The sequence below is a fragment of the Gymnodraco acuticeps genome, unplaced genomic scaffold, assembly GCF_902827175.1.
Source record: "Gymnodraco acuticeps unplaced genomic scaffold, fGymAcu1.1, whole genome shotgun sequence".
NCBI classification, from domain to species: domain Eukaryota; kingdom Metazoa; phylum Chordata; class Actinopteri; order Perciformes; family Bathydraconidae; genus Gymnodraco; species Gymnodraco acuticeps.
Genome location: NW_022992130.1, coordinates 1647951 through 1720039, shown reverse-complemented (window position 1 = coordinate 1720039; position 72089 = coordinate 1647951). Strand labels below are relative to the sequence as shown.

The 72089-nt window shown below is 40.1% G+C and overlaps 1 protein-coding gene across 1 annotated transcript; it reads right to left on the bottom strand.

Annotated features, from left to right (window-relative positions):
• Positions 1 to 55994: 55994 nt before the first annotated feature.
• On the bottom strand, positions 55995 to 66217 carry chst3a (carbohydrate (chondroitin 6) sulfotransferase 3a). Its single transcript, XM_034203714.1, has 4 exons — positions 65765 to 66217; positions 62665 to 62824; positions 61616 to 62167; positions 55995 to 57709 (listed from the first exon to the last, which is right to left on the bottom strand). Exons 2-4 carry the CDS (start codon positions 62742 to 62744, stop codon positions 57013 to 57015), a joined length of 1329 nt encoding a protein of 442 aa, XP_034059605.1. The 5' UTR covers positions 62745 to 62824; positions 65765 to 66217; the 3' UTR covers positions 55995 to 57012.
• Positions 66218 to 72089: the final 5872 nt, after the last annotated feature.

Genomic DNA, 72089 nt, shown 5'->3' with positions numbered 1-72089 from the left:
GATTCTCTCCCCCAGCCCAACTTTAATGCCATCCACTAAGCAACATTTCTAACCAATTAAGGTTGGACTTGGTAATTTAAATTTGGAAAACAGGACATCTTCTGCTTGTTTTCTAATAATAGATATACATATGGTGATGGTTTGCAGTGTGATAATGAGAGAGATAGCCCCCTTAATTTGTCTCGTAAATATTAGGGAGACAGACAGATTGAAGCCTCAGGACTTAACATATGTCTGCTTTCAACCTCCATACTATGTTTCATGACAGAAAAGGAGGATAGGATTTACAGTAATAGGAGCAAAGCCTGCGAGTATCCGTAGCTTAATATTATGTTAAAAAGCCAGACACTGTTTGAACAATGATGGACCCACCCACTCATTTGCTTTTTGTTGACTAGATAAATATTGCGTTTTGTCTCATCTGTGAACACGACAAATGAACAGGGTGAACATGATTCAATTCATCATGTTTCTTGAGGATTTAGTGAGATTTGCTATCATTAGTGGCTCATCTGTCAGGGAGACACTCTGATCCTGGAAAAAAAAAATGCCTCTCCTCATTTAATTGGGAGCCACACACGCAGTGAAAGAGACACAGCAGCTATGTCAACCTTTTACATCCCAAATTTATCTTCCAAAATCAATCCGTCAACATCCTAATTGGTGCTCACTTTATGATTGCTGTGCTGGCTCACTCTCGCAGGATCTAAAGCTAAATGGAGTCATGAGCTGAACAGATAAAATGTTGAAATATGTGATGCTTAGAAATCATCCGTTTGTATAAATCTTAAACTGAAAGATAGAGATCAGATTAATGTGTCTGGAGACGTTTAAGGAGGAGACAGTTTTAAAACCTTTCTCAATATCAAAGTTCGGCATTCAGGGAATCTAAATTATTATTACATTATTAGTTCCCTGGACAGTTTCCCAACTCAATATTCTCAAGAAATAAGGGAGGATCTTTTATCACATCAAGTAAAAGTAAAACAGGTAACGTTCCACATAGCCTGAATGAGTATTGACGTATTATTCAAGGTGCTGGCAACAGAATGGTTCTCATTAGTCGTCTCTGAGTCGGTAATGGCAGATCACCTCTTAGGGCCACAGAATTGACAGGCTGTGCTCCCCCTCAGCAGTATTCTGAGAGCTTTTTATTGGCTTCCCCTCCAAACACCCTCCTACTAATGCTGCCCGATTGCCTGGTTAACCTTGGTGATGCCTTCTGACGCTGGAAAGGTATCACACAAAGTTCACTTAATCATTAGCAGTGCAGAGGAGTTCAATTCTGCATGCTTAGACGTTTTATTGATATTTGGATGTGGGTTAATGTGAAGATTGGATTTACTCAGTTTATAAAAGACTCAAAATGCTTAACTTTTGTATCATGGAGACAGAAAAGCTATTGAATCTACTGTTTTGTGTTGAATGTGCCGCTGTGAGAAAAGTTTCTTTCTCCTACTTAATGAACAGGTGTCTACATAACACAGCCCACCCTACAGATGGCAGCGTAATTAGCAGTCATTATGGTGGTCTTCAAGAAGGCCGGGATGTGAGCGGCCGCACAGAGCGCCTAACCTCTTCACCCCCTGACAGGGCCCACGGGGGGCCGCTGACACGTGTTGTTCTCCTGGAGAAGCCAAAGGTGGGGTTCCCCTTTCACTAGGTGTCATCCTGATGTGCTGGAAACCCCAAGACATGTGTTAAAGGATCAGGATGTCAAGGGCCTCTCTCTGGTCACAGCACCATAGGAACAAAAGCAGAAAAGTCTTGAACAGAAGGCATTTCTGTTGTATGGAAGGCTTATGTGTAAGGAAGTTTTATAAAGAAAAGACTACTTTACTCATAATGGTTTATCGTTTACTCGTTTATTGTCCTCACATTCTTATATTTAAACATGTTTTTACAGTCCAGTACATTTTTATGCTGAAACAAATATTCCAATTTGCCAACAGTGTTGCGGTGAGCAGCAGACATATGCTTGTGTGACCTCAGACTGATCTGACCTTTAGAACAACACAGCTTCCTCCTGCCGTACTCAAGGTGGCTACGGATGTGGTTTGTGGGGTCATTCCCTGTTCATGTCACTGTTCATGCCCGACTACCCCTCCGTTGTTGGGCCACTGGTGGGGGCAGCCGTCGTGTGGGGGGGTTGCCAATAGGCTTGTAATTTCCCCTCACTTAGAAATGAATTCCATCTAATCTCATTCCACCATGTCAAATAGCGGCGCGACACGCTGTTTTATACTGTAACATTTGGTTATACTGAAGCAGATGACTGCCTCTCGCTCCAGCCCGACACCCTCTGGATATTAAAACTCTGTATAATATTTCACTGAGATTGGTTGTGGCTTAAACACACTGCATTAGCGAGCTACTGACAAACACTTCCACCAACTTGGCAGTCTTACATTTCGTATCCAATAAACTTGGCTGGTGGACGCCTTAGCCATGATTTACTATGATCTCCTCACGTTAAGAATCAAGGTTGAACCTACAGAAGGAGAAAATGACCCCTGGCGGTTTTGACCATAACACTCCTTTTCTATTACCAAGGTCGGCATATCAATCCGTTCAACTGAATATATGAATATAAAGCACATCGAAAATAAGCTTAATAGGGGTTTGATCACATGGGGAGGATGCACCATTGTCTTCAGAAGATGAGGTCCAATTTTGTTATGGTATAAATATTTTATAATTGGTTAAAGCAAAAACACAAGGACGGCTTCTTCATTGTAAATTGTACTTTATTGACCTCTGCAAAATAATTGGTTCAGAAGAAAATAATACTTCACTTTAACCATCTTACTTACGGTGCCCATACTAACACTACAGGCAATGTGCGTGCCATCGATATTGTGTTATGTTAAAAAACGCAAAAGCTTAAGGGAAACCTACAAAACAAATCTCCACAACACAGAATGCTGTCACTACCTGAAGGAGTTAAAATGATGAGGTTGTTTGAAGTTACAATGTATTCCTCTAAAGTCATAATCATGCAGAGATGTGAGAAGTTCAGCTCCATTGCTACCTTCCCATCAGTGACTCATTATTACAATATTGCTGCTCTTAAGTAGCTCACTGACTGGCTGACCAGCTTTGAAATACACACTAAACCACTTGCAAACCTGCAGAAAATGGCCTTTTGGCTCATTGCTTCTAGTGATAAAATGAAGAAACTCACAACAAGGAGAACACTGACACATACTTAGACAAAGTTGTTTGTCAACGCAAACCTGAGACATCTTTGAAGGAAAACTCATTTATATTTTATATTTAATCATTTGTATTTCAGTACAGCCTTAGAAACCTGCATTTATTTATAAAAGAACTGCATATTATTTTTGACCTTAAAATGGCAAGGGGGCAGCTCAGTAGAAATGCTTACATTAAAATAAACATATTTGAATTTAAAAAGTCTAAAAAATAAGGTTAGTCATTATGATTTTTTTAAAGATTACATTTGAAGCCGGCCTCCCTGTGTACAAAGATGAAATGCTGTCTTCTCAGTTCATATCATGTGTGGAAGCAAAACTCTTTTGTGGAGACAAAGCCATTAGGACAATGTTGTTCAATTAAAATTAATCTGTAAACAATTCTTAAATGCAACAGTTAATCATATTTGACAACTGCTCCTTTAGGACAACATTCATTTAGTCTGTGGCCATTCATGACAGTTGCGAGCATAATTGCTGCTAAACTCACTTATATGATTATATGCTGTTGATTATTGCGGCCTAATATCAAAAATGGTAAAACAACTGAAGCATTTCGTACTATTAGTTACGTATTAGTTTTTGGGTTTTTTATTTACATCAGTTTTCCGAATGATAAAGCATAGAGCCCCAACACACACACACACGTGCACACACACACACACACACACACACACACACACACACACACACACACACACACACACACACACACACACACACACACACACACACACACACACACACACACACACTATGGACAGCCACTTAAATAAATTCATTTGTCTCGTGTTAATCTTATTTCCAGGAGATGAGGAAATGGAGTGGGTTTTTTTTCCCTTTCTTTTCATCTTTCGATAGGATTTAGGAGGCATGTAAGTGAGGTTTTCTTTGTTATTTACACCGAGGCCTGGGCCCCTAAGTTTATCCTGCCTCATATGGAGCCAGCTTAAGAGGCGGTGAGCCCCGGGAACAATGCCTCTTAGAGGAAACAAAATGACTCCTGTGTTTCATCTGTTGTTATGGTAAAACGTGGTGGCTCTAAATGACCACTTCTATGCATATGTGGATTGGTGTTTGCCTTTGCTCTGGCAGGGTGCCAGTGGCTGATCCTTCTGTTCCCCATATGGCAGCATTGTGGTGAAAATGCTGGACAATCGTCCCCTCCCTGGGAGAAGCCCCCGGGTCTTGCTGCTGGAAGAGAAACTGTTGGTTTCACTTTTTATCAAAACCCCCGTAGGCGACCAGACAGCCTGCAGGCACACACAGAGGCAGCCTCTCACTTACACACATTCATTGATAAACACACAGGTTATTTAACAAGCTGTGTGATAGCCATACATGACATGCATCTAAAGATGGCAGCCAAAAAAGGATTTGAAAGATGCAAAGCAATATTGCAGTCCACACAAAAAAGGATTAAAACTGGTCCAGTATACTCCAGGGGGAAAAACATGTTTTTGTTCTATAGTATCTGATTCTATCACGGTGTATGAATCCAGTGAAGATTTGTGTTGAATCCAATCAGTTCATATGCCTACTGATCTGATCTAAGGCTGATGCACATCTTAATAACCACCTCATCATTACTGCACCTTTGTCTTCATGTAATACATCTCTTTGTTTCATTTGCTCAGTAGTTGAAGAAAAAAAAGAAGAAACTGTCTAACTACAAGTGAATGAGGCCCCTGGCGGAAACACCCACGGGCTCTAATAGCTCACTTGACTAATTTGGAATGAATTTAAAAAAGTTCATTACTATATGTAAATGCATGGCCACAATGAAATCTGCCGCATCTGCAAATATGCTGATGATGCAGCGACAGACAATATAGCCTGTGTTGTTTTATTTTAATGAACATTGCTTTCCCCGCAGACGGATAATGTGATTACCCGGCGCTCCTCCTCTGCAGTTGGGCTTGCCGAAGTTATCGTGTCCTCCCTGTCACTCCGCTCTGTTTGCATGGCTGTCACATCGGCCACCCTTAATGGAGAAATTAATTACTACTGGTGTCATCTCTCATGACACAGGAGTCAATTTGATCATGTTAACCAAATGAAAGGACCACTTGATATACCCGTCCTTTGTAATCATGCTTTGATGGAGAGGATTAAAATGCATTTAGGCTATTTAACAGTATTCATTACACACAACTGCCATTATGTGATGTGAACTATTAATTGATTAAGGAGGTCACATTCTCACTCTTTAACCTTGATAAAAGTACTGGAATTGAGATGTCACACATCAAATATAATTTAAAGATATGAGGGAATGCATCAAATTAGATTTTCTAGCATTATAGCGATCATGTAATGTCACAAATGGGGGGGGGGGGGGAGTCTTCAGATGAATAAAGATGTAATGCTTTGTTTTGACCAAGGAGAAGCATCTAGGCTTCTAAGTTTCGAGATATACAGTCAGTGCCAGTTCACTCAAAGATTGTACATAAGTCACATTTTGAGGTTCTTAAGTATTTCTAACGTATTACATTATTTACCATTACACCATTACTTTTAAGACGGCAATATTATACCGATAAAATGACTCCTTACAAAAAGGTTGCCGGGTTGAAGCCCTTGTTTCAGATGTCTTTGAGTCCTCCCAAATAGAAATTCTCCATAAAACATGATGCTCGGAAGACCCCTATTTTGGAAACCAATGGACAATACTTAAAGTACTAGGCTAGCTCTACCTTTACCAGCTAGTACAGTACAATGTTCCTCTCAAATTAAAGCATCAGTATTAATAATTAAAAAATTACTTATTTTGTTACTTATATGCTTCTGATATGATTGTACTTTCCCTAAATGGGATTTTGAGAGCTTTTACTGGTGATCTGAGTACTTCTTCCACAACTGTTTGCAGTCACAATGTATCTTGTTAACCTACCGCTGACTGGCTTAAATGGGAATCCCCTGTGTGCCTCTTGAAAACACACACACACACACACACACACACACACACACACACACACACACACACACACACACACACACACACACACACACACACACACACACACACACACACACACACACACACACACACACACACACACACACACACACAGGATGTGTCAAAGGACTCCTTTGTTCGTTTCATCATTCATTTATTTTTCTACCAAAGTTCACTCCTAAGCCTACCCTGGACTCCCCTTACTAGAGCCATCTGAATGTTGCTTTGTCACTCCTCGCAGGTTCTTCATAGAGCTCAGGCGAAGCTTAACTAATCACTCATAAATGTTGCTGAGTGGACGGCCACCGCACACACCAAAACAAATCACTCGCCATGAACTGCCTAATTGGCCCCAAGGTCAGAGGCGAGTCGGAGTTTAAAGTGAAAAATACAACACACAAAAATGTATCTTTCTCTTCTTGCTGCCAAACAAACGCATAACATAAACCAGCCTGCAGTACGTGCACGCTCCTAAACACGCTTCAAACACGACCCTCTCCACCACTGTGTGGGGTTTGTGAATTGTTAAAGAGTAACAAAGCTGTTTTGTGCCCGGCAGATAAAAGACCTGTGTACCAGCGAGGTCGGCCACTCCATAAATATGTTGGCTCTTCTTATTACAAGCTGTGTCCACGACAAAGGACAAACAGCTGGGGAAATAAATGCTACATGGCAGGAATGGACAAGGGCCATTTTCAGCCTGGCTGGTCAGACACCGGCCCCTGAGCTGTCCCCGCGAAGGCTGTTTACTTGACCCACAGGAGAGAGAGAAAGAGAGAGAGAAAGTTGACACAGTAAGCCTCTTGCTCTCAATCCTCCATCTCATTCACACAATCTCTCTCCCTCTGTCTCTGTCTCTCTTTGATGACAAAGATTAAGCCTTGGAACAATATCCCCAATGCTGAGGAAGGGTCATCAATTACCCCGTGATACTCTTCATTACCTTCCACCTGTTTCATCCACCACCTCCCCTCCATGCTCTGCCTGGCTGTTTGATGGTAGTCACATCATGGGGGCACTTTAAAACAATGTGCAGATCTGTGTTTAGATACCTGTTTAGCTGTCAAATAATGACAATTATTCTTATGGTTTGCAGGGTTGCGTCTGCCAAGGAGGCATTTTTAAAGAATGAGTTCACATTTTACAATTACGAATAAATTAGACATGGTTGGTTTTAAAGTGAAATTATTTAAAAAATAAATAATTTATTTAGTTAATTTAGTTAATAATTTCGTTATTTTTATCAACAATAAATGAGTGGTTAAATAAATGCATAAAATTGTTTTGTTGGTCATCACTGTCCAACATTTCTTCAGGGGAGGGGCGGGATGAGATGACTTTAGAAAACCCAATCCTGACCCTGAAGCTGTATAGATTATTGCCAAATCTTTAGTTCATAAATTTCTTCTGATTATACAATAATGGTGGATGAGCAAATCATTAACAATGAAGACTGGAAAACATTATTGTTATTGAGTTATTGTCATTTTACACTGCAAATCTCATCATATTCTTTTTTTTCCAAATGTATCTCATCTTCCGCTCTGAATCCTGCTTCAAGGTTTTTCTCCGAATTTGATTATTTCTGATATGTGGATCAGTCATAGTGGAGGAACCTGTTTGTGCCTGATAAAGGGGATTGTTTTTTGAGAGAAAACAAATAAATTGGCAGTGTGTGAGGTGCATTCAGAAAATGGAAAATGCAAAGCAGCTTTTATTGAACTTTCGCACAGAGCAATCTCCTGAATCATGAGAGTGAATAAAAATAAACTACAAAAACAGTCAGAGGACCGCAAATTCCTTTATGAGTTTTCTTCTCCTGCCGTCTCAGCTCAACTCTGTTTTACAACTATGTTAATTAATGCTGAAGCAAATGTCATGTTTGACCAGTTCATTAACCCACTGCACTTCAGCTCCCATACTTTGATGGAGGAAATCTGGAGGATCAGCTTGAGCGAAAGTATATATTTTCCCCCCTTGCTATCCTTTAAAAGTCATACTTATCCTTATGGGATTTTTAATTAAACCAAACCACTAACAGACGTCCTCAACATAAAAACCACCTACCAAAGAGATGCATCTTTGGTTTTAATAGTGTAGCTTTAAATGGCTACTAATTAAAAATCATGAACATGACAGTCTCTTTTTTCTGGCAAAACTATAGATTACAAAAGATTTTTGCTCTTGACACTTTTACTGCTTCCTGTATAATGGAGGACTCCTGCTGGAGGCATCATCCGTCAAAGAAAGAGGCCCCCCCCTCCATTATATATTCATGTAAAGTACAGGATTTCTTATCGGGCTGACCCTCTGTGCTTGCTGTGTGTCAGATTGGGTTTGATGGTGGGGATTTGTTTGTTCAGTTTGGCTGCAGAGTTTCTCATTTAGTTTCAGATAATGTTCATCAGAGCGGTGCTCTTTTGGGAATTGGGCTTCCGCTTCTCCACCTCTCAGATAATTAATATTTAAAAGATGTTTACCAACTTTACAATTCTTACAAATGTTGCTTAACCATTCAGTCATTGCCATGGAATTAGTTTACTTTCATAATGAGATGAAAGTGATTCTGAAATAAATCTGAAATAAATAAAATCGGATACCTTAATGCCTAATTCTGATTAAATAGTGTACAACTTTCACAATCACAGTACAAACTGCAGGACTGTACATTCACTCCTTTCCTTTACAGGCAGATTTTACTCTCCATGACCCAATGGCAGCACTTACTGGTTTCTCTTTCAAAGAAAGGCCTCATGCAAAATGAATTAAGGAGTGTGCATAAAGGAAACCTAATTCCAGGGGGAGGACAATTTATCTAAGTGTATTTAAGAAGCAATGCTTGTAATTTATGAGCTTATATTTTTTTGTAATTAAATACCACCTGAATATTTAACACCATAGTATGGCTCTGCAGCCAAATGGGCGCGTTGCTGTTTGGACTATCAAGTAACTATTGTCTCACAAAATGAGATATTAACTGAATTGAAAACCATCCCCTGTCGCATTTGATAATTTATTTGCATAATTAGGTGTTAATTTTAATTCACTATGCAAATGTATGCCCCTTTTAAATTGCATTTAAATGTGAACTGGATCCAATGTCAGGCCTAATGTGAATGTATTTAATTGTATTATCTAGAAAGCATGAGAAATTGTTCGGGGCTAAATAGGAAAGAACAGAACTGATGGTTTGAAATAAAATAGTAAAACATTTGAGCTATGTCTCAAAGAAAGAAAAAAACTAATGTTTTCTCCTATAATAATCTTGTGTTTACAGTGTCCCACAAGAACTTTGTGTTAAATGATACAGTATCTGTTTCTATTTGGATGTCCCTTCGTTTCTAGGGAGTGTTATCTCTTGTTTCACTTTTTAAAAAGGAGTTGTGCTTAGGAGGCATGCATTGCCATCTATTATTCTGTGAATCAAATGGGGGCAGAGACAGGGCAGCGGAGAGAGAGTGAGCCTCTGGTGCAGTCCAATGGTGGCCTTTGTGGATTGAGGGAATACAAACTCCAAGACAGGACAAAGTCAGAGGAAATTGACCTGCTTGATCCTTTCCCTGAGAGGGAGGCGGCGCTCGTCCTTTCATCTTTTCCCAAGGGCCCAGATCTTTGGGCTACACTTAACAAACAAAATACTGTCTGGACCTAACTCAGGGTTGTGGTTGTCTTTTGGAGCTGGGAGATGCGGATACCCAGGGTGGCAGTGGGCTGGTAGGGAGGAGGAGGGGGTAACCTGAGACAGACAGGCCTCTGGGGTAGGGAAGTAGCCAAAAGGGACAAATTAGCTTTAGACAATAGGGGACCTTTTTCACCAGGGGGATAATTAAACGTTTCTTCATCAAAGCTGAGACAGTTTGCAAGCTGCTCATTTTGTAATTCTATCATGTTTGCCCCTGAGATGCGCTTTCTGTATTTTGTCTACCCCCAACACTCAAACCCTCTCCTCAAGACGTCACCATTGACAATAATTTAGATTCTGTTTGATTACTCTGTTGGGGGTGTTAATTATACAGAGTTAGCAGTGGTCTAATTGAGCGCAGTGGAAACAGAGGGTCTATTGGAGTGGCTGTTAGCATATGGCACAGATACCTTTGTTTTCCCTTCTTGCTCAATGTGAGAACCATGCAACAAAGTATTGTCTGTTGCTATTGTTGCAGACCATAATCATCAGGTAATAGGTTTGTCTGTCATTGGTGATAAACCACTGCGAATTAAGGAGAAGTTCAGTTAACCAGAAGTAGGAAGACAGCTAAAAGATAAGATGAAAAGTTATAACTTAAGAGCAATTTTACAATCTTAAAACCTACTTTTCCTCTCTGTGCACGCATGCGCTTTGCTGTGTGTCTCCAAATGGGGGTGATGCATAATGTGCATGCCTCTGAATGTGCGTATGGGTAAAAGACATTGTGTGATGGGTCTTTTTCCTTGGCCACTGAGCTGTGGACCACAGGGTTTGTTGTGTGCCTTGGATCACACGGAGGAAGCTGAATGATGTTGCCCCAGCTCTGTGAAGGAAGGCCATGCTTGGCTGGCTCCAGAACAGCCTTAACAGGATATCACAGAAGAAACTGTGGCTTTTGTCCAGCTCTCCTTTAAAAAAAGCTGTGTCAAAGGGACTAGGGAGGGTGTTTCTTTTTCAACAGATGCTAGAACAGTGTGTAGTGGCTCTCTGGAAGCCCATATCTACAATGGCGCCTATCTAACCCTGTGACATCATCAAAGAGCGTGCTGTGTGGGGCTGCCGGGCTGCAGTGTAGGATTCATGCCATTACAACACCAGCAACATGTCTCGTAAGGCACCAGTGAACAACGCTGAGCGCCACTGCTTTTACCTCCGCCGGAGCGTTTTCTGACATACTGCTGCAACAAGGTAAACAGGAGAGCTCGGATTTCCATTCTGTCCAAAACAGACAGTAGAACTTTTTGTACAGTTTAGTTAAGATTCAACAACAACAAATAAACTAAACTGGGTTTCATTTTGACTGTTAAAGCAATATCCTATTTGATATACTGTAGTATTTTATGTTGGAGAGAGCAACTAGACCAAACGTACTACTTCTGTAAATGTATTTTACTGAGACCACTCTCTTTTTGTTGGGTCTTTTTGTCTCCACTTTGACTGTTTGTACAGTTTAAATTCACCCAGCATGCACACACCAACACAGTCCTTATGTGCATGTACAGCACAGTATTTTAACAATTTGCCTGCACAAAATACACATAGAGGGCATTACAGAAACAGTCAGTGTTTGTCAGAGTACGGCCATGCTGTGAGCAGCCCATCTCTGTGAAAGCCTTAGCCTCGGGGCTATAGACAGACCCCTGGGACCAGCCGGCACTCAAGGGCCTATTTGTTCAACAGAATGTGTTATTCTATCACAGCAAGCCTGTCACAGCAGCAATCATTCAAATACCCATTCATTTCTGGAATTCTGAATCCTCATGCCTCCGAGGACCATCAAGAACCAGTTTATTTGTTTGGTTGTAGAGTGGGCTTGTCTCTTTGATTCATAGCCACTAACGCAAATAACAGACAATCATTTGTTCTTAAGCAAGATTTCCAGATCTGTGTTGGGATGGCATCCCTGAATAAGCATAGAAACTAGGATCCTCTTTCCGTGAAAATAAGTATAGTTATGATAACAGAAAATGTAATGCCATATCCTTAGATAGCCAACCCAGTCATTCACACTGAAGTCACTAAATAGCAATCTTTTATCGCAATGATATGTACTGTAATTTAACCTGTTGTCATCAGGGTTAATAGGAATAATGGCAGCTGTATTCAGTCATAATCATTTGCAATAGTAATTGAAGTACTCGGATGACCTTTGGAGAAACAGGTGGAATAAACTGTAAAATGTTTGAAGTAAGAATACATTTACAGTAAAGATCCTCAATGCATTTGTGTACGCTGGCTTCTTGCCCATTACGTGCTGATTTTAGCCTTGTGCAACCCTGAACAGGCTTTTTGACTACACAAAGAATTTTCAAATAAAAAAATGTAGTCCACCCTCTCACAGCTCTACATGTTTGTCCACTTCCTTACAAAGGGAATACACTGCAGGTTTAAGACATAGAAATGCAAAATGTGTTAAATATATACAAATTTGAAGGCAATTCTCAAATCTCTCGTTTTTTTTAAATATGTACTTGATCAATTTTTTTTCCGATGCCAAAAGAAATTAAATTAGCATCCTGGCTTGCGTCCTGTTAGTTGTAACAGTCAAATCCACCTCCATCCCTTCTCATGAATGTTTTTCTAATTGAAAGTGATATCTTAGTGCAAGTCGTTGGTCAGAGTCTGTGAAGAGTGGTGGTACAATGGACCTGTCAGGGTTGATGGATCTCCAACACAGCTGGGATATGGGTCTCCAGACCGAAGCCAATAAGAGCAGGGCCGGTATGTAAAAACAGGCTCAGAGCTGCCCGTCCACGACCCGCACAAACGTACATAAAAACACACAGATGTGCACACAGACAGGCCTGATCAATAGCATATTCTTGTGAGGAAGAGGGGGTGTGCTGAAATGCATAAGTGGGATTATAGAGTGAGTGATATTGGAAAGAAGTGAAAGGGGCTTTGAAGATAGTTTCTCATAATCAGTATTGTGCTGGACCACTGGATTTTTTTTTGCTAAGTATAATCAATGAGAGGGTCCATTTGGGCTCGGCTGGTTGATGATAGCCAGTCATTACAGATTAGCCAGAGTGAGTAATGGGCGCCCCACAGGGCAACCTAATGCAATTCAATAACTGCACTTGTGGGTGTGTGGTATGTTTTTTGTTTGGGGAAAACATGCTAACCTGGCCATAATTCACCAATATAAGCCTACTTTTAAACAGTGACGTTTATTTTATCTCTGAGATAATTATAGATATTGTTTCTATTTATTCCATAACTTAATACACTAATCCCCTGCTGTGGTGAATACTCAGTCTAATCTCTGGTTTACTTTACTGTTGTAGTACTGGAGAAACAAAACAAGGCACCCCTCTGATGCCAATTAATTAGGAGGATATGAATATTTCAGTGGTCTACGATACAATGGTGGCTGCACCGAGATAGAATTCACAACAGCTCCTAATGGAATATTAATAATGTGGTGACGTTATGTTCTTCTTTTCTCAGCTTTCAGTCAAGGTGTACCCGTGGAAAGGGTTCACACACTGGTCAAAGCGCTTGATCAGTTACCAGTCTAAATGTGTTTGTTTTTCTTCAGTGTCAAACTGAAACTCTAAACCTTTACTTACAATATATTGTATTTACGGTTGACTTAGGGGATGCAAAACATTCATTCATGAATCAAACAGGAATTTTTGATTGATATAAATAAGTGTTGTAATAAACCGCCATTTATAAGTTCAAAGTTCAAATCCAAGTGTTGATCAAGTGGAAATCTATGCATTGCTAAATTAAAATATGTTGCCCATCACTGCTACTAAATATCCTCACTACTAACTGCAAACTGCAGTTGTAAGGTAGCAAACTGACATCTGAGAAAACTAATATTAGCTTATTTAAAATATGTAATATTGACTATTATGGTTGATAATCTGTTCATGATCAAAATGCGATTTAATAAACTGCACATTTTTTAAATTGCATTTCACAGAAATTACACAATACACCTCAAATTACCAAAGAATATGACAAAAACTGCAAACAAAATAATAAACTGACTAATTGGTATAAGTTAAATAACAATAATCAGATATCTCCCACTCATTTTAAACACTTTTTCTCCATGATCATATTTAATTATAGCAACAGGACCTGCCTTGAAGTTTGTTAAATTGCCCCTGAAAAAAGTTATTTTTAAAGTTGTGATGATACACTAACTGCACGTTTACATCGTTAAAACTATAATCACTAGTAAAAACTTGGCGGAAAGGAGTTGACACCCAATTTACACAAAGTTATTAGATTTGGATCTACCAACAGCACATTAAACCTAATCCTGCATCTGAACAACTTCGGTAAGAGGCTGAACGAAAGTTATTGAAAGGGAAGGGGGAATCAGATTTATTTCTAATGTTCTAATAAATACTTTTAATGCGGCCCCCTTGTTTCAATTCACCATCTCAAAAGAATCAAAATAATGATGCTCACAATATTATAATAAAAGTTAGAGTCTGAATATTCAACTATTACAAATCCATGTCTGACATGCATGTTAAAATGTGCAATATTTTTCAGTTTCACAATATTTTCATATCATTCCTACAAGTTGTTCTGCTTAATTTTCTTAATACTGACTGAGATTTGCATGAAGGTGTTCACAGATACCACAGGGGAAATATTTGGGACACAAAAAGCATTCCTGTGCCAACAAAACATTTCAAAGCTGTTGTTTTACATTTATTCATTTAATTATTCTTCATTTTCATGCCAAACCCGTAATTATTTTCACATTAACACCTGCTGCATCTCCCGTGTGTGTGTATGTTTGTTCTATCTGTTTAATCTTCATCATTAGGTGAGTTAGCCTCGGATACGCACTGGTATTTACCATACTAGGAAGTCATCTTCATATACTATCTGTTTGAAGCTGTGCAGCAGCATAAGGATAAACCTGCAGTTTTGATATGAAGGAGATGCAGTACCTCCTTTCTTCTCCCTGGCAAGGAGCACACTGGCAGAGCTTATTTTATTCATGGACAGACTCATTTCCTGCAGCAGCAGCACGGTTCGATAGTGAAGCTGTAAAACAGTTTCAGCTAGCCATAAACACATTTGATGAAAACAAATTAGGAGCGAGAAATATAACTGACGGAAAACATAACAGCCGGCAATGGAATCACATTAGAGGGGACGCTGGATGCCGCTGCAAATAAATGTACATTTAATAAATGGATAAATACAACACATGAAGCGCTATGTTGCCAAAGCTCATTCATCATTGAAATGTCTGCCTCTTTTTCCATTAAATCTCATATTAAAACACCTTGCGAATAAATGTGAAGCTTTAACAACTTGACAGTTCACCACTGCAGTAACCTGTTGACACAGATCCTGAAACATCGCTTAAGGAAAACTTCACGCCTTTCAGATGAAATCACTAATGGCAATAATCTTTTGACAACATGAGATGAGGGTCTCTCTGATTTGTTGCTGTGACGCAGTACTATTCTTGTTAATGAATTTTTAATATCCTTAATGACAGGAGAGGAACGATGTAATTAAAAGAGCAAGTTGGGAAAAACGCTGACTCCAACTCTTTATGGGGACCGTTTTAATGTTAGTTTAATTGGAACTAACACATTATCTTAATGAACAGATTGCCTTCAAGGAGACCATTTCCCCTCCCCTAAAGCAAGCTCAAACTAGCCACTATGCATATAAAGACATTTCTTTTGCACTCTATGAAACATCGAGGAGGGTTTTGAATACAAAAATATCACTGTTGCTGTTCGAAAATGTATTCCTGTAAACACAAACTTCCACAAGTCAGGCAGGAATCAAGGCTTTCGGGTGGTGTTGGGGGGGATTGGGCACATTTGAGACAGGAGCTTTGTGCCATGAAATACATGCATAAAGCCAAACGTGGCCAACAAGCGGACAAATTGACCACTCCACAACCTTGACACCGTTGACACCTGGACACCTATCAGTGCTCGGCCCGTTTTTTAACACCCTGTGAGTCTGAGAGGAAGACATGGGGAGGCGGAATTGAGGTGAGGGTGTTTTTACGCCCGGGGAGCTTTGGGCAGTTGAGTTTAATTTGGGATTTACAAGTGACATTGTGCCCCCATGGCTGTCTTCTTACTGGCCCAGGTTTATGGAGTGAGACAGTGGGGTCTTTGCCTTGTGATTAGCAGGCCTGCGACCAGCCATGCACAAAGTATTATAGCCCACAGCATTATGTATCAGAGTTTACAGAGCCCCTCCATCTCTGCAGACCCCGGCGATCAAACCCCCACCTTCACTCACACCTCTGGAAGGTCAAGCCTCTCAAACAAGTCAATAACTAATGAAGACGTGCAATGTCTCTTCAAGACAAAAGGAAATGGAAAGGAGGAGAGAAATGGGTAGGCGCTCAAAAATGACACACACACACACACACACACACACACACACACACACACACACACACACACACACACACACACACACACACACACACACACACACACACACCCACACACACACACACACACACACACACACACACACACACACACACACACACCACACACACACACACACACACACACACACACACACACACACACACACACACACACACACACATACACTCACAGAAAAACAGATTAATATTATTAAATGATTTGGGGTTTCCAACTAAGGGGGAAAGCGGAGTATGAACTGTGAACAGCCACATGACGACCCGGAGGCTTATCTCACGGAGGCTGTTTGGCTTAAGCCATGGCATTAATACACTGATAGCCTACGGAATAGCCAAGCATAAAATGAATGTGAAAGGATGAAGAAACAACAAGAAAAGGAAGGAAGAAAGAGGATGAAAGTGGTTAGGCCTCCAGCTTAACAGACCATAAATATAGAACTACCAGAAGCATTACAGGGAGGCCCTTATTGATATGAGTGTTATTTCTAAGACAAGCCTTTGTCGCTGGTTTACAAACAAAACCGCAACCGACTAATAGAAATAACTTTTTGGGAAAGTTCTCCAGGGGCCGCAATATTTAGATATATAAATATCGAAAGGAAAACAAATAATGAACTTAGACACATTTATCAACAAGACAGAATAATAAGGTGCACTAAGACTCATAATTGAATTTGAACAAACGTAAAGATCCGGTAAAACAAAAGGAATTGAAGAAAACAAATCCTCTGTACAGCCTTTGTAACGTAGCCCAGTGCTGAGGCTTTTATCCCTTTATTTTATTGATTAAAAAAATCCCAGAGGCACTAAAACGTACAGTCAATGATTAATGTCCCTCTCAGAAAAAGAAATTATATGGAATAAATTAAACTACTGCAGCAGCAAATTGAAAAATAAGAATGTAAATGAGCTTTGAATACTTAATATCATAGAGAAAATAGGCAATGAGGCCCAAAAATGATGAGGGATTAGCAGAGAAACATGACATTAGCTCTAATGGCAAAGAGTAGATTTTCTCTACTGTCAAAATGTAACTGTCGCATCTGATTTTCTGCCAGGTAAATGAAAAATGGGACACAGCGTGTGGCAATCGAAAGCACTAACCTTGTTCACAGGGTAATGAAATGTGGACTCAAAGGTGCATATCAGTACTCTTAAACCTGAATTAAGAGAATAGGGAGGTAACGTCTGTTTTAAAATACAATAGCACTTATCAATTGTATGATTTTACTGTGTGTCTTTACAGTCAGAGCTTTTGTTTGCAGGAGTAAAATAAACTTGCAAAAAACGACTGACATATAAATTAAAGTGTTACTGGAATGAAAGATATTGACCTGTTGTAACTATGCTTGCTCCCCTGTGCTTTACTCACATCTGCGCGGCAACAAACAAGCTCTTAGTACTTAAAATGCAGTTTTCGGCTGCTATCCTGCCTTCCACATTACTCCTGTAGTTATCCTGCAGGAGAGAGGAAAGGTGTGAACTGCATCAAGCGAGGCTCTCTCAGTTGGAACCTTTAATTATAACTTCACAGTATCAGTTACAGCAACCTTGCACAGATGCTAAAACCCTCAGAGGCTTGGCTACTCTACCTTACTTAATCTGAGCGGGAAGCACTGAGACAGTGCTGTACCATCAGCCAATTCAATCAGAAGCCAGGACGGCACCGCATCCTGCATCAGGGTCCAATCGCAGCGCAAAACAGTTCAAGTCACATGACCCAGCTACTTAGCATCCTTCATCAACACCTGTTTCTTTTTTTGTGTGTACAATATTGTTATTTGCTTCTTCCTCTCTGTCTCTCGCAGGCTCTCTCTTTCCAGAGGATATGGCGAGGTCTGTGCGTGCAGAGCTAAAGACGCTATAAAAATTGCTGAGGTATAAAATCGAAAGTGCTCAAGCTGTCTGCGACTGGAATTGCTGGCTGGCTTTGGCCTGTTGGAGGTGGTGAAGGATCCCCGGCCAAGACCTGCTAATGTTGTAAATCAGAGAAAGTTTGGGCTTGTTTGTTTACATATTACCGGCTTTACAGAGGGCCTACTACACAACACAAGGAGCTGTGTTTGGACCAGGCTATTGTATGGGTCATAAACCTAAAGAATATAATGGCTGTGTGCACCCACTCCTGCACTTGTTCACTGGTAATTCTGTGTTGTTCAGAGGAGTAAAAACTTGTGTTACAAGAACAAACATTTGGAAAAGAACAACAAGGATTTCTTTCAGGTGCATATTGTGGGTGACAAAGGTATTTTATTTTATATTTCATAAACAGATTGATTGAAGCTGCAGGCAAAAGTCAAACATTCACAAAAAACAGTTCCGGTTGATTTAAACACTTTTATAAAAAGAGGAATAAAACTGCACAGCCATTCCAAAAAAAAAACATTATTTATCTTGAACCTGTGATACATAACCACAGAAAAGATGAAAAGCACTCAGTAAACACGTTGTTACAGGTAGGACAATTTTCCTGTGACCTTTCACTACTGTTATAGAGCAAAATGCAAATCAGCAAAAAATGTAAAAGCCCGTCCAAAGTACAATTAGTTAAAAAAACGTAAGGCTTTTTTTATGACTCTGAAACATCTCTTTGAAAACCTACAGGGTGAACATGAAATGTATTTTTTTGTGTGTATGTATAATCCCCAGTTGGTTCACTGATATATACTGTGCCACCATGGTATACAGTACATTTTCAAAACATCCACTCAGGTGTTACCGTGTCTATCCAGGTGCACTGTGAGCCAAAACACTTATCCTTGAGAGAGATCAAGCTTGCTATCTTATCAGTGCTTACAGTGGTACACATACAGTAGAAGTACACTCAGCTACTCATGCAGACCCTGCTTACAGGAGATCAAACGCAGGTCAGAGACTCCAACATACACTTGCTTATAATCCACACAAGTGTAAGTTGGTTGTGTGAATGTGTGTGTGAAAGAGAAGAAGAGAAAGTAAGGGGGAGAGCTCAAGGATTTTTCCGTGTGTGTCAACAGCAGTGGTCTGGTTGTTTTGTGACAGTCATAGGCAGAGCACAGGAAACGCACCACTAGTATGTGGCCAGTCACAGCTGAATTTCTTCAGAGATAAGGATAGATTTTTCCAGAAGCCTGACAGTCCATCCTTACAGCGCCATCATGCATGTGCTGAGGTATGATCAGTAGAGCAGAATACAGGAAATGTAGTTATTTTAATGGACAGACTAATTATGGCGAGTGTTTATATGTATTTCTGGTGTTATTCAAACAACGCGTGTGTCGAGCCTGACCTCTTACACATGTGCTCACAAAGTCGTAAGCACATAAACACGTGCACACAAAAGGAGGGGAAAAATGAAGGATGGAGGAAGGTGACAGGTAAACAAATTCAGTGTCATATTCTCCTGCTGTCTTCACTGTGCCACTTGGCATTTTAATGGAAGGGAATCTGATGTAACATATAGTGGTAACTACAACAGCAGCCTCGTACCAGAGGGGAAAACTTAACTCCTCAGACCTATGCATTAAACATATTGTAGAATAGAGTGTAACATTTATCACTGTCATTCCTACAGAGTTTGTGTAAATTTAAATGCGCTCAAGCGTGCTGATCCCCCCCTCCTCCACAATGTATGCGTACAATGCCACCCCAAAGCCCATTTTCCTGAAATCCTTCTCATTGTTCTGCACGACCATACCACCAAACAGCTATTCATCTTTGGGGAATATGCTGTACAGAAACGTCTTTGTATGTGGGGCCTTTTTCTGTTGCCGTGTTCCGTGTTTCATATAGCTGTTGAAAAATATATCCAACAAGATTGCATATTTGTTTAGCCGTAAAGCACATTTTTAGGCTGATTTCAGCAAGATATGTATAAATGATTACCTGAAAATGTGTTTCTGGTAAAGGGAATATTTTATACGTAGAGGTTATATGTGGTATTTCTGATTTGACCATTTTATATAAAAAGCAATTATATCGCTATCATTTATTCTTGTTTCTGGTTTTTAACTCTGACCTACAGAAAAGAGTATCAGCCACAGAAAGCTCTGAAGACAATTAAATAAGACTTTGTAGATTATTCATGACAAGTACTTTTCCAGGATTGTGAGCTGGAGTAAAATGGAACAATAATGTCTTTAAGTGTGGAATATATCGGGACAGTAAATGGCAATGCCAGCTGCCTGACACATTAAACATTCAAATAAATTGCCTAACCTTTACAACTTGCAGTGCCAATAAGAGGAAAAATTACAGATCATGGGTTATTATTCATTGAGAGATCCTATACATTATAATGATGTCATCAATAATGGCCATGATATCGCGGCTCTTGCTGCTTTTAAAAAACATTTAAGGGAATTACTTTATTTTAAATCATCAGTCCAAGTCCAGGCCTCGACCGCTCAACTGGAAAAAAGGACAGAGTCTTTAAAAGACTGTAAGGGAGGCCGAAACAGAAAGCGTGCTGGGAGGGGAAGAAAGACAAATGTGCCACATTACGTTCCTTTACCAAACGGCACTCATGAGTCAATTTGCCAAATAATGCGAGCAGAACTTGACTGAAGAGGCACATCAGTACTGCTAACGTGCGCGATTCTCAGTGACCAGCAGACGACATATATATCTCATCTGACAAATAACAGAATTATCCTGAAGGGGTTTACAGTCAGTGGTGGTCTTTCATTTTTTTTGGCCTGGCTGTTGTGTTCCCTGCAAGTAGAAGTCATCTTGATTGAAGCCAGAACATTAAGCCTGTAGATGTGTAGATATACATTATGTTTTGATGCTTGTGACAATCAATCTTTCTTCTCTTTTTGCACACAAAGAGCTCAACAAAATGCACTGCTTGCATACTGTTTGTGCATACAAATGAACATCATTTCCTCAAATGAAATCTCTGCATAAGAAATGTTTGTTTCTATTATGTTTGAGCTTGTCTGTGAGCTTTCTGCTTGTTTTGTGCTTCTAGATGTTCTGTGATGATATTCAGTGTTTTTAAACTAAGTCTTAATGTCCGTTTACTTGCATGTATTTGTACAGTATCTACAGGTTTGGATTAAGAATAAACAAATATGAAATAAGATATTCTGTCCGTCTTGACAATAGGAGGCATAATCTTATAATTAAAATGTTGAACATGTTGCCTTCTGTATTTTATCTTTACTATATACTGCAATTGCAAATATGTAGAATATTTTATGCTGGACTGTATTGCATTTAAAAGAAAGTAAGTTTATTATCATTATTATATGTTTTCATCCACATTTTACAGTCTTCATCCAGGTTTGCTTAAATGGCCATAGAGATGAACTAAATAAACATCATTTTCATATAATAGATGATATTTTCTACGTATGTTACATGTATACATATTGCACTGTTACCACCGCCCTAAAGCAGACAGTCCATTCTGGTCCATGTAGAACTGAGTACTGCATCCCATAGTCAGGGCTCATCAAACCCAGAGATACATCAAGAGAGGAGATGTTGTCTCATATCCTTTGTTGTTAAGAATCTCAGTTTTTTTGTAAGCTATAAACGAATAACAAGGGTTTGTTTTTTTATTTTCTGATGACGCCTCCTGATTGATGCCTTCTGTTCGCACTGATCATACATTATGGAAACCATTACAGCATATTGTGCATCTCACTAAGGGTCATTTTCAGAAAGCCATTTTACTCTGCCGCTGCAGAAAATCTTAAATAAATTTAATTGTCTGCATCCACCATCAGAAATGACTTTATGCGTTTTGCTTCATAATTAAGAGCTTTCACATCCATAAACTTAAATCACTGTGCACAGCTGTTGAGGTGTAATTAAAGCATTAAATATGTGAACGATCAACTCCCACTAAACAAGATGACACCAACACCCCCGGCACAGAACTTAGAGGTTAACTGAAAGCTGGCTGGGCTTTTTTTCTAAAACTAAAACCCAGAGTGTTTCTGTCTTTCTTCCGTTTTTCAACTCTCAGCTGTCAGTCCCATAAATCTGAGTGGCTCGCCTCAGCATTAGCAGCTGAACTGATGCTAACACCATTAGCTGATGATTTAATGGCACTGTAGATGAGGACAGTCATCCTCTTTCTATCATTCTCTCTTTTTTTCATCCCCGCCTTCTGGCTGAGGATACAGGGAATCTGTGTGTTTTTGAGGATGAGGGTGGTGGAGCTCGTATCTCATCTACCTCCATTACGCCAAGGTCACTCCGTTGCTTTTCTTAATGTGATCAGGGAAAGTGTCACTTTTGCAGTTCTGTGGCAGTAAATAAGAACCGGCTCTAATTTGAATGTAGTGTACCAGAGGCCCTTTATGGGTTGTTAATTTAGTGTTTAAATACATTTAACAGTTGAGAGAGAGTACTGATTAGGCCGGCTCGCCCAGTGAAGGCTATTTTTCTCCCTACTCTTTCCAATGATTTGCTGTAGATTATTATTGTTATGATGTGACAGATGAACGGCAGGCTACTTTGAATTAAGAGGAACTTCAAAGACAAAGAGAGCAATAAAATCTGTAATTTTCCTAAATAATTTGTCCTTTGTTTCTCCTTTAAAATTCATCAATTATTTCAGTTACAAACAGAAGGATTATTTAAATAAAAATGCAACGTATATAAATACATTTATATTGTAGCAAATTTAAGTGAATGAATATACTAACCCTGGTCTCAAGAAAGTAAAGGGACTCTTTTGGAGGATGTAGTAGCATAAATCCAGTTTGAAGTGTATAGTACATTGACCTAACTCTTCCGAAAGTCTGCTGTGTAGCACCGCCATGTTTCTAATAAAACTAGACAAATAAACTCAATTTTACCTGAGCACTTTTAAAACCGCCGTTATTCCAGCCATCACCTGAATTTCAATGCTTCTAAGGTAATTTTGTAGAAAAATGGCCTATGATCTAGTGGCAGTTCCTAAAGGATACTACACCTTAACATGTTTAATGTTTAAGCCATTAGAATAAGGTAATGGAATATAGTGGTTAAAAATGTCAGAAGACAATCGTACACTTAATAAACCTTGCTACCAAACATGATCTATTTGGAGTTTTGGCAAAAACATATAAGTAGTATATTAACATAATTTCTATGAGACAGGGATCCATACACATGATTAAAATATGTACTACAGATATATATGTTTTCTAATGATTTACTGGCTCCCGATGATATCATACATAATGCCATTCTTAACAGTGTTAAGTCAAATATGTAAATGAATGCTCAAGGAGACATGGCTTCATGTGCAGCCTGCACTGCATGTTGCTCATGTGAGCCCAGCAGGTACCACTGATAAAGTCCTTGAGTTTTCATGTCTTTTATTATTTTTCCGTAACTCACCAATTTTCCCCACTTCCTTCACCAGCTGAGAGCACACGGTGGCCATGAAAAGCCAATAAGGCCCAACCAGCCACCTCCAAACAACAGATTTCTCCTGACACCTAATGCCAGTTATGAAATTGGGGGATAAGTTAATGTGTCACAGTAGCATTGATTTTTCATTTGCTTCTCACTGCCCTCAGCCCCAGAGCCAGCCCAGGCCTTTCCTTCATGCTTCAGGATGGATTACTGTGGCCCTCTTTGAAACAAGGCATTGTGGGGTGACAAGGGAGCCGATGCGAGTTTTCATGCGACGTGCCACACCTGATTACAGGTGACACCATAGCAGCGTCATCCACTGTGCCAGGATGCCTCCAAAATCATCTCCCACTCTGTGCAGTTATTATTAGGATTTTAAAGTATTCCTAAATATTACCTCTGTGAAATATGTATATAAAAGAAAAACTGAGAATATTTTAATATGAGAGTAATTTGAATTCAGTTCTGATGATGTATAGAACAATAAGGAGGCCTGTGCAGCGGGGATAAAATGAGTGGTACAAGAAATCTGTGGCTGGTCCCTATGAAAGGAAAAATACGCTCACGTAACAACAACACGGTGCTCAATGAGCTATGTCCTCAGTTCCATATGAGATTGGTTAATACAAAAGCTTGCTGGTGAAAAACATTGTCCTGCTCCCAGTGACAAAGACAAAGTGCCTGTGTTTGGCGTATGCGAGTCAAAGGGACAGGTGACGACAGGGAGGGAGACCAGGGAGGGAATTTGAATTTCACATCTAGGAGGAGGCAGCATGTCATTAAAAACCCTAATTTCAGTGTCAGGTAGACTTACAGGTGATCCATCATCTTGTCAGAAGAATTTTATTTTATTTTCAAAGGAGTTCAAAGCAGGCTCTCCAGACTTTTTACTTCAGTTCCAATTAGATTTAAACACAATTAACAGAAAAGTCTAGTCTCATGTGTATGGTCGAGAGATACCTGCCTGCTCAAGCAGATCTCAGGGAGAGCAATTTATAATACGACTGAATAACAAGCACTCTGCTTAAATGATAAAGGAACCAAACTCGTACAGCATGCGTAAGCCTGCAGTACAATGCAACTATATAATAATTAATAGATAATAACTACTTTAAAGTTCATATTCTAGTGTTTAAGCAGCTGCACTGCCCTTCAGATACCACCAGCAAACTGCATATCAGCACCCATGAATGCCATTTATTGGTACATTTCTAAATGTTAACGCCTGTCAACTCCAATCTCTCCAAAGGAGGCGCTTGGGGAAATAAAATGCATCGGAGGGGACCTGAGAGGAGGACACACGTTAACCCAGATAGGCTGTGACAAAACACCATTACCTTTTCCTGTTCACACAACGACGTACAGGACAGCCTGTAGTCCCCTGTCCCTGCGAGGAATCCATCTAAATGAGAGAGAGACACACACACACTCTCACACAGAAAAGTATTTCAACAAGTTGTGAAGAGCGCCTAAAAAATTCTGTAAAGATAACATATTGAAGATATATCTAATGTTCGTTAAACTGCTTTGGGGCTGCTACTTTGCTATGCTTTTTATTTAAAACTCTTATGTATTCTGCTCACATTGGTGGAAGCAGTATTCAGATTAAGTATAACTCCTGCCTATAAAATATTAACAAAATAAAAGAACACGTATTAAAGTATTAGTACTATTATGAAAGTATCAATGACACATTTCACTTCAAGTATCCAAAGAATAAATACTTGTTATACAGTAAAACAATGGTTCCTGTGAGCTTTACATTTTTTTTATTTGATCAGTACTTGTGGATTCATGTATATGCAGTGTTTTTTATGGTATAGATTGTTAAGATAGAGCTAATATTAGCTCGTTTTTTTAGATCATTTTTAAGTAGGAATATTACACCATGTTGATCTTAAGTAATGATCTTAATTCCTTTCCACTATTGATCTTTTTTTTGGCTTATTCTATGTTTTCAGTCAGTAGTCACTTAGAGGTGAAATTAGACTGTACATCATTTCAGTACTTCATTTTTACTTTGCACAACTTTATGTGGAGTATGAATACAAAAATAACTGCTTTCTTAGATACAACAGAATGCATACTGTAAAAACTGAAATCCTTTACATGTGGTGCAGACATTGAATGACGACAGAGCTCAGATGGATGTGACACCAGCAGTCACACCACAGAGTGCTCCTGCTGGTGTCGTAACGTGGATATATATACCCAGTGTCGTCTCTACATCAGGCTGCCTAAATGGGCAAAAATGCCAGGGCAGCAAAAAATGGCGTACAAACCCAGGGCTTCATTAGCAGAACCTTCCCAGCATGCTTTGCAATGACAAATGATTGACTTGGAACAATATCTAAGGCGATCAGGATAAAGTACCAGCCATTTCAAGGCTCAGCAAAATTCTAATTCTAATTAGACCTTGCACCACATTCCAAATAAAAATGGGTCCCTAGGTGGTTTACCCTATCAGGTGTCTCTCCCAGACCACTGAAACAAAACGAATAAAGAAAAATGATTAAAGCGATAACAAAGGCATAAAATTCAAATTATAGCAGCATCACATCTGGGATCTGTATGTCACTACACTACCATTTCTGCTCTCCCTCTCTTTTTCTCTGACTCTCACTAACCCATTCACACAGCATTCCTTTCTTTCTGCATGAGGGCAATCAAAGACCAGGAAAAAAAAGACAGAGAGCAGGAGAGAGGGAGAATGTGAAAAAGCAGGGAAATTAAAAGGTAGAGAGCGAGAACGCAAATAGGCTCTCAGCTTTAAGGTTATTAATGACTCCTCAAAAATGTGCGACTTTTCCAATCTCTCTGAGAGGCGCTTGAAGGAGCCTGCAGATGAAGCTGACCTTCACAATGTTCTTTGGTCTTTAGTTAAGAAATTCACTCACCATTATGGCATCATTAGGGAAACAAGGATAAAATTACTCCATGGTTAATGACCTATAAGATCCCCACCAAAATTTGTTTCAGATCTAATAAAACTGAGCTTAACACACTCGAATGAATTATGAGGACTGCTACGCGGGGTATTAAATGTGGGGAAATAGATTTTCTGAAGCTAGGAGGACTGGACTTTTCAAATCAGATAGTAGAATGGAATTTTCTGGGCAATAAATTCTACCATGTCTCAATTTCATTTTTTTTTACCTCACAGAATTTTTCAGGCAATGATGGAATCTGTGAGTGGGATGGCCTCTAAAAATTCATTGCCAATTGCCGTCTCCTCCTCTATCCCCTTAAGGTAGATAGATTGATGGATGAATGGCTAAATGGGCAAATAAGTGGGGACAAGTATATCCGAACGAAAACTCTATGTATGATGGAAATGAATGATTAGATACACATATAGAGACTAAAGAAATCCCAGAAGGCACAGCAAAGAAGACATGACACATTAAGATATAAGGTTCCTTTAAATAGTGTATCAAAATCTGCATTGATGTTGATTATTTGATGTGTTTACACTTTTTCTAGCCTGCCGCTAAATTTAGTGCATACCAGGCTCCTCATTAGCATAATGGTGGGGCAGTTGAGAGGACAAAAGAAAAACTCAATGAAGAGGACAATATTAAGCGGCAGGCAACATGCAGCACATGCACATTAAAGTGTGCACATTAATGCACCTATGAAACTTTGTATGTAACAATATATAAGGCATGGGGGGGGGAAAGCTATTTGAAAAGCAGCGTTGGTTTAGCATGGTTTGGTTGCAGCCCCTGAGAAGGGGTTTGTGAGCTAATGGCATTTGCTCTCTTTAAACTTTAATCTTTCCTATTAATTCCCTGCAACTGGAGAATGTGCGAGAGTTAATGTTCCATGAACGTGTTTCTCACTCTGCAATCTCTTCAAGCTAATTACCTTCAGGTGCTAAATGGGGGGAAATTGCAATCCATTTGGAAAGGAGAAATTTCACCTCCCCTTTGCCTATGTAACACTGTGAGTGCAGTTAAAAAGAAAGAAAATCAAACATAAGAAGCCAGGGCTAGAGTACATTTAATCACAAAAATGGACACTCTGTGCTGAGCCCTGATTGGCTCAGCCATTCCAAGGTAGCTTTGGGAGAGTAAATTGCTTCCTGTAGTTTCCCGCCTCGCTGCTTATTTTGCAGGTCACTTAGAGGTCAGCAGGTGCAGCAGTGGACAAAACACGGAACAGATGTTTGATTGACATGGATCGCACAGATTGGCAATCAAAGTTTTCTGATGAGAAAGGAGGCTCACTGAATGGCCATTTTGAAGGGTGAACACCAAGGAGATACAGAAGAAGTCGAAATACAAATTAAAAGCAGATTAAGTCAACGTGACAGATTCACGGTTGCTTGTACGGAACATTAAATCTCGGGGAGTGACACGGTATCCGTCAATGACAGAATCAAGTTGCCAGTGTACAAATGGTTCCCCAGTCAATCACTAATCAGTAACGCAGGGTGAACAGGCTCATTGCGGACAAATAGCTTTGATAACTTTTACCTTTTAAGGGGCTAGCCTGTGGAGGAGGGTATGTGGAGAGGAAGTGGAGAGAGATAGGGTCAGGGCGAGTGAACAGTGGGGGTGCTTCACTCTCCTCGGAGGAGTCTGGAGCGTGGAGGGTCACTTTGTCCCCCTTTTGATCTTTGTCTTCAGATGACACGGCAGGAAATTAAAGATGAAAGGAGGTTCTGACTACTGTCTAATACACAGAGACAGAATGCCCTCATTTGCTGCCACATATCCGGTCTAAATATGTAGGAACTGTGGGTGATCCGCACACAGACCTGGATTAGCAAAGTCCTTTTGTACACAGTGTTTTCAAAAGAACCAGCTCATCGCACTCTGTCAACGTTAAGAATGTGTGCTTATCAATACAACTGTATTTGTTCCCAAATCCATTATGAGTTACAAATTGAAAGTGAAAAATGTTTGTTTTCCAACTCATTGCCGAAGTCTCTTCATAATAATGCATAGCAAATGGACTCTTACATAGTCATGAGATACAGTGTTTAATTTATCACTGAATGTATTTCATGAGCACACTTAAGAGATAAAAAGATTGGACTAAAAAAATATATATATTTAACTTTTGGTGGTGTCATGATGAACAATAAAGATTTGTTTTTCCCAGCCATATATCTTGTGTGTAATAATAAATGAATAAGTAGTGGGGAGTACTACAAACAGTCCATATCTTAGAGAAACACTCGTAGTGACGGCCCTTAGCTCCCACTGTGTTGAGGAATCTCCTACCAACAGTACTCCCACTCATTTATCTCAGTGGCTGAGAGCGGGAAAAAGAGCACAAGGGCTGGGAGGCTGAGAAAACATCACAAGAAGAGCATCCCAAATAACTGTAGCTCTGTTTTACTAGCGCTTCATAAAAAACACCTCCACGCTGGTAACTAAAAGCCAAGAAGCAAGATAGTTTACTCGATTGCACTCTGTGTGGCCTTTTGCTCAATCATTTCACGCAGATAGCTTGAAGGCATAAGTAAACTGCAAATCGCTGCTAATGTTTTCTTGTGTTTTTATTTATTCTGAACCCCGTCTTCAATTTGTTTCCCTCTATCTTCCTAAAATGCCAAAGCTATTTGGTTAAATCATTAGAGGTGTTATGGTCGTAGAATGGCTCAGGCAAGCAGCATCTCTGTGTAGTATTGAAAGGTTATTTTCTTCATGAACACTTGAGGGTCCACTGATCCCTTGTAAGTGTCTGTTGGAAAATGCATTGACATTTTACATGAATGGAAAAACCCTCCTCAATAGACTCTCTTTCATTGCTCTTCAGGTTTCAGGTCATTATACCCGCAATAGGGGACCACTCAACCTAGTTTGGTATTACCTCCGAGAAAACCTTATGCTACTTCACTTACTCCATTCACACATTTTGTTTGGAAGTGAGAGGTATAAACCTTTAACCTGAAGAAAGATTGTGTACATGTTTGTCCGGTGTAAGCATTATTGATTATATTTTATAGCTGGAGTTTATGAAAGAGATAATGTCTGGTCATGCATTACTGTAATTCATAATAGCTAAGGTGAGTTTCTGCCACTACAGAACAAACGTTGGTGGTCACCTTAACAAGACATCTCTTTGTCACATATACTGTACATAAAGGGTCAATGTTTGGTAGGCATGGGGAGAACAGCGCAAAAATTGGTGGAGGAAGAAGAACTCAAGTAAAACAATACAATCACACAATGTTACAAATATTAATGTTAATCTTACTTTAGTAAAACTGCAGAATAATTGCTTGAAAAATGTATTTTAAGTATAAAAAGAACCACATATTTGTTGTGCCAAATCAAATACAAAAAATATATATTATTACAGTGTTCATTATGAAGCATTAATATTTAACCAATCATAGCTGGTTTCTGTGTAGCTTATTTAAACCATTTTTGATTCAGTAATGTTTGGTAGTTAATCGATAAGAGTTTATCATATTTGAAAACCCATTATAGGTTTTGCATTTTAAAATAACTGTCTTATCTTTACATGCCTTTACCAAAGAAATATAAATATAATGCAATCCAAGACAATTACATGCAACAACTGCAATCTTTCTAAATGGTGTTGCATTGTCTGTTTTCTAGGCTGTCTATATTAATTTTTGTAATTGTTTTGTTATGCTGCATTATGTTACAACAATTGTACTCACCACCACAATGTTATTTTTACTTCAAGGTTGCATTATGTTTTACATATGTTGTGTCCTTATACCATGTAGTTGGATTTAGAAAGGGCAAATAAATAAATAGGGTGAAGACACAGTTTCTATAATCACACTGGTTTCAGATATGGGCACCAATCTCCATAGACAATTCCATTCAATGCAAATGCTGCACCTGTCATGAGTTGTAAAAGCTTTTGCAATTTTCAGTGAAAACAGGGTTCACATCATTTGGAAAGGTAGACTTGCCATTTCACGCACCAGTATCCCAGCAATCCATAAAGACCAGGAGACATTCCTCGACAGGATTACAATTTTACGATCACCAGGAAAACGACTTCAACCCCAAAAAGTAATCCTCGCCCTATCTGCTTTTCTTACTTTGTCCCTCACATTTTTATGTTAACTGCATGTATGTTGCATGTAATCTTTTTTCTATGTATCTTCAACCATTAATTTTAGTCAACACTAGTTTTCAATGTCTTCATATCATCCATATCAACAGACATACAATATACACTACAGAAAATCCTGAATAAATAGCTGCCAATTAAATCAAATAAACAACAATATATCCCGCCAGCTCTGAAGAGAGCTACAATACTAAAATGGTCAGAGACTATATGGATAGTAGTTGGCCAGGCTCCCGGTCATGCTGAGTCGGTTCGCACTGATAACGTAGGTAATGGTGTTTCTGGAAGAGTGAGGCCAGATGAAATACACCACACGGACAGATACCACAGGCATACTGGCCCCTTCTGTTGGAAAATTTCATTTTTTCCGGCAGGAAGCCATGAATGCTGAGGCTGAATCCAAATCCGGTTTTCCGCACTTTATCAGCGTGTGGCCCACCAAGTGGTGAGATGGCGGGGGAATCGAAGGGCTGAAGGGGGGGTGATCCACTCAGCCGAGACCCTCCACTTTAATCCAATTTACAGCCTCCCCCAGCAAAAGATAATTACAACCCTTAAACCAGCTAGGAGAGGGGTAGAAAGAAAAGGCCTCACTCACCCAAACTGTGCCTCTGGCCCCTGAAGTCTCCACCTAGAGAAGGAGAAGAGGGGGGTCTGTTAGCAGGACTCAAGCAAAGGCATTGTGACAAACTAAGAGTGTGTGTAGCTAATGAGGCAAAGTGATTTTTTTCCCAGCAAATGGATGCCCACTGGGCAGCGGTAGAATGCACCCCAGGACTTCTTTACTCGCTGATGTTCACCATAGATGTAGGGGAGGTGTGTTTGAGTTTGGTATTTCAATAAGTGCATATAAATATATATGTGCTTCAGTAAGTTGTAAAGCTTTCCAACATCTGTAGTCATCATTTTGTTTTGTAACCATCTATCAAATTATCTGTTCAGGAAATGACCAGCATTATTATTTGAGTAGTGCATTTACAGAGTTACCATGACATGTGTGTGTTATTTTGTTGTTGTTGATCACAATAAATATATTTGCCATTTAATTAAATCATTTTTGGATGCTCTAAAAATTAAAGCCTACAACATTTTCTTTTCTGGAGACTGCGTCTTTGTCAGAGGTCTTTGAAGTGTGAGCAAAGGAATGGGGTTAACTTTTACCAAAGAATGTGAAGAAATAATAATGAAGGGGCTCACAGGGGAGCGGAAACGCTGGCCAGTCCTAATTAATAGAAGGAGAGACACTCCCAAAGTCTCCCATTCAAAAGCTCACAATGGAGTTTTCCACCAAGCAGAACCTGGAATGGAATATGGGAGGAGTGAATGGAGACAGGGTAAAAAAAAAGAAGAGACTCCAGCCCTCATTCTCTTTGCACCCGTTTCTCTTATTGTATCTCTATTTTATCGCATTACCCACCAGGACTATGGTCCTATAGTCCATGTGCTATTCAGTGAAACTGCGTTCAGAGGATCCCACTGGTCAATTTTGTAAATATGGGTCCTGGCAGTGCGCTATAAAGAATGGCACATTTCCAAAATGTATCCAATGCAGGCCTCTCCTCCTGCCCTTTATAACATTGTTCCATCCCATCCTCAGCCCTATTACTCTCTCCCTGACACCACCTTACTCTGTTCCAGGTGCAGAGTCAAGAGCGTTGGTAGACTTTACAGGGGTGGTGGTGAGGGGGGCTTATTTTGCCACAAGTCAAGTCAAGAGGAGGGGTTTGTGAGGGGCAACAGGAGAAGTGTGGACCCACCTGCCACTGATTATCCTCCCAGTTAGAGGGTTTAGTCTTGACCTCTGAACTTCAGAGCTGCCCCACACCACTAATCTGTTAATTAACCAAGAAATACCCTGGAAAAACTTTGAACAGCCATTGTGTGTGCGGGTGCATGTGTGCACGTAAGTGTGTAAAGGGAAGAGACAACAAGAGAAACACAGAAAGAGAGGGAGAAAGAGGGAGAGCGTGTATAGGAGGTACACACTGTGGCATGTGGTTACTGCGTATAACTGGCACATTCTCCCGCTGCTGTGTTGCTGGATAAGTAGGGCGCTTCGGCCATAGTTTTACATGGTCAGCACTCGTCTTTGTTGCCAGCGTATTCAACCCTCTCACAGAGGAGGCCACCATCTCTACAGCTTGATGACAAACATTTGACCCCGAATGCACTCAGGAACCCAGTGGCACTTGGTTTGAACCGGGTTAGGGAAAGTCCACGATTTAAAAATAGTGAGAACATTACCAGGGTGGTGTTATCTAATGTGTTGTTTTGTTGGTCCAAAACACAACGATGTTCAGTTTAATATCATATTAAAAAGAGAAAGGCAGGACATTTCTATATTTTAAAGGCTATTTTTGCATGAAAAAGTTAATTGGATTAATCATTAATTACAATGATTGCCAATATCATAATTATTATTTATCGATAGTCAACTCATCATTGCAGCGATAATTGACTGTCATTTTGAAACAGGAAACGAACAGCGTCCTCCCGTGGTCATCATCCAGTCCATAGTTTTGTTGACCCATCAATGCATCCCAACAAATATGCTCTAGCTGTTACATGACAGTAAAGGCTTTGTGGTACTTCCTGTGACGACTAAGGCCCTCGGTTTTAGGGATGAGTGTGTACTATGTTGTGTATGTATAGTATTTAGCTCGGTAATGTGCTACCAGTTTTATCTTACGTAATATAAACACTCAATACCCAACAACATGCTCCATTGTGATGCCTATGGAGCAATATTGAATACCACATGATACAACCTTGGCCATCATGCATTAACTTTAGAGCAGAGGTCACAAGAGGTGAGGTTTGCCTCTTTCATTTTGCAATTTTTTCCTGATCTTCACTATCTTAACATAATTTAAATTGTTCAAATACTTAGTTTTTGGTTTTTCATTTCTGTTGAGATGCATTTTTTTCAAAAGCTAGGGTTGTATTTTAGGAAGGAAGGTTTTTTTGTGGCAGACTGTTCACCATGTCTGACCTTTTTACTTCTTCAACAGTAAGTTTATGTTGGAAATACTTTCCCTTGATTTTTTCATGATAAATAATATAACTAACTAGCTATAAAGTAAAAAGACTTCTATTCATTCATTTACATAATGACAGATTATAGGTGTACAATATGTGGTGTCGTAAGGGGAGCCTGTACTTTATTATTTAAGCTTATTTCTGATACATTATTCTCACTAAAATGACCCTTTAACACCAATATAATAAACTATATTTTCCTTGCTTCATGAGACACACCTGGTAGTCCTGTTGTAAACAAACAAAAATCTCGGAGGTTGCTTTGACTGGTGAGGCAGCTGATAAGTGGGGCAACAAAGTCAATTAGTTCTGTGTTTATTAGTATGTGACAGGTGCTGGGTCATGCAGATTAACTCACAACCCTTGGAGGGATGGGACAACAATAATGGTGAAACATGTCCGTCCGACCAGAAAGTAAAGGTAGCAAAAGGAACATAGCAAAGCCTGCTCAATTAATTATGTGGATTAATGAAGTTCTGCTTGATTAAATGTTGATGCCATTAAAAACGCCTATTTTTTCTCCACAATGTGACATAATGGGCATTCTTACATAAATAATGGAATCCTTCATGGTTACGGAAACCAACATATTATATTTTATAAACCACTCCTCCTCCTGAACCCTGAATCAATTAATTTAGGCTATTGCCCTTGATTATCCAATCACTGGTTTCATCCAGCTTTGACCTCTAACCTTCAACCTTCTCAGACTGTGAGGGTATTGATTGATGGGAATGGTTTATTTTCAGCTACTGGAAAGGTAAGGTTGTTACCATTAAAAATAGTTGCTGACAAAGTGTCCTTTCACTGACCCCAGAGAGCTGTTGTTGTAGCTATTGTTTTTGTACATTTCAGGTTGAATGAACGGCTCAAACATCAAGTTGCACCCATTTAGACAACTATTACATTAAATAATTGTCAAAATGAAGTGAAAGATCAATAACACTCACCGTTCTCTGAAAGCTACTGATGCAAAAAGTCACACATCCTGTAAAGCAGACACAATAATACCCTGTTTATTTTTACCTTCAACGTAATGAATTATTTCCACTATTTTATTATGTGAGTGATTTGACTCATTGGAAAGAAATGTTTGCTGCTTTATTGTAAACTCACTCTATCAAAATAATGTTTATTTCATTTTTTGTTGTTGTGATGGAAGATCTTTATTCTTTTGTGACAAATTAAGCATGCAATGTTTGCAAATGCAATTATAGCATAACTGATGTTTATATAAATAAGCAATGCATCAACAAAAGGCACCAATCGATGGTTCACATCATCCTGACCTGAAGCTGCTCACCGGTCACTGGAGCAAAGCAGTGCCGGCATAATGAGCTATAGTGTGGTCAAACTATGGTCAGCCTCAGGATGTCCTCTTCATGGCAACACGTTGATCCGATTAACTATCAGCCCTCGCTGGTCTTTACTGTTCATTTCACTGAGTTTAATCTCTCGGGGTTGCAAAAGGTCTGGATCTATTCACAAATCTGCCTTTGCTGTCGGTTAGGCAGTGATGTTAATGGGAAATGGATCAAACTTTAAAATGCTAAAATATAATTTGCAATAGGTGTGCAAGAGGGTGTAAACATTTAGGAGGGAATTATATGTGACTTACTTCAATTGTATGCATTTAAACAGTTTTAAGTCCTTTGTCTTTGTAGGGAGAATGTGCTTTTTCCTTAGTAAAAAATTGCCTATTTTTACAATAAACAACCACTGCCACAGGGATACTTTCCCTTTCCACTATCGTTGTCATCACCATGGGGCCCAACTGTAAACAGCATTAAGACCTTGTTAATATTTAAACAACCAAAGTCATGACACAAACTTACCAAGGTAACTCGAGTCTGCCCTCTAAATATCAGTTTGGGTAGATGATTAACCAGAGGTCACGTTTGCTTTTTTATTTTTAAATCCTGACTAAAATTTGTGTTCACTTGGACCTTTCGCAAGTGGGTTTGAACAGCAAGGACTCATGTGAACAACTGTGCCCCCTAGCAGCATTCGGAAAACAACTGATGTGTCAACATATCATATAACAGTTGTGAAATGCCGTGGCCGCATTCATTCCTTGTTTTGGTGCTTGCTGAACAAGGCGGCGTGGGATTGCTCTCCCTCACCCTGTGGTCCGTCCTCTAGGGTGCAGGGAATCTGAGTCACTCACTGCACATCAGGCTTTTCCCTCGGGGGCCCGGCACTGGCAGAGGCAGGTTAACAAACTGTAAAGGCTTCAACTGAGCAGCACACACACTGTTTTCTCAACACAAAGGGATTGGCTCCAACAAATGTCATAAGCCTATAATGAGATAGCTGATCTCTGTAGTAAAGAAGAAAAGAAAAGGAAAATACTTCCCCTTTCCAGTCAGCGGCTATTAGAGTCAGTGAGAGTAAAAAGGAGAAGCTTCCCCATTTTCTTAGAAGCCCTCGGAGGCCGGCCAACATGACAATGCTGGTCAATTAATTGGTGAAAAAGTGAAAATCCAATTAATGTGTATCAAGCTGGCAGTTTTGCATGATGATGGCTCATTAGGAGACCAAGCTGAGAGTGGAGGAGTAGATGGGTGGAGGGGCTTAAACCCCTCTCATTAAAGCTCTGTCTTTCTCAGTGGGGTTTTAGGGACTGGCTTATTTATGCAACAGGTTCTAAACAAAACCTCAATGTAACGCTCATTTAGTGGATTTCAAACTGATGAATTCCTAAATGGCAGGGGTGGAGATTACTTGGTTCTCAGGCCAAACCTACTTGTAAAAATAACTTTTCAGCATATTGGTTTGTTTCCGTGTTTTAACATGAGTTCTAAAGTTAGTTTTGAAAAAATAACTTAAGTTTAACTGTCCTCTGTCAACTGGAATACTCAATAAACTATAGAAAATAATTTAACTAACCATCAAAACACATAATTGTATCCATTTAAACACAATAGATGCTATCAAGGTAGCTAGAAAAATGAAGGTCAATGGCCCTATCAGTGCATCATAGAATGAGATGATAGTGCTCTCTCGGACACTTCTGAGCCTCCACATATTCTGACAAAATAAATAATGGGCTCCCATACTGTTGCAGCCAGCCTGTGTTTGTCTAGCCTCGGCCTCTATGTGTAAGATTAATACTCTTGCCACACTCTCATAGAATAATGTCACTTTAATCTTGTTTGGGGCAAAATTCGAAGTGGAGTGTGTCTACTTGTTTCCTGAGATTACTTCATCTTTCTTTCCGCAGCGGTGTGTGACTCTGCCTCCTGCTGTCCCCTGGCATTGGATGTCCCATTACCCTTCACACGCCGCAACTTTCTGCTGTTTGCACAACACTGGCCACAGGACCCAACAGGAGGCCAGTATACTATTGATGTTTTCAGTTTTTCTTTACCACTGCCAAGCACATTCTAGTTGCGTGAAGCCTACTATAGAGGACTATCGCCAGTGGCTGAGCCATTGAGAATGCTTGAGATGCTTTTCAATGTTTCATCCAACAGATAATATCGCTGCATCATGGCTGTATTCTGCTTCTTGTGAGGGAAAATGTCCTTCCTTTTCTGTTTAACAGCAGCAAGCCTTTGTATCTTTGAATTCAGACAGAGTCTACTTAGTATTAAACCGCTATTGTGCTGACTATGAATAATAGTTTTCTTTAACTTCTCAAATTGTATACAATTTACTCCACTGATTTCTAAGATTATTTAAAGGATCTTTTCTTTCTCTTCTGAAAATATTGTTTTCAAATCATACCACAAAGTTTCCCTGATCAGATTATAGGCCTGTTTGGCAGACAGTAATTTGTATTATTGTACTCTCCTTCAATTATTTACAATAAGTGTTTCATGCCTTTCCACTGTGTTGACCCCAGCATGTCTGAATGAATGAGCTGCAGTGTGTAAGCTATAAATCCCTAATGAGGCTTGATGTAAACACCACAATACAAACCACATACATTCCACACAACATTTGCACCTTTTTTGCACACACACACACACACACACACACACACACACACACACACACACACACACACACACACACACACACACACACACACACACACACACACACACACACACACACACACACACACACACACACACACACACACACACACACACACACACACACACACACACACACACCACACACACACACACACACACACACACACACACACACACACACACACACACACACACACACACACACATACATTACCATAACATCTACAAACACACCAACCCAACCTCTCTTCCAATAGCTTTGTTTTATGTAAACTCTTTAAAAGCTGTACATAATTAATTTGGCTTGGCAAATACACTGTAGGTTTACATGTATTACAATAATTAAATGTTTCATATAATTGCTAGTGAAAATGAATTATAATATATAACTGCAAAGGACGGTGCCACAATTTCTGTAGCTTCTTACTGTCTGAAGAAGAGAAACACGCTTTGTATGGCATGCTTTGTGCTGTTTGGAGAAGCAGTGTGTTTTTCCCCTCGCTTCCTAATAATCTATTCTGTTCAGCCAGCTGCATACATTGACAAATGTTTCCAGCATTAGGTATTTACCCGGTGAAAGGTAATAGATGCAAGGGTTTAAAAATGCCTCCTGCAAGAAACAGCAAGCACACTGGGAGGAAAGAAAATCACATTAGGAAACATTTGTTTCTCCTTCGCAACAGGAAAACTGTCTATATGCAAGGGCCAGTTTATGCATAAAACAAGGAGGAAAATCACAAAAGACATGCCCAAGGTATTTTTGACATTACTGTATCTCTCATTTCTGAATTCACAATATTTTCAAAATCATCTTTCACCATTTATAACTGGTTTTGTAAATGGTAAAATTGTGCACTGCTAGAACTAAAAGTCAAAAAGGACAATTGATTTTAAAATATAATGTGTCCTAGGAATTAAGAGTTCTGCATATGTAGAGTTGGTTAGGAGGGAGTTCAGTTTATTACTGACTCTGATTTAGATTTGAAAGATTTACTTCAATTGTGTTTAAGATACAGAATAATTCACTGTCACTTGCCTTGTAAATCAGGGATTCAGTTTAGTCCAATCTGCTGATTGTATTTGAGTGACTTTGATGTCATTGTTTCTTATATCTCTTTCTCTCAGGATGTATATTGGTGCAGCTTGTTCTTGCAGGCTAATGAAAGCAGTGACGGTGCATTAATGAGTCTGCTTCTTTCAACTGAACTCCACTTCCTCGATTAACCTCACTCACTTTGTTCTCCCAATCCACATTTCCTCTCCCACTCTCTTGTACTCTCTGTGTCACACGGTTAACATTACACCCACTCTTTCACTCTCTTATCTCACACTCCTCTGAATTAGTTTTCTTATTTACTTTCCCTTACAAATGCCAAATTCTTTCATATGAAACAATATTGCTGATGAAAGTACAAGACAAGTAAAAAAAATGGTGTAAGCGTTAGAAGAACACAAGATTAGATTTTTGCTAGTCTGTGTTTTCTTTCAAAAGTCAAACAATTTATCTGATGTACAGGAGGCGGAGTTACAGTATATTCCTGCCTGAGATTAAAATGGGAATTACCATGGATGCATCTCTCTAAAAAGTAAATACATACAAAAGGTTCACAGCCATTTATATCAAAAATATGTTTTGTATCTAGAGTATAAAATGTAACATTTAAAAAATGACAAGTTCTTGTGGAAGTACTGCAGGTAAGCTTAAATGTCCTCCCTCTTTTAGTCCATAAAAAAACACATGTGTTTGTGAATGTGGATTAATTGAATAACAATCAAGAATGTAATAAAGAAAATACTAATTTAATAGTCAAAATAAATATAAATGTCTGAATAGGAACATATCCAGTACTGATGAGGGAATTGAAATGAACACTTTAAGAATGAGAGAATCTGTTGGTGTTGTACGCTCGTACTTAGCCTCCAGGGATTAATGGATAACTCCAGTGAGAGACGCCTCTGTTCTTAGGCAAGACAAAATGACCAAAGGCAGCCAAAGAATTTGGCGGTCAGTAACTGTGGCTGTTTCCCATACATATATTATTATAGCAATAGCAGCAGTGGTGATTGAATTTCTGACCTTTTGTTGAAATGGGAAAGAGGAGGGGTGCATTTCAATTTTTGTTGTGTCATTCATGTCTTAAAATAACTACAGGGATGAAAGATCATGGCTTGATTCAATTACAGTGCTGTGTAAAGGCTAAAGATTACAGTATTCAACATGGACCTTACTTGTATATCTGAGATAAATATATAGGTGCTGAATTCACACACTTTTAAATGGATTGAAATAGGTTAAGCGAACTCACGCTTGCTCTTTGGAGCCGTAGACAGTTTTCATTACAGTACAATCCCAATGCAGGGCTACGAAAATGAAACAACGCTATTATTTAATCTACAAATAAAACAAACACATGGCTCATTCAACTAAATTAAATCATGATGATACAATGCATTTTAGTAAGTAGTAATATAACTCCAGTTTAAGTTTAAGTACATTCTCAAGATGCCAAACCTGATACCGGACCCTTCATACCACACAATCCATCCAACATTGGGAAACTAGAAAGGTCTGGTAGAACCTGGCCAGCTCTGCCAATCAATAGCAAAGTTTGCATTAAAAACTGCTGACAGCTGTGGGAGAGAGTTCCCACTTTCATCTAGCGCTGTCTGGCCCTCCAGCTAACCTCAGCATCACCCTCTCCCTTCTCAGACCTGCTCTCTTTATTAATCTTTGTCGCATCCCACAGCCTGACTCAGAGATCTGCCCCAGCCACGTTTTTCACTTATCACTCAAATGTTTAGCTCATTTCATTTTTTTTCTCTTTATCAAAGAACACTTCACTTGATAGCCTTGAGGCCGAGGGCCCTTCTCTCCCGCAGTGGAGCCCACCCAGCAGCTCTGTCTCACCGTATCAACCTGTTTGCTGAAAGAAGGAAAAGGAGCTCACAAAATGAAGAGTGTGTGTGTGTGTGTGTGTGTGTGTGTGTGTGTGTGTGTGTGTGTATGTGTGTGTGTGTGTGTGTGTGCGTGCGCGCGTGCGTGCATGCGTGCGTGCGTGCGTGAGTATCAGGGAAAGATAGGATTTGTTTCTACCTCAAGACGTACATTTTTCTGCTCCTTCTGTTAAACTCAGAAGTTTAACAGAAGAAAATACAAAATATTAAAAAGAATTACAAAACTATACTAAAATAAGTAATGCAAGCATGCTTTGATTTGTTTTTAATTGAACTTTGGTCTTTTGTTCCTTGCTGGTGTTTTCTTGGTTTGTGGAAACGAGAGGGTCCCACTTGACAATCATTGCTCAAAGATGACCTGCCTTTGGTAAATGCAGGCCTCTGCTGCCCCTTAGGGGTGGATTGAAAAAGGAGAATTATAAAGTCCTCTCAGAAAAAAAAGACTTAAGAATATCATATATTTTAATGACTATTTCCAGTTAAAATTGATATATTAATTCATTTTATGACAATAATGTTTTTTTAAATTCTGAGTATGAGTAAAAGTGTAGTTTTTTAGCTTTCTGTCAGCTCCCAGCCTTTTTTTGTGTGTGTGCGCGGCAGATCTAATCCCATTAGTGCTGCTGATCTTGGGCCTCTGGATCTGTCGTGTCTTTATCAAAACTGCTTCATGCTTTGTTTGTTGAACTCCAAACTGCAGTTATTTGCAGCAGAAGTAAACAATCTTGTTTACAGGTTGTATATAAAACAAAAACAAAGCAAAAATACCCTTAGGCTTGTTGCAAACCTCTCTTCACAGTTCAATTTGTGTTTTAAGCTGAACAACTGTTTTCATACAGTATGATTCTTGAAGAAATCTTTAAGCATTATACCCGTACAACCACAAAGGTTAATATGTAGTACTCGGATTATGTAGAGCCAATACCGCCTCCTGGGCATGAGCAAAAAAAGATGATGTATTTGCCTCTTTATCAAATATAGCCTCATGGTAATACGATTTGTGGCTATGCTTACCTGAAATTAAATGTCAATGGCATTGCAATTGTACAAAATAATAACCTCCCATTAAGAAATGAAATCAGGAATGTAATGAAGAAGGTAATACAATTTACCTATTGTGAAATAATGTCTTCCTCAAATGGAATTATAATTAACATGAACTATATTCTGAATCTATTTCCCCCTCTTCCCCAATGTAATCTTTGCATTCATGAGTTTCATTAAAAAGATAAAAAGCATTTTTAAAACTTAAATGAGATTTTCTTCAGCAGAATATAACCTCATTATGATGCCACATTAGAGGATTTATTTATAGAAAGGGAATTATTAAGGATTGTTTGAAAGTATAACATTTGTCTAAGTGGAGGAGAAAGTATTTCCTAAGAAACTACTTAACAATAATGCATAAACACAGGGTCTATATGTCTAAGATGGTCTTGTTTTTTGTTGATAAGATATATATTTGCTATCTGGTCTGATCTGGGAATATTTCTGATGAAAACTTAACCAGTATACAGATAACTGAGACGCTCCCAAAGAAAACAAACAAAAGGTCTGCACCTGAATGATTGGAGCCATGGTGCAGTTATCTCCTGTGAAAAAGTGTCCTGACCAATTGAGACAAGGGGTGGGCAACTGGAGGAGTGGGAGTTCAGGTATCTGAGGGAATAATTTATGAGAAAGGTTAAAAGTCATTAACCTCCAATTAAGTGCTGTGGCTACAGCAGTGTGAGTGACATCATGGTTTCGAATGAAGCCCAGAAGAAGTTTTCCTTGGCTTGCCTTACTCTCTGAGAGAACAGTTTTAATTAGATTAATCATTATACAATTTAAAAAATAGATGTATTACTTTGATAGAAAATGTATATTCACCACATTATTCAGTGAAGAAATGTATTTTTCTTTTCTTAAGTACTTCATCATCCGAGATAAGATAAAATGTTGTGTTGCTTATTGTAATAGGATAACATTTCCATTCGTCTCTTTTAAGGTAGAGATGATAACCAAACGGAAGGCCATGGGAATGTCATTATATCCTAAGGTGTTAAGTCCCTTTTTGTGAGAATTAGTACATGCACTTAACCTTCAATCCCCATCCACAGCCCCTTTGGGCTTGTTACCTAAGAAATATGTCTCCTCTTTCTTCTCCATGAGGTTCCCCCTGAAACTTGTCAACGAGACAATGCGGAAGGAAGTAAGAGATAAAGTTTCCAGGTTCTCTTTCTGTGCAATGTTTATTTGCTGTGTCAAGGATTGAGAGATTACACTGTTTCTACGCAGTAAGGGAGGAATCTGTTCAAGCATTTCCTCAGGCTAAAAACATCACTTGAAGAGGCAAAGGGGGATTACTGACACCTGCATTAGGAACCAAAATCCTGACTAGAGCCCATTTGCTGTGAGTAGGGAGTCATCATTAATCATTTCTTTTAAGTGTGGAGAGGCTTTATTTTGGGATTGGGATAGGAGAAACTTGGCCAGTACAGCATTACATCACTTTTCTTTTCTTTATGTGAACAGTTGTGGATAAATCTTCTCAAAAAACACTGAAATCCTTATAAGGATATAAACCTCAGCTTTATCTGAACTTTTGTGTATGTTAATGTGTGTTACATTAAATAAATTATATATAGCAAAGGATTTAAAACCTCAACTGTTATGTATCCAATTATCCATAGTAGCTTAATTTATAAAGACAAGCTAAATGAAAAACGTAAATAAAAATACACATTACTATACTAATACGTATACTCACATATTCTGTTAAATGTGAAAATAAAGTTCAGTTTTGATTAATAATAATCTGTCTCAAGTTTGTGTAAAATATCTAAATCAATGCACATACAGCACAATTTGGCATTATGTATGATATATTGGAAGAAATGTAATAAATATATGCATGCTTATTAGTCATCACCTGTCCTTTGTATTGAATCTACAGACACCCACTCAGAGGCAGTGGGGATGGTAACACTAACCCTCAGGCTGTCAACAGTGTGATTGATCACCAGCAGATAAACATCAGATCGGCGAGAGAACAGGACAGACATTGATCCCCAGAGGAAGAGAGGACTTGTCACACACCAGCATACACAAACCTCAGTGAAACATCTGTCAAAATACCACAACGACAGAGAACTGTACCTCTGTGACTAACATGGGAACCGACAGACAGCTGTCAGATGTTTTGGATGCTGGTTGATGACCAGAGAGTACAATTCGTTTCCATTACTTAACTATACCATCCAAAGAGTAAAAAAGTTTGGAGAGAGTACACAAACTGGCACTGAAATTCTCACTGCTTGAAATGATCTTAACATGCATAGACAAACAGACAATTAGTCTTTATGTATTTCCTGCAGGACAGCAAACATAAACTCCTCCTGCCCTGAGGCACACCAAACAACAGAAGAGGGTGAAGTATTCCCTGTTGTTCATTTTGGCCACCATAAATAATCCCCTTTGGCAGTATTGTCCCAAAAAGGCCGGAAAACAAAGTAAGAAATGTGTGTGTTTTAACAAAACGTCAATCAGAACAGGTCACATGGAGCTCTCTCACCTGGCTGGGCCCATATGTGTTCCTGTCATTAGCTACAGACCTCATGCGATGCCGTACTTAAGAACAGAGAAAGAGAGGGAAGGAAAATGAATGAGAAGTGAATGGTCAGTCTGACAAAAGGGGGCCAGTCTTGCGTCGACAGGAAGAAAAGCATTAGCAGCCTTTATGTGCATGGCGGCGGATTTCCGTGTGCTACACTGTCAGTGTTTTTTCCCCTTAATTAAAACAGTCACAAGTTTCATTGAGCAGTGAATCAAAGGGTGGCTACACCATAAAGCAGACTCAACTCTGTAACCCTGTGTGTGTGTGTGTGTGTGTGTGTGTGTGTGTGTGTGTGTGTGTGTGTGTGTGTGTGTGTGTGTGTGTGTGTGTGTGTGTGTGTGTGTGTGTGTGTGTGTGTGTGTGTGTGTGTGTGTGTGTGTGTGTGTGTGTGTGTGTGTGTGTGTGTGTGTGTGTGTGTGTCAGACTCAAGCACACACAGTAGCCGGGATGGAGGGGATTTAGGCTGTGTTCATTCCCATGGTCAGTCACTCAGAATTGGTCATTGCCTGGAGATGAAAACACAGCGATTAAGAATTACTTAGAGGCAAACATGACCATTTTAAAGTGCCGACCCAAAAGCCTATGCCCTCAAAGACAGGAACTTTTGTAGTTTGCTTTCATTTGTAGTTGTCAAATAAATAATATTCAATAAAGTTGCATCTATAGGCTGCCAATTTCATTTAATTTCATTTCAAACCTTTATTTAATCAGATTGGTCCCTTGAGATCATAGATCTCTTTTTCAAGGGAGACCTGCAGCATATAGGTTCCACATGAAACATAAAACAATAAAGGACATCATACATTATATTTACAGGATACATTTACATAGTTATAGATAGAGATGTCCCGATCCGATCACGTGATCGGGGATCGGAGCCGATCACGTGATTTTTAAAAGATCGGAATCGGGAGAAAACAATCGGGGATCGGGAATTTTTTTTTTTATTTTTTTATAAAATATTTGTATTATTTTATTTAATGTTACAAAACAAAAATGACCATGTTCACATCTTAAAGTCATCCTGAGGACTTAGTTTTGGTTTAAAATTACACAACATCATGTATGTGTTGCTTCTTTTGGGCTTGTTTTCAGACCTGGTTGCTTATTTCTCTCAAATCTGGCAACAGAGTGGGCGCAGTGTCTAATAGTAGCAGTAAGCTAACGAGAGGCTACGTTCAGCTGGTGACTCGGGAGTCGGGACAGAGAAAATGTCAGGAGTTTGGAAGTATTATAAAATTGAAAGCGAAGGCAGTGTAACAGCCAGATGCAATGTTTGCAAGGCGGAGGTTCCGCGTGGTGGAAAGTACAGAGCTACGTTCAACACGACCAATCTAATACGCTACCTGAGAAACAAACACCAACAACACGACGAGTACACAGCGGCCACTCAGGTAACGGCACTGAAACAACCAACACTTTCAGAGACTTTTAAAAGGAAAGAGAAACTGCCCCAGAACAGTGAAAAGGCCAAAAAAATAACAGCCAAGATAGCTGAATTCATCGCGTTGGATGACCAGCCGTTATCTGTTACCTTTTTTTTCTCTTAATGCATTGCATAAAGATCGGATCGGGAAAAATCGGTATCGGCAGATTGTCAAAATCAAATGATCGGAATCGGATCGGGACCAAAAAAAGGTGATCGGGACATCCCTAGTTATAGACATTTACAAGTGCCCATAGTATCAACGAGCATTTCATTTAGCCTAGCTTTAAAAACATGCAGAGGAATGAGATTGCTCAGTTTCAATTCTTGCTGAAGATTGTTCCAAGCAAGTGGAGCTGCGCACAAAAAGCTGTCTTACCTAAGACAGTCCTTGCTCTCATGGCCGTATCTACCATTGAGGTCACCGAGGTCCGGACCTCGGTAATATTTTCCGAGCTGTGTATTTAACAAAACTTGTGAAATAATTGCACTAAACGGGGTTCTTTGTAGTACTTCCATTTACTGACCATGGGGGCGCTGCATAACTACGTAGCCTCGATTAAAGCAAACAGAAGAAGAAGACATGTATCAACAAACCTCCGCAGCCCTGTATCGGAGCAGCGGAGGAGTGATGAAGTATCTAGAGATCTGAGTCCAGCGGGCTGCTTGTGTTTCTGTTCATCGGGACATCATATGACCAGCAGATCCTGTGAACGCTGTACGTTAGTCAGTGGACGTCCGACAACATGCACACTAACTTATATTGCAGCTATAGGCTATACTTCGGTTTAAATTGCGTGAATAAACTAGCTAGAGAGCTAAAGTTAATTACATTAATCCAATGTCAGAAGGATTACCTTTTAACAAACGTTGTAATTCTTTTCTTTCATTTCAATTTGAGTAAAACATTGAAGATATAACATTGTATTGATTTATTGTTACACTGACTCAGATATAATGAAAAGACTACGTCAGTCGAAGCTCAGCTTTGGAGAGAGAGAGAGAGAGAGAGAGAGAAACTGGAGTCACACAAAATAACGTAGGCTTAATAACCCCATCTATTTATCTATCTATGTATCTATAACAATAGTCTTCATTTACAATAGGCATAATTTTAAAACATACATCTATTGCAGTTATGATGTCATAATAACATACAATTGTATAAAACACAATTTTCTTACATCTTTGTTCTCTTTTGAGAATCAAACAAAACAGATTTAAATAAAAAAAGAATGCAAACAAACAAGTGAAATTAACTAAATTGCTGAATTGCTTTTAATTCACTGGCAGGAGCGACAAGTGAGGAGGAGGAGCAACAAGTGAATAACGAGGGAGATTTTGAACAAAGAGAAAGAGTAGAGGACAGAGAGAGTAAAGAACAGGAAGAAGACAGAGAGGCTGCAGGTTATGGAAAGGAGAGAGACATGGAAAATGAATGTTGACAATGTGTTGTGATCATTTTAGCCTCTTCTGCATGTCCAGATCATTAATGGTAACAATCAGCTGATTCTTATGTATTACACTTTCAAAAATAATGGATGCTGACATTGTCAGCCCACTGACATGGTTTGAAATCCATATATTATCCAATGTGTGACCCCCCACAGGACTTAAAAAGCACCTAACTAGATCATGAAAATCCCTAAAATCTCGGGGGGTATCCCCCGAACCCCCCTAGCATGTTTGGACCTCGGTATTTAGGAAATCCTGGATACGGCCCTGCTTGCTCTTGGCACATCTAACAATACTACATCATGCGATCTCAGACAATCTGCTTGCAACTCTCTGTGTTATCAGAAAGCAGATATAACACGGGAGTTTACCCAACAAAGCTTTATAAATAAACGTGTACCAATGACTGAGCCTCTTTACAGTAAGTGAAGGCAGACCTGCCTTGGCATACAGGGTACAGTGATGAGTAAGTGCTTTACAATTTGTGACAAATCTCAGTGCACTGTGATAGGCGGCATCTAACTTGTTCAGGCAATAGGCAGGTGCATTCATATACAACAAATCACCATAGTCCAGCACAGGTAAAAAGGTCACAGTGACTAGCCTTTTCCTGGCCTCAAGCGAGAAACAGGACTTGTTTCTGAAAAAGAAACCTAGCCTAACCCTCAGCTTTTTAAGCAGGTTATTGACATGAAGTTTAAAAGTAAGACAATCATCAAGCCAGATACCTAGGTATTTATAACAGGTAACCACTTCAAGTACTTGTCCTTGCATAGTAAAAAAATCTAAAACAGGCTCTGGTGTCTTTTTAGCTTTTGAAAAGAGCATTACCTTGGTTTTATCAACATTTAAAAGAAGCTTAAGCTCAGCGAGCTGAGTCTGAATAATGTTAAAAACAGCCTGTAATTGAACACCAGCCTCCTTAATGGAGGGACCTGCCAAGGAAGGTGATGTTTGATAAATAATATGCTAATCATCCAAAGACAGTGGTATTATCCAATTTAAAATGTTACCCAAACAAATAGTCATTTTAACTCATCCCACAGTGAACCAGAGCAGGCTTCTCCAATGACACACCTCGCCATCTCTCAGCAGAATTACAGAGCAGGACAATAGCAGACTCAACTGAAGGAAGGGAAAACGCTTGCTCCACTTTGGTCAGTGTATGGGATCTCCTCTCTGCTGCTTTGTCATACTTGGTCTCTGGATCAGGAGAGCACCTGATCCCTGACGGCCTAATGACCCAACAGTTTCCGCACCATTTCATTTCCTTGATGCTGAAGGGTCAAACCTGCACCTACGATCATTCCCTCATCAATTATAAATCAAGCCAATGTTTGGACAATTAAAAATGCAACATTATTGTTTCACTCCCACCACAAGACAAGCCCTTTGGTTTTGTTGGAGCAGGGTGGGATTCCCCTCTCGTGTTCTCTTCAAGGGATAGTGAAATGTATTATTAATTATGTAGGGGGGATACATAATGGTAGAAATTGCTAACCATAGCTTGTGCAACTCAAGAAGGTTAGACTAGCAAACTGATTGACAGCGGGGTGCAGAGGAGACGACACAGTATAAGGTAACGCTGACGTCTATAGAGTCTTCTGCATGGGCTAGCTGTGGGCTGACCATGGGGTACACGCATCATTCAGGACAGACGTGTACTGAAGAGCTTTATAAAAGGAAAAAGTGATGTCATGCTATTGCTATTTTATTACATTCGACCACAGAGGTTTGGTAAATCTATACCACAACCAACTTTACACAACAACATTGCATGAAACTTAATAATACTTTTCCAAATAGCATGTCATGAAAAGGCATCAATAGCATGTCATGATAAGGCTGCAATAGCGTCATAAAAGCAACAGTTTTGGAGCTAGCGTGATACAAGTTTAATGAAGACAGGGGTAGCAGCAATGATGGGATTGTATTGTCTGACAAAGCTGACATTCCGAGTGAGTTTTAATCCCCAACTCTGGCACTTCAGATAGAGCTTTCCTATGGGGCTCGGCGTCTGGAAGAAATTCAGCTGCACACTGTTACCTATTGTTTCATGTCAGTCTAACATCACCTGGCTGACTCGGGGAGGTTCACTGAGAGATTAAAGAGTGAATAGGAGGCTAGTATTACTTAGTGGATGGCATAATATCATATGATATCAATTTCTGTTGAGGATGCAGCTGCTATCATGTTACTTTGCTTTGTTTTACACGTTGGATTACAATAATGAGACCAAAAACATTTGAATACTGTTTGAAAGATTCTAAATGTGAAAAAGTCATGTAATGTATGCAACAAAGAAAACTACTGAATGTCTCAAGTCAGTTTAAGATATTTATTCCTAGTTCAAATAAACTATGTGCACCACTAATTCATTGGATTTGTTGTATTAATTTCAATTAAATACGTCTGAATTATGTGTTTAAGTATGTAATGTTGCTATGGATATCTATTTTATCTTTCTAATCTGCTATATGCACTTTATTTGAACACACTAATATACTGAATAAATACATATTTTTAATTGCACCAATCTGTGTATGTGTGTCTATGGTTTGGTCAGGTATAAACCCCCAGTATTGCAGGGAATTATTTTTTCATTTCAGAAGTACTGTATATCTCATATTTTTCCTGACATATATGCCTCTTAACATTTCAAGTTTGACAAAAGTGTGCACCTGATGACCTCACTACAGTAAACACCTTTGTTTTCTTAAATCAAAACAACAAAAATGGTTTGGAGGGGATGTTTTGTTTCACTAATCAGCTACGCCATTAGTACACAAGGGTAGTGCCAAAGACATACAAACTAAAGTCTAAAAGATCAACATACGACCTTTACGAGGTCCGTAGACTTTCGGTGTAATTTCAAGGCATAAAAGCAGTGAGTAAACACAAAAATGGGGTTTACAGTGTAGTGAGCGTCTGTGCCGTTTGTTGTCACTCCCCCCCCCCACACAATGATGGAGTGTCTGTCCGACATGTGCTGTGATTTCCTTGACCCCATTGTATTCAAACAACACAGGCTCCTCACACAGGAAGAGCACAGGAAACAATTGTACAGGTGAGTCTGGAAGCATTTTGCCTCAAGGGCTGCCCACCTGTCAGTTAAAAGGCGTGTGTGTGTGTGTGAGTGTGAGTGTGAGTGTGAGTGTGTGTGTGTGTGTGTGGTGTGTGTGTGTGTGTGTGTGTGTGTGTGTGTGTGTGTGTGTGTGTGTGTGTGTGTGTGTGTGTGTGTGTATGTATGTATGTGTGGCCTAGCATTGCTATACTTGTGGGGACCTAAATCTGTTAGTGTTTACACAGTCACGTGTGGGGACTCGCCTCCCTTATGGGGACAAATTGGAGGTCCTCATAAGGGGAATCATTAATTTTAGGGTGAAGACTTGGTTAGGTTTAGGGTTAGGGTAAGGTTAAGGGTAAGAGTAAGGGTTAGGCATGTGTTGGTTATGGTTAAGGTTAGGATAAGACTCTAGGAAATGCATGTAAGTCATGGTGTGTGTGTGTGTGTGTGTGTGTGTGTGTGTGTGTGTGTGTGTGTGTGTGTGTGTGTGTGTGTGTGTGTGTGTGTGTGTGTGTGTGTGTGTGTGTGTGTGTGTGTGTGTGTGTGTGTGTGTGTGTGTGTGTGTGTGTGTGTGTGTGTGTGTGTGTGTGTGTGTGTGTGTGTGTGTGTGTGTGTGTGTGTGTGTGTGTGTCTATATTTCAGCTACCATCTTATTTATTGGCCGCTATTTATATTGGTGTTTCCCCACTAGAGGGTGTCCACCACTCTCTGGGCAGATTATGCTTGTGAACTGATGGAAACTCATCTAGTAATGTACTCTCCCTTCTACGTGTGTTCTATGCTATAAAAAACACAATATGTACATATAGGATGTCTTTTGCCAGTTCACACAACAGTGCCTCAATAATTTCACCTTGTCTGTATCGGCCTTGCAGATGTTTCGTTGTTCAACAATCCTCAAGAGGGATTGCTCTATACCGTCCAAGATTAGTAAGTAAGGGGACATGTGTGTTAAGTCGAGCCTTGCCTGGCTGTCATTATTTGCGGATTAGTGATGGCCTGTACCCTCTTTGATGTGGACATCTTTCACACTTCCGTCCTATTGAGCTCTAAAGACGCGGTAAGGGGAACAGAGAGGACAACAATGAATTGGAGAAGAACACACATAAGCAGGAGTCATTTTCCGCTTTGTCTCGAGCTGCAGGAAAACTTCCTATAATGAGGAAGATAAAACGTCACCACAATTACCACTGCACATATGAACAATCACCTGAGAGAGGCCCCACACACATGCAAATGCGCATTTGCTCACATGCATAGAACATACATAAATGTATTTCTACACTGTACACACTCAAATGATTTCACACAGGCACACACACACAACAGAGACTTTATGATAATGTGTGTTTTACTGCCCTCTGCAGGACAGACAGGAAATGAACATCCCATCTTTTTGTTGAACATTGTGTACCCTTTAGATGTCACAAGTGGTATCTTTAACTACAGCAGTACAGTAAATGCCCATGCATAGGTTTCTGGTCTTAGTTTAAGACATTGATTTTCATAAGTGGATTCTTTTTTCGCAAAGGCAGCATATCTGTGCATGGGCAGCTAGCTTGTGGCTGAGTGGAGCCCCCTTACAGAGGCAAACACAAGGCCTCTTTCAGGCAGAGTGACTCCAGAGGTATATGAGGACACTCAGTGTTCCACCCCGACCACAGGATTTATTTACCTTCCAGTAAGGGGCAGCCAGTAAGACGAGATGGAGTGTGCTTAAAGAAAAGATAGGTGTGTGTGTGTGTCTGTGTGTTTGCTCGAGGGGTGGAGAGCTGGAATGAAATAGCATAGGGATTGTGGGGCACTAGATAACTTAAGATATAAAGTGGATGTCATGATCCCAGAAAAAAGGTGTTTCAAAAGCAGACACACCCAAAGCATACACAAAAAACATTCCACTTTGGGTGGAAAGAAAAAAATATTTTTCCAAAACAATAATTACCTATCCAAACCACCTACTGTGAGACGACTGTGGATGTTTAAGAGAGGAGGAACATGGATGAGAGCCAAAAAAGCTCGATAAGGGGGAGTGGGTTTCCTGTTTCCTCAACCCCTCCTTTCCCTTCCCTTATATAGCACAAGTGGAGTCATTGAATGTAGACACTGCGTGCATCTGTTAGTGACTTAGTGTAGTAGTTTTATGGCATGACAGGTCTAAACCAGTGTCACCCTTGAAGCAAAGAGTGCCAAATTGTACTAAAGTGAGGTAGTCATATCTATAAGGGGCAGCAGAACTGTTCACTTATTCATCAGTTGATTTTACATAGAGTACAAACGTAGTTTAGTAGCCACACAATTATTGGTGTGTGTTTTCAAACAAGATAAATGCATTCTGGAAAATTCCAACCTTCTTTCAATAAAACATGATTTCAGCGTGGACTACACCATGATTATTAAGTTCCAATTATAGAACAACTAAAATTGGTGGAAGACATATTATTTGAAGAACACTCGATGATCATTTGTGTGTCAATAACTCACCTAGTGTTGCTTTTGAATTCGTGAAGACAACTTGGTTTTTCCTGGCATGCCATCGCGGTTAATGAAGTATCAAAACACGGCCAATTGTTGATAAATTGAATTTCAGGAGGGCTGTTTAACATCAGCAATACTATATACAAACGTCCATTTTCAACTTTCACACGAATCGGGCAGTGTATTCCTATTCTAATATATACAGTCGTATACTTATAACTTCCACAAATACATTTTCGCCGAAACCTTACTATTTTTGAAACACTTCCGCATAAATAGACACGTGCCTGCGCAGACGCAGAAGTCGTCCGAAGAACAATCTTGACGCCGTTTTCGTGAAAGTCTCATGACCAAATTGCTCAAATGTATGTCATGGGGACAATATGGGCAGGTTTGTTAAATCAGTAAGAATCAAGATTGATCCACATGATCATATAATTCATAGAGAAGAGGGCCTCCAATATTAATACATGTAGGCTACATTATATAGTTTAAACACACGGAATAGATTAGAAAGAATAAAACCTTTGGATGTAGACATTTCAATTTAGCTAAAATTCAATTTATAGCATTGGCAAAAAATCAATTATTTATTTATTTTTTGCAAAATGTGATGTTTGAAGCATAGCCTATATATATATATTGGTTTGAAGTGATCAATTATTAGTCAATAAATATAAGTAGAGCCCAACTTCAATCTGTGATCACGACTTTCACTCCCATTTTTTAAATTAGTAACACTAAGACATAATGGATGTTAGTGAACTTTACATTTACATCATGGACGTTGTTACTACGTTATGAAAAACCAAGTTAAGGTTTCATCTGATTGTAATACTGCTCTTTTGTATTTGTTGTTGTTGAAATGTATTAAATGCATGGATGTAGTTGGGTATGTCCAGTTCAGCTTTTTGTTCAACAAAAGTTTTACCAATGGAAACTGAGCGAATAGGTCATCATCATTTAGAATCCTTCAAACTACTTCCACTTAGTGTGACATTTACATAGCCTTTTTAAAAAATCATAATTTGCTTCTTATAAACTTAAAAAACTCAGTGCTCTACACAGCACCACTTGCGGTTAAAAACAACAGGAAAATTGAGACTTGGGCCTCTCTCTTATCACCAGGACTTTTCTTAATTTTCCGGATGGCAACATCTGCTATGTTGCTATGGGAATATTCAGCATCAGGGAAACAATCTAGGGTAAAATCAGCTTGACCAACAGCTGTGAACTCTGAAGTGCTTTCTCTCAGTTTGGGCGTTAAACAGACAGAAAGAATGCAGACATGAATGGGCTCCCTGTTTCTGCCTTTTTTCTCCGGTTATTCCCACTCCGCCTTTCATGGATCCCTGGCAACCGCATGCATGCATTTGGATGTGGAGCTAGACTTGGAGAATTCAAGTGAGTCAACAAACCCACCTACATCAATGCTCGTTTCATCCACGTAAAATGGTGAAATTATACAGTATATGACACTAGATCTTCAGGATACCGAATAAAATGCATTACATGTAAATGTATACACTAATGGAACAACATCAGCAGCATTGACCCCTTATGTTTAAACAAACAAAAAGTAAATTTCTAAAGACATCATTTGGTTATTAATAGGTCTATAAAACGGCTCCCTTAGCGTGACCAGAAATAGACAAAACTCCGATAATTAAACAAAAATTACTGACAACAAATTCAAAGATCTATGGACACTGGATGTAGCAACAATAAATATTAGCTTTACACCTCAATAAAGGTTTAAGTTCCTCTGTGAACATAGCTGGTGGATCGACCATGTACTGTAGGTGGGTTACTTTAGGTATTTTAGTGTGCTCGCTGGATACTTATAACGGTAGATGCAACATGTTGTTTTATTTGTATTTAAAAAAGCTATAACCATAACACTTCATTATGTAATCCTTCAATTGATAGCACTGTGTTGCTTTTTTGTAGGCCTATTGGTCACTAACTGCACATCCAGACCAGGATTGTCCTCTCACCTCGCTCTTTAACCTCTGACTAAGAGACCATAAACATTTACAACATGCTTGTTTTCCAGGGTGTCACCTCTAGACACAACAGCAACATCTGATTGATCATCAGCATTATTTTGGATCCTTGAAGAAAGGAGTGAGAAATCATCTTATTTTGACAGAAGCAGCACTTGCACATGAAAGAACATAATGATGTCTCTATTGCTTCAAACCATTTTACAACAAGAAATAACTTTAATCACTTTTTCAATAGAAGAAACTCTGCCATTTACATGTGTGTGATACATTTCTACATGCTTAAACATAATCTGTGCTTTCTTCTGCATCAGCAATATGACTGTAACTTAGATGTAATACACAGACAGCAATTTATTATAGAAAATCACAAATTTGACATCCTATGACACTGCTTTTCTTCCAGAGGCAGACTTGCTCTGCTATAAGTCACAGAAATAAGGCCTTGTGACTTGACTCCAGTTTTGACTTAGTAAAATCAAGCGTTGCTTAGCCACACCACTTGAACACGTATTTGTAAGGCCAAGCTTTATGCAAAAATCCCCATTAAGAGCTTTAGAAGAAACATTTTCAAATATGGCATTTTATTTTTCCCTTCTGCCTCACAACCCTGATCAATAGGTGTTACTTTTCTTTTAAGATACTCAGACTTGCATCAAGACTTGCTTGGACAAGAATTAAGACTTGACTCATAATTGCTACTATACTACTATGCTATTGCTGTTCTAATCATTTTCTTCACCATGAACATTCTTTATTCAAGTAGACACGTTCTAAATGAAGGAAGGACTTACTGTTTTAAGGACTGTAAAACATAAACAGTCACACATAATTATAATGCCACTCTTGGTATCTGAAGTAGTTGAATAGACTGACTGCGTCCATTATCTCAGCTGCTCTTGGTATTTCACAGTATTCCCTTTTGATAAAAAAAAACTTGCAGTAGTGACTCTGTTCAACTTGAGGCCTGCCTCTCTGTACATATGTGTATGTAATGTATTCATAGTTATGTTTTAAACAGTAAGTTAGTATGAGCACCCTTCTATATGTACCTCTAATGCATATCCCTTTCCATGAGCAGCACAGCAGTTTCAGCCGTGCCTCAGCCAAGCAGAACACAATGCTACCATTGAGCTAGAGCCACAGTGGATACCTTTATATACCATCAAGAGTGACAGTTCACACAGCAGTACCTGGGTTTCACTTAAAGTAAAAGGCCACCTTAAAACAGTTACAATTTTATATTTTTGTTGTGACCATAACCGTTAACACACATTAAACTCACGACTAAAAAGCCTTTCGACTTTTGCAGGTTTTATTCATTCTGGTGATTTTATTTCTCTGATTTGTAAAGTAATTAAAACATCTCTTTGCACAAGAATGTTCCCTGTGACACATAGGATATCAGTGCAGGAGCTGCTTCGGTTAAATAATACCTAAACTGTGTCCTTAGAGGATAGGAGGCAGCACTGGAAAATGCATTACTGCTGTGGATACTTTCTTTTGGGAAAAACTACACTCGGTTGTTAAAGACACATGTTGGTATCTGAAGTAAGATATCAATATATCTACTAATTTTATCTCACCTAATGAGTTTTATATATCCATCTAGATTAGCTTCTTCATTATGATATATTGAGAATTGCTTTAAATGGCATTTGGTTAATTACATCTAAGACCATACTGTACTTGCACACAGAGTACTTTTTGTGGAGATGTATCAATACTCCTTGTGAAGACACCACAAAATGCCACATTCATTTCACCTGAGTCGGATATGTAAAGCTCTATTAAAGCACACCAGGTCTAAACTAAAGTGATCTATCAGTTGATATATATCAAAATATACATTGAACTAGACAAATGTAAGCACTAGCGTCATGAACGATGAACAGAAACAACTTATTTCTCAGACACACACACAAAGTTAACACACATCACCATCATTTCACTTTTGTAGATGATCAACTATCAATCAAATATTACATAATAATCCCTTTCAAGTCAGGCTTGACATCTAAGCCTTTTTTTTAATTTAAAACTACATTTAAAGCGTCAAGTAAAGCTTAAATACCAGGCCTCTCAGTGAACGCAGAACACAAATAAATACTTCTCTTTCTTAAGTGGCTCTTCATTTGTATCAATGAGGCACATCATTGGTGAGAGTGAATATTATTGTATGGCCAATAGCTTACTGTCCCAAGTAAAACATGTTGTGTCTCCTGGCACCTTTGCATACTAGTTTTGGTCTGTGCAATAATGTCTTTTCCTGGTTTGGATCCATTGCATGAAATGTTTTCCAGATTCTCAGCTTCATTTTTTACCTCTGAATTAAAGAAAGAGCTTCTCTTCGAGTAAACTGATGGATTTATTCATCAGTGTCTTTTCATCATCCACAAACCTGTATCCAAACAGCTCCATTGTGGGTCCACACACCCTCTGCACTACCTGAGCCAGTGTGAAGGGAATGCTGAATCTCCATTTCTCTGCCTGCTCTGATGAGTTCTTCTGGGTGGAATAAATCCCGCTAGCTTCCTGCATGGTCTGTGTGTTCCTCAGGATCCACTCCCGAGCTTGGGGACTGAATGGTATCCCTGTGAACCTGTACATCTCCTCTGCCTTCTGCATGGGGTAGCGGGCAATATCCTCATAGCGCACCAACATGTAGCGTCTCCTCAGCCAGCGAGGTTGGCTCAGTCCCACCTCTGCTGACATCCTAATCTGGTCGCAGTTTGCTTTGAGCCTCTTTACCTCCTCGTCATCTTCGGGCACCTGGCCGTCCTGCGCCCAGGTCTTCCACGTCTGGTACTTCGAAGAGAAAGCCACCATGCGTGATGCTAAGATGGCCCGTGGATCTCGGACAAGCTGGATAATTCTAACGTCCAGACGGCGATCCTCCACTAAAGGCTGCAACGTGTCCAGCTGGCGCACACGGACAGTCTTAACGGCGTGGTGCTGCTTCGAAAGGCAGGAATCAGTTGCAAGGGTCAAGTTCAGCGGCCCACAGCGACGAGTCTTACAGTGAAACCTAAAAAAATAAGGAAGTGGTAGAGATTTGTATGATAACATATTTTTCTATGGTTGCAAAGAGAGAGGATTTTTTTCAGGTGACTAGGTTTACACTTACATGGTATGATATGATAAGCATGATTAAGAATGCGCATGGAACTCTGTTGGCTGAATTTGTAAGTATAAAAGATGATCAATGATTCTTTAAAATAAGATCAAAGGTACAAGACAGTGGACATAAAAAGGTGAAGGGGTGAGGTCAACCACTAAAAGGACTCACTAAAATGATGTATTTAAGTGTCTTGTTTTGCAAAACATTACAAGAGTATTGTACATGCAACTACTATGTACAAACTTAAATACATTCAAAGTCAATATTCAGTGAATTCAGCAACTATTGTGCTTTGTTCCAAATGTAGGGATCATACGTCGTATTTAGAGCAATTCATTTACCAAATTGAAGAAAACAAATAAATTCAAGTCAGGGGTAACATAACATAACCTATAATCATTTTCATCCATCCATCCATCCATCTTCTCCCGCTTATCCGTGGTCGGGTCGCGGGGGTAGCATTTCCAGCAGAGAGCCCCAAACTTTCTTTTCCCTGGCGACATCAACCAGCTCTGACTGGGGGATCCCAAGGCGCTCCCAGGCCAGCGAAGAGATATAATCCCTCCACCTGGTCCTAGGTCTACCCCTTGGTCTCTTCCCAGCTGGACGTGCCTGGAACACCTCCCTAGGGAGGCGCCCAGGTGGCATCCTAACTAGGTGCCCGAACCACCTCAACTGGCTCCTTTCGACGCGAAGGAGGAGCGGCTCAACTCCGAGTCCCTCCCTGATGACCGAACTTCTCACCTTATCCCTAAGGGAGACACCAGCCACCCTGCGGAGAAAACCCATCTCGGCCGCTTGTATCCGCGATCTCGTTCTTTCGGTCATGACCCATCCTTCATGACCATAGGTGAGGGTAGGAACGAAAATGGCCCGGTAGACAGAGAGCTTTGCCTTCTGGCTCAGCTCCCTTTTCGTCACAACGGTGCGGTAAAGCGACTGCAGTACCGCTCCCGCTGCTCCGATTCTCCGGCCCATCTCACGCTCCATTGTTCCCTCACTCGAGAACAAGACCCCGAGATACTTGAACTCCTTCACTTGGGGTAAGGACTCATTCCCTACTTGAAGTGGACAGTCCATCGGTTTCCTGCTGAGAACCATGGCCTCAGATTTGGAGGTGCTGATCCTCATCCCAGCCGCTTCACACTCGGTTGCGAACCGATCCAGTGAGTGCTGAAGGTCGCAGACCGATGAAGCCATTAGAATCACATCATCTGCAAAAAGCAGTGTTGCAATCCTTAGTCCACCGAACTGCAGACCCCCTCCCCCATGACTACGCCTCGAAATCCGATCCATGTATATTACAAACAGGATTGGTGACAAAGCGCAGCCCTGGCGGAGGCCAACCCTCACCGGAAATGGGTCCGACTTACTGCCGAGGACCCGGACACAGCTCTCGCTTTGGGAGTACAGAGATTGGATGGCCCTGAGTAGAGACCCCCTCACCCCATACTCCCGCAGCACCTCCCACAGTAACTCCCTGGGAACTCGGTCATACGCCTTCTCCAAGTCTACAAAACACATGTAGACCGGATAAGTGTACTCCCAGGCCCCCTCCAGGATCCTTGCGAGAGTAAAAAGCTGATCCGTCGTTCCACGACCAGGACGGAATCCGCATTGTTCCTCCTCAATCTGAGGTTCGACAATCGGCCTGACCCTCCTTTCGAGTACCTTAGAGTAAACTTTCCCGGGAAGGCTGAGTAGTGTGATGCCTCTGTAATTGGCACACACCCTCTGATCCCCCTTTTTAAAAAGGGGAACCACCACCCCGGTCTGCCACTCCTTCGGTACCGTTTCCGACTTCCACGCAACGTTGATGAGACGTGTCAACCATGACAGTCCCTCAACACCCAGAGCCTTCAGCATTTCTGGGCGGATCTCATCCACCCCCGGGGCTTTGCCACTGTGGAGTTGTTTGACGACCTCAGTGACCTCCCCCCGGGAGATTGGTGTTGATCCCCCGTCATACTCCAGCTCTGCCTCTAACATAGAGGGCGGAGTTGTCGGGTTCAGGAGTTCCTCAAAGTGTTCCTTCCAACGCCCTAACACTCCATCAGTTGAGGTCAACAACGTCCCATCCTTACTGTACACAGCTTGGATGGTTCCCTGCTTCCCCCTCCTGAGGTGTCGGACAGTTTTCCAGAACAACTTTGGTGCCGCCCGAAAGTCCTTCTCCATGTCTTCTCCGAACTTCTCCCACACCCGCTGCTTTGCCTCGGCCACGGATGAGGCTGCTGCCCTTCGGGCCTGTCGGTACCTTGCAACTGCCTCGGGAGTCCCCCGGGATAACAAATCCCTGAAGGCCTCCTTCTTCAGTCGGACGGCTTCCCTGACCACCGGCGTCCACCAGGAGGTTCGAGGGTTACCGCCCCTTGAGGCACCTAGGACCTTGAGACCACAGCTCCCCGCCGCGGCTTCGGCAATAGAGGCTTTGAACACCGACCACTCTGGTTCAATGTCCCCAACCTCCACAGGAATGCCCGAAAAGCTCCGCCGGAGGTGTGAGTTGAAGGCCTCCTCCAGACGTTCCCAGTTCACCCGAACTACACGTTTGGGCTTACCAGGTCTATCCAGAGGCTTCCCCCGCCACTCGACCCAACTCACCACCAGATGGTGATCAGTTGACAACTCCGCCCCTCTCTTTACCCGAGTGTCCAAAACATACGGCCTCAGGTCCGATGATACGATAACGAAATCGTTCATGGACCTTCTGCCTAGGGTGCTCTGGTACCACGTACACTTATGAGCATCCTTATGTTCGAACATGTTGTTTGTTATGGCCAATCCATGACTAGCACAGAAGTCCAGTAACAAACCACCACTCCGGTTCAGATCAGGGGGGCCATTCCTCCCAATCACGCCCCTCCAAGTGTCTCCATCATTGCCCACATGTGTGTTGAAGTCTCCCAGCAAGATGAAAGAGTCCCCTTCAGGAGCCCCATACAGGACTCTTTCCAGGGTCTCCAAGAAGGCCGTATACTCTGAACTGCTGTTGGGTGCATAAGCACACACAACAGTCAGAGTTTTCCCCCCCATAACCCGCAGGCGTAGGGATGCGACCCTCTCGTCCACTGGGGTAAACTCCAACAACGAAGCACCTAACCGGGGACTTGTGAGTATCCCCACACCCGCCCGGCGCCTCACACCTTGAGCAACTCCGGAGAAGAATAGAGTCCAACCCCTATCCAGAAGTAAGGTTCCAGAGCCGACGCTGTGCGTAGAGGTGAGCCCAACCAGATCCAACTGGTAACGCTCCACCTCCCGCACAAGCTCCGGCTCCTTCCCCCCCAGAGAGGTGACGTTCCACGTCCCCAAAGCCAGCTTCTGTCGCCCGGGTCTGGTCCGTCGAGACCCTCCGCTTTCACTGCCACCCTTCTGGCAGCGCACCCGACCCCATCGATGTTTCCCGTAGGTGGTGGGCCCGCGGGACGGAGAAGCGGAGGTGTTGCCGACGTTGCCTTTTCGGGCTGGGCCCGGCCGGGCTCCGTGGCAAGCCCGGCCACCAGACGCTCGCCGACGAGTCCTCCTTCTGGGCCTGGCTCCAGAAGGGGACCCCGGGCTTCCTCCGGGCCGGGTATCCTCACTTCTTGTGTCGTCTTTCATGAGGTCTTTTGAACAATGAATCAATTTTGAATAATCATTTTACAGTATCTAAATCTAAACTTAAAACTAAACTAATGCCGACAGTGTTAAATAAAATACTGCCCCTCCCCCTTTGCAACTGTGTTACAGTTCAATGTTGGTTCCTTTTCAAAATTCAACCAATATCGTAAGCTTGATCAAAACAGTGAATATCAAGAGGATATACAATACCTTTCAAAAACATATTTGACTACAGGACTGCAGACAGATTCTTCACAGAGGGATAAACTAGACTCTCTGCGGAAAAGAGCCGGGGTGACGTGGTCCTTAGGTGGGGGGGCGATGTACTTCTCAAGGAGAGAGAAATCACACAGGAAGAGCCCCTGGAGCACATCCCGGTAGATTCCTGACAACACTGTCCCGTTGTTTGACTCTGAGGCCGTGGTCAGCATGCGCTCGACGTGCCACAAAGGCTCAAACAGGTAGAACATGTCCTCCCCGTGTTGGTTGAAAAGTTCCCCAACAAATGAGGAACCTGTCCGTGTTGTAGCCAAGAGTAATATGTGCTTACGGCCACCGCTGAAGCTGTACGTGCCTAAATCATCTAGTTCTTCCTCTTCTTGCTCCTCAGAGAGACTTGAGTTGTACCCAACTGTACCGATGAGTTTAGAGAGCAGCATTTTCAGCATCATCAGGGAGCCATTTTGTGTTATGTTGCTATAATCCAGTGGAGGCTGTGGGGTCTGCTGTGGGGCCTGCCTCTGGATCAGTTTATCAGAGAATCTGTTGAGACAGAAACGCCTGATAAGTATAAACACATAAGATATGTCTTATATTTAGCTGACACATACAGTACATGAAGCCACCGTATGTTTGACTCATAGCAGGAGAATCACAACATTGGTCTAAACACACGTGAAAAGAATAGTTTGATATTATGGGAAACACATTTGTTTGCTTTCTTTTTGAGAGTTATATGTGAAGATCACTATCATGTCTGTGCATTTCATTCAAAGCTACAGGCAGTGGTCAGTTAGCTTAGCTTAGCATAAATAATGTAAACAGGTGGGAGCTGTTAGCCAGGCTTTGTCCAGAAGTAATACAAATATTGCTCATCTCTCAGAGACAGTTCAGAACAACAACCAGTATAGCGTGTAATTTTAACATTTAGTATTGTACTAAACAAAGAAACAAGGAAGCTGTAACATGTTAATCAGTGAGCTCTAGAAGTGTCCGATAAAGTTCTTACATTACAGATTACTGACTCTTTTTTCTCTTACCTTGACAGGATGTTGCTTTCCTTTTCAATGATGACCAGGGCCACGATACAGATGAAGACAATTGCATATTTGGTCTTCATTCTTGAGTTCTGGCTTTGTAATTGGACGTCTAGAGTATAGTCTGTGTGTTGCTCATAGCTTGTCAGGCTAAAGCTTCATTCTGCAAAAAGAAAAAGGCACTTTAGTTAAGGCAGAGTTTGCAAAACAGATGTGATTCTTGGTTTATAATGACATATATCATAATCATGGGTATATATATATATACAGCTGAATATGAAGACAAAAACAATGTAATTTCATGAAATCATACAACAATCATGTTGGATTATGCTTTAGACATAACAAAAAGTATAAGAGAAATACAAAACAGACAACTAAATTCAGACATAAATTCAGCTAGTGTGTATTTAAAACCATCCTTTGCTTTTATCAGAATCCTGAGAAATGTTGAGCAGTTTATACAATGCAAAGCTTTTTTAAACTTGGTCGCCTCATTTCTTAGAAACCTCAAAAAAGAGTGTTTCTTTTTGGTGGGGCTGGGGTCAGGAATAAAGAAGAAGACGGATTGAGAGTGAGGGAGTTAATGTAAACAGTGCAGGTTTCACCGACAGCAAACACAGTGGAACTCTTTCACATGGCAGAGGACAGAGCCGCTGTATATTTAACATGAAGCAATTTCAAGAAGTGGGTGTGATAATAAATTGCTCCATCTTCCAGGTAAATTCATCAGTATCATTTTTGTGAAGTTTGTGTTAGGATCTGTCTGTGTTGTAGTTTTGTATGTCTGGTTATGGGTATTTTCATCCTTGTATATTGTCTGGTCCTTCTTCCTGTGTTTTTCCTCCCGTCGTTAGTTTCCCTGGTGTGTCTAGTTGTCTGATTGTTTTCACCTGTGGCCCTTGTGTTTCTCCTCCCCTGCCCGGCTGTGTCTCGTCTTGTGATTACCACTTCCTGTATTTAGTCTTGTCTCTTCCTGTGTTCAGTGTCGGTTCGTCTTGTGTTTTGAGTAAACTGCGGTGAGTGTTCTGTTCTGTCTCTGTTTATGGTATATTTGTAGCCTTGAAATAAAGGAGTTATTTTCGTTATATCTGCATTTGGGTCCTGATTCCTGCACACCGTAACAGTTTGTCCACATTGTGAAGTCACCATCAAGCGCAAGCCTCAACATGTTGACTGGGATATGATTTCCTGATAAAAAAGTGTATAAGGAAAGAGATCTAAGGAAAGTCAGAGCTTGACAGTATCATAACTAAATCATCATCAACTGTAGTAGCATCATTCCAATCCTTTGGGTGTATATGGGAGGCTGTGGCTCAGTGGCTGTGTGCTGGACTTCGAATCAGGGGATAGCAAGTTCGAGTCCCACTGCAGTCAGCATGTCGTTGTGTCCTTGGGCAAGACACTTCACCCCAATTTGCTCCTGTGGGGATTGTCCACAGTATTGAGTATGTAAGTAGTCGCTTTGGATAAAAGTGTCTAACAAGTGACATGTAATGTATTGTGTTACTGTGCCCGATAATAGGCTATCATTGGACCTGCACTCATAAATATTAAGGGGGAATCAGTAAAGAAGACAACCCACAATAATGTCACTATATCAGCCCGCATGTGGTTTGTTGCTCCACTGAAACCCTTAGGAACAAATGAACTGCTTGGATATAACTTACAACCATGGATTACAACAGATTTCTTAATTATTATTTTGTTGTTGCTGAAAAAGAAATGTAGACTATGCATGCCTACCGTCAACACACACACATAATTTGGACCTGTCAGGACAGTGAATAATTTCTAGCATATCATTACTGGAAAAATAAACAGTTTTGTGGAGTGATTGTGTGCTCTGTAAGTAAATATCACCCAATTATCTGAGCTTAATACGCCATAGCCGTCAAACTGTCAGGCTGAAGCACTAGAGATGAGCACTTTTACATATTCAAGAGTCACTGGAGCGTTGGGCAAATCTGACTATCTGCTCAAGCAGAAACACACATCACTCTGTTTATCATCTCACTACAAATTACATTAATGGCTGCCGTCAAAGCCTTGAAGCAAAATCTCATGGAGACGCTGAAAGCCAAATTCCCACTGAATGCTAAGCTGTTCATCCAGGGGTTTTAGTGTAAACAATGAGCTATCACAGGCAAATACTGAAACCGTTATAATATATAGTGTTCTGCCTGTTTTACATTTCAATGTGATTGATTGATATTAGTTCGGATGCCGTTTGGAAATAAAAAAACATTTATTTCCTTTCAGATATAGTACTGTATATATTATATTATCCTCAACTTAATAGCTCTTAACATTTCAAGTTTGACAAAAGTGTGCACCTGATAACCTCACTATAGTAAACGCCTTTGTTTTCTTAAATCGAAACAACAAAAAGGGTTTGGAGGGGATGTTTTGTTTCACTAATCTGCTATCTTTGGCACTACCCTTGTACAAGGGTAGTGCCAAAGACATACAAACTAAAGTCTAAAAGATCACACAAGATGTGTGTGTGAAGACAGATAGACAACAAGTGGGCAGACTTGGTTCAAGGATGATGAAGATCATATATCAAAGATCATCTATACATAAGCTTCAGAATTGCTCTAAATGGACCTTGATGGATGCGTGTGTGTGTGTTTATTCTATAGCAGTCATTAGGGGGGAGGGGACATCCAATTCAGGAGCCTTTTCAACACCCCCACAACTGAACCAGAATGATAATGAATACTTCTGCATATTATTTATCTATAATGCCCTGAAACGAGTGTCTTTCAAATGATCACAATCTGAAAAAATGTAAAAACCTATATGACCAACTCACATATTCAATAGGAACACATATTGATTATTTTGGACTACATGGCAGTATCCCTATCTGGAATCTCCATTATACCTGCATCACACACGGACACATCACACATGTATGGTTTAGCAGCACAGGGAATAGTAATCATTTTTCAGCATACATGTAGAGCGTTTTTCGGGCATGCCAGCAGGATGTTTACAAGCGTTACCGTGTGCTGGTGGCTCGGTGGGTTATATTTGTTGTTACGCTTTGAGTCATTTCCTCACAAAATGTGGTGATGTTCGCGTAGCATATACAAACCTCAAGCTGATCTCTCTCTGCAATCGAGCGAAAACGTCCCGAGTCTTGCGAGAAATAGTGTCGTCCGCTTCGTAGCATCTTGCTGCATTGTGTCGGACAAGGACACACTGCTTCATTGTATGCTCGGACGCGGGCTGCTCTTCTCTGCCGAATGAATGAGAAGCAGCGCGGAGGCATGGACGTCTTGCTGAAAAACCGACATAAAGGAGTGCGTAACGGACCGCAAGCGAGGATGTTTGTTCATTTAACTTTTGATGTAATGTTGATCAATTTAAAAAAAACGTGTTTTGCTATTGTTTTTTAGGGTTCCCCCGACTACCTGAAAAATAAACAAGCACCGATTCGCCTTTTTTTGTAGAAAGTAACATATCTCCAAACTTTGTCTCCAACTTTGTCCATGTGCCGGTGCCCACTGTTGGAGGAGCGAGCTGACTGGAGCCACGCTTCACGTCACAGCTCTTTTTCCGTGGGACATCCTGTGCTAGCAAGGTCACGTGATCCCCCAAAACACCCTGCAATTATATATAAAAACCCCCCTTGTTTCAGGAAGTGCCGCCAGAATATAAAGTCCATGACACACTGTTGACGTAATTTTAATCACATGTAATTATATGTTGTGAATTTTGCAGCCTCATATTTAGTTTAACTGACAATAGGCTAGCCTGTTTATCATGGAATTATTGTCATAAAATAATACAATGTCCATGCATTCCTCATTCATATGTACACATTTAGATGATGATGAAACTACAAACAACAATAAGAACATATTTTTTATTTCTAGTAACTGAACACCCTTTACCTTGATTCTGACTCGCCCCCAAATTCCTTTGCTTTCAGTTTTGATTTATACATTTCTTCATACCTTTTTATAACTTACAACCTGACTGCACAAATAGAGCCCTTTATATTTTAGGAAAGTAAGTGAATATCTATAAGGGCAGTGAGCAAAAATAATTCAAGATTCCAGAGCTTTATTGTCATTGTTAGGGCACAACGAAATGTCTTTTGTGATGGTCATGTAGGTGCAATATAGAATACAATACAAATAAGAATAAAATAAAGGAAGCAAACCTTAAAAGCTAATAATAGAGAGACATAAATAGGATAATAATAAATAAATACAGCTAAAATAACTTCACTAAACATGATCAAGCACTAATATGTTCAGGTGTGGATTGCACATGTATATCTCAGCCTGTGGAGACATCAGATGTCAGCAGGTTTATGGCAGTTACTTGGGACGATCTATTTTGTTGGCTATGTTCGGGGCCTTAATTATATATTGTATTGTATTATCAGCGTAAATGCTACACTCCATCCATAGTTCCAGTTAAATAAATACATTTCTTAACACTATTTAACTTATGCACTCATACACATTTATTTTGTCCACCAGCAGTGTTTGAACACTTGGGGGGCAGCAGTGTAAAAGAATATAGAGGACTGGAGCAGCGTATCAGAGAGGGATTGTCTGCACAAGAGGCCAACATGATGTGTGGCAGCATACTTTTAAATTAATCAACAACACACATTTAATGCACATAATAAAGTCTTATGAATAAATGTTTTCATGAGCTCCACTTTTTAGATTTGGTTTTACAATTTAACATCAATTTTATTTTATATAATCATATTTATAGCTTTTTACTCGATTTGCATACATTTATCAAACTGTTGCACACAGTTTATTTATTTTGTTTTACAAATTGTGCATATTGCTACAACGACAACCCCTCATAGAGCCTCAACGTTTTGTTGAAATCTTAGTAAGACCTATAAAACAGGACTCATGGTCATAAATGATCTTACAACTTTTGCAGCTGTTGTGGTCATTTCAAACCCCCGATGAATCCTGCAGAAATAGTGTGTCATGTCTTTTGGGATTTTGCACGATTCATGACTCTGTGTTCCCTCTGCTAGCACTCACTGAGGTTTATTAAATGAAAAGGCTGTTAACCTACAGTATACTCTACATGGAGAGATTAAAGGAGTGACCTAGTTCTTTAGTGGACCAGGACTAAAAGCGAACCTCTGCCCTTGGCAAACCGCACTAGAGATTATCAATAATAATCCAAAATGGTAAAGCTGAATTGGGTATCTTGACAACAGGTGCTATAACAGACAGAGTGATCCTGTAGTGACACAAGCACTGTGGGCCACATATCATTAAAAGTTTCCCTTTCTATTTTTGACCTGGCAAACAATTGTTTTCATTTTGGATGTGGTCTTGGACCATTTCATTGACACTGAACATTTTGAAAATGGAAAAGAAATGGAGAAAACATCATTGATATAGTTTTTCTTCTCATATGATGTGAACGTTTTTTGGAATATTTGGGATACTTGTAATCCGAAATGTTCTTGATATGCGGCAATGAGCATTATTTGGTCGTCCACATGTTCAAACTAATTATACTTGCAGCATTCCCTTTTAACATTACTTTTTGTTGAATGGCCAAAAATGTGCTCTAAACCTCAACCTCATAACTTTATAACATACAACCTTTTTCTCATAAATGAATTCCATGTTATTTGTAGTGAAGTACATTTACAGTTTTCAGCTATAACTGACCATATTTTTTTTATTATTTGTAACTTATTAGGCTACTTATTTTATTTGTAGTTTCTATAATGTACTAGTCAATGTTTATGAGACTTTTTTCATTATATATATTTTTTTTAACTAATAAGGGGTGACCCATTGAGATCATGGTCTACTGTTTTATTTTTTAAAGATCATGTCCAATTTTATCTTAAACTACTGTATCCACTTATTCTCAAACAAAAGGCAAGGCAAGGCCTCTTAATTTAGAACACATTTCATATTGTGTATTTGTGGGGAATGTGGCCCAGGGGATAAATAAATCCCTTTCATGCATGAATTATGAAAGCCTCAGTCAGGATTTTTTTTACCAAGTGTTATTTGCTCTTGGTGCATGAAAAACAAGATTTGAACTTTTTTTTTTTTAATCTAGTTTTTTCAAAGAGATTTTTATATGTCCACTCAGGTGGACAGTATGCGTTCAAGGTTTGAACTGAAGAGATGTACATTTAGAAAAAATGATAAATAAAGATGTGCAAACTTAAAATTACATTATAATAACATAAGTATATTGATTTACGGCCCAAATAGATATTGCAGATGAAGTATTTTCAAGAATAACCAGGGCCAGGGGCCAATTTGAGGCCCCACGCACAGTTATTTGATGAGTGCTAGCCTCGCAGCGGCGAAACCGTGCCGCGCCACCCTAATTGCGCCACATAAGCGCATAGGTGTGCCTCAGATGAGGCCCCCCTCCGCAAGGTGTGGCCCCCTCCACAAGGTGAGGCCCCACACAGTCTGCATGATCTGCCTGTAGGGAAGGACGGCCCTGGGAACAACAGCAGCAGTACCAGTACGAATTGTAGTTGAAATATAGCCAGTGATGCATGACGTCCACTGTAGTGGACAGGTGGTTAATCATGATTTCCTGCAAACATAACATCAATACTTTGATAATTTATGAATTATATGATTCCTTAGTTGTTACTTGATGTCACCACCTTTTTTATACCTGCAGGGGACGCTTTCCATAAAAGGATTGGCAAGATATAGATGGGTGACTTGGTCCATGTGGCTTTCTGTCGTCCATCTTGGTTTAGAGCAGGGGCGGATCTACGGGGGGCAAGGGGGGCAGCTGCCCCCCCCCCCCCCCCACTGTAGAGCCTTGCCCCCCCAGCTGCCCCCCTAACTTTTGTTTCCCTAAAACTGTACTAAAACAAACCTACACTATTTCCACAAGCTTCTCAAGCAACAAAACAAGCATTACATTAGTTCTAAGTGAATCATTTTAAATATAATTTTAGGCCCGTTAAAAACGCAGCTACGGCCCTGCATTAAACTGCGGAGTGGCGTTCACACAGACCGCGGCTCACACAGCTGCAGAGAGGGAGCGAGCTGTCCCAGCACCTATGGATCAGCTTCCCCTGGGAGCATTTCCCTTTCCACTAGTTTTGTTTTTACTAAGGACGAGAGCTTGAAACTAAATATTAATAAAACGCTGCCGTTTGAATCGATAGCGTTTAACAGACGGACGCTGTTTGAGGCGTTACGTTACAAAATACTACGCAAACAGCGTTAGCTGGGAGATCGATCACTTTGCTAAACTACGCGGTAGCCTACTATTATATCCACGTAAACTACACATCACAGCCATGAGGCCAGATCAATGAAACCAGGATACATCGTTTACCGTAAAAACTGGATCCAAACACAGCTGCCTGTGTGCGCTTGATCAATACTTTCTGATGTAATATTTATGATATGCTACATATTAGCTAGGCTACATGGCCCTAACGTGTAAAGTTATACAAGCATTTGTACCAGTGCTTTTCACAAGTAGACTCTTGCAGGCCAGAGTATAGGAGTGATTCAACAACAACAAAAAGACATATGAGAAGTGATCAGGACGAACAGAAAGAGGAAAAGGAAAAGAGAGATGAAGAGACCAGGAGGGTCAGAGCAGGAGGAAGAGGAGGAGATGAAGAGACCAGGAGGGTCAGAGCGGGAGGAAGAGGAGGAGATGAAGACATTAGTGAAGAAGAAGAAATATATGTGAGGAATAAAGATGAAGTATCAGAAAGAGGGCCAGAGGCAGGGATCAGGAGGCAGAGGAAACTCCAGCTGGACCACATGGTATGTTCTTATTCTCCTTACATATTCCATTACAGCAGCACAATCTAGCAGCTCTTAGTATTGACAAATATTGATTGAAATGTGTTGCTGCACAGGTCACCTGTAGCTCTCTGAAGAGATGGGTGATGTCATTTGTGTACTTAATTATAATTAAGTACTTACAGTATGCAGAATTCTGAGTATTCTCTGAATCGGGTGCCTTTTGGGTCTTTATATCTTTGAAAAATGAAACCGAAATGTTTGGTCATAACATCTGGTAGTGGACTACTTACATTTTCCCACCTCAGGCACAAAAAATAAATAATTACTAGGAATTTCCTTGAAAAAATAGGGTTGAAGTTTTTGACAAAAAGTAGGCATGAGACCTTGTTTAGCTAAGATATGGCACCACGTGGAAATCAAGGACATTACAAAATTGTAATATTTTGCAAAACTATTGTTTATTTCTGTAATAAACAATTATTTACTATTAATAATTCATACAACATAGTTGAAATGTTGAGCTTGTCAATCTTAATCTGAAAATACAAAAACTGAAATATAGGTAAGAGAAGAAAGTGAAACTTTTGTGATGTAATTCCCTCAATGCAGATCACACATGGACTGATCCATTATTTTAATAGGAGGGTAAATGATATGGCGTGACGGGGTTGAAACAAACTGAGGGACAATATTGCAATTTCATAGATAATTTTGATAATTGATAATTGATTTTTGATCAGTTAAAGTTGACAAGCATATGATTATATTAGCAGCAACATTTTGGGATAATTGGCCATTTTGATTTGTTTAATATTAAATTAATATGTAATAATGCTTAGTGAGGACATGCAAATATGTCTGTAAGACAACCAATTTTTTTTAAAACAAAATATATATTTAATTTTACATTGTAATGCAAAACAACCTGTTCCATTAATTCATTGCTTTAAAATACATTTTGTAGTTTCCTTTCATTTAAAATTATTGAAGTAAGCTTGGGGGACTTAAAGAGCACCCGATTGTTTGTCTGAACACCTTGTTTCTCTTGTGCATTAAGAACACTTGTGTTAGGGCATGAATTAACAATAAATAGGTTATATACAGTATAAAATACCACGTACTGTCCGCCCTCCTATGCCACCCTGGCATGACCTCTTGCCTCCCCTTTGCCCCCCCATGTAAAATGTTCTAGAACCGCCACTGGTTTAGAGACATGTATCATGCACTTACACTGACTTGGCACTGAGTGACAGTGTATGGGATGATGCAATAGGGTCCTATGTAGTGGCTGATGGTGCAACTATGCAAACAAAATAATGCATATACAAGAAAACACCTTTTGAATAGCTGTCCACTGTAGTAACCTCTATGCATGAAAGGGATAAGCAACTTCCAGTCAGCGGTCGGCAGTTCCATCGCCACCCGCTGCAGTCAACATGTCAAAGTGTCCTTGGGCAAGTTACTTAAGCCAAATTGCTCCTGTAGCCATGTCCACAGTATTGAAGTGTATTAAGTCACTTCGGATAAAGCATCAGCTAAATAACATGTAATGTAAAGAAGGTTGCTTTGCGATGTTCACAGAGATTAACAACAAAAAAGGGATTAAAGAAGAACATTAAGAGTGCATACCACACAGTGTGTAATAAAAAAGCATTGGCAGACTGA

Excerpts from the sequence above, each read along its gene's own strand:
- chst3a (XM_034203714.1), bottom strand. The coding sequence starts at position 62,744 with ATGAAGACCAAATATGCAATTGTCTTCATCTGTATCGTGGCCCTGGTC. Across the intron at positions 62,168-62,664 it reads GAAAGCAACATCCTGTCAAG|ATTCTCTGATAAACTGATCC; the intron begins GTAAGAGAAAAA and ends CTGTCTCAACAG. Across the intron at positions 57,710-61,615 it reads GTCAAATATGTTTTTGAAAG|GTTTCACTGTAAGACTCGTC; the intron begins GTATTGTATATC and ends TTATTTTTTTAG.